Genomic DNA, 60948 nt, shown 5'->3' on the forward strand with positions numbered 1-60948 from the left:
GGGCTGCGGGGAAGCCCACGCAGGAGGGTGGCCCATATTCCTGAGTGGTTTTTGTGGGATTTTATTTTTTTATGACCAGGTGCTGGTCAGAGGGAGACCAAGAGAAGGGCAGGAGGTGCGACCTGGGGACCTGCGAACCCTGGTGCAGGCGTCACCAGTTCTCCATGGCCCTGATGTCCTCCTTCCCCTTTCACCTGGGAAGAGGAGGATGGGTGGATTTTGGGGGAACCGCCACAGGAAAAAAAGGCCAGGCCTTGGGCTGGGGAAGCACCACTCAGCCCAGCAAGCAGGAGGCAATGGAAAAAGAAGGGGTGGATGTGGGGAGAAGAGAGCAGAGGGCCAAAAGCGGGGGGGATGCAGAGTGGGGCGCTGAGTGAGCCCCGTGGACAACACCCAGGGCTTTCCGAAAAGCAGGAGGACGGGGTGGGCCAGCGACAGCTGGAAGATTTAATTGCTCCTCTCCGCAGACCTGCTCGGCTCCCTCCCTCTCAGATCTGCATTTCAATATGAGAGCAGCAGTAAGTGGGATGCCGCTGGAAGGGGTTAGAATGATTAATCATTTAAAAAGCAAGATCTTAATTACAGGGTGCAATTTTTGCTATTTAAGGAGTCCATTAGTTTCCAGAAAGGAAAAAAATATATATATATATTGCAGGTTATTCTCCTTTTGAAGCGAATTGGGGTTGGGGGGGGGAGGAGGAGGACCGGTGGGGAAGGGGGGGTGCAGCACCCAGGCTGGCGTGGCCGCCCCTGCTGGGGCGAGGGCGTTGGGGTGCGAGGACGCCGAGGGGGAGGCGGTGTCACTTGTTCCCCGAGCGATATTTTTGAAGGGTGCTGGCTGCGAGCGTTTGCTGCGCTCAACCACGCGCTGGCACGATCCAGCAGGGCTTCTGCTCGCCGCAGCTCCTCCTCCCCGGGGGCACGGGGAGGATGTGGCCCCCGTCACCGCTGCCACTGACCCCTCGGCCGAAATAGCTCCCGGAGGGCGCGTTGCGGGGTAATTGGCGTGATAAGAGCTGGTCCGCTGGGAGCTGGGCTGAGACCTCTCGCAGCTCGTCTCACCCAGGGCTGGGCAGCTCGTGGCCGTGCCGCTGGGGGCTGCGGAGCACGGGGCACCCACCGCCAGCATCCCGGGGACACGGGGAGCGGGCTGCGCACAGGGTCAGTCCCGGCTCGCCCCGCGCCACAGCCGGCGGGGAGGTGACGGGGGTTAATCGCCCACCGCCTCCCCTCTGACCCTTCTGTGGGTTTTTCTCTTGTATGGTCATTTAGCCGTCCCCTGACACAAAAGGGAGCGATTAAACACAGCTCAGGCCCTTCATGCTTTAGTGGATTAATTTGCTGATCCCCCACGGATTAAAGGTCTCGACAGGATCAGCGGGAGCAGCGGTGCAGACCCCGGCGGGAGGAGGCCACTGATAGTCCCGGGCAAGCCCCAGCCCGGAGCAATCCCCGGGGACCTCACCCCCTCCTCACGGTGTCACCGAGCCGTGTCAGGGTTCAAGGCATCGGAAGCTCAGCTAAATACCGGCTTCCCCAAATCCTCCCGCTCGCTTTGCTAGGCCAGCGGCCCCGCGCCCCTCGGGGGTTTCGGGCCATGGCCACGTCATTTGTAAAAGATGGGAGGGAGCAGGGAGGCAGCACTCGGCTGGAGAGCTGCACGCAGCGCTGCCACGGACACGGCGTGGGCTGGGGGGCTCTGCAGGGACGAGAGCTCGTCCCCAAAGCCTCTGGCTGAGGCAGTAGAGGGGTGAGCAGGAGCAGCAGGGGAGAGGGGGACGAGTTTGGGGCGCTGCACCCGGCGGGGGCTGCGCTGCCCTCCCCAGGCCCGCGGGAAGCAGAGATTGCATCTGCCTTTAATTACTCCCTCTCTGCATATCAGATGCTCGTGCACCTTCTGCACATGAATGCTGATTAATTGCAGGGTTAGGCTCTGAGGCAGGCCGGACCACATTATTTCTGATGTTTGCTCTTTTCACGAGGAGAATAAATGCCATGAATCCACAGTAATCAGTGGCTTTTAGCTTGTCACTCTTATGACACTCTTTACTTAGACCAGGAAATGGCAAATGTGGTGGAAATAAGAACTTTATTATCTATTTTTTTTTATTTTTTTTTGCTCCCAAAAGGGAGGTGTGTGTTGGGGGCTGGGGGGGGGGGGGGTGGCAGAAGAAGGTGGTGGGGGCACGCGGGAGATGGAGAAAGAGGCTCCATTTTCCCTGCATCTGTGGAGCCGTGCTTCACTGTGTTCGGCGAGGGAGAGAAGAAAAGCGATGGCAGCAGCTTTGTGGTGGCTCCTCAGGGAGGAGGCCCCAGCGGGCAGGGGCAATGGGGGGCACGGGACCCTCGGGATGAGCCATCCCCACCTGCCTGGGCCCCCCCCCGGTGCTGTCCCTGCTGGTTTGGTGGCCACAAGCAGCATCGCTGCACCAGGTCATGCCGGGTCCCCAGGAGCCACCCGGGCATGGGGATGGTGAACGGGCCACCACGAGAGGATTGGGGTGTGCTGAGGTTCAGCTGGGGTGCTCAGGGCTCCTCTGGGGAAGGGGTGGCTGCACCCAGGGGTGGGAGAGCTGGAGGGCGCAGGGGTTCACCCTGCTGCGACCTCCGCCATGCCCATGGCCTTGCAGCAAGGGACAGCCTGAAATACGTAACGTGGGCACACACCATAAGGCCACCTCCGGGGCTGGATGTCCCTTCAGTCCCGGGTGACATCCCCAAACCCCACTCCCCAGAGGACAGGAGCGAGGAGGAGGCCCCACGGCGTCCCAATGCCGAGCGGGGACAACCACCAGCCCCGCGTCCCTCGTCCCCGGCCTTCCCTCGCCAGCAAACCCCGCTCGGCCCCAATCGGCTCAGGTGGGAAACCCTTTCACCGCCTCCCTCAATGCCCTGCTAGCGATCTCATTGCCGCCTCTTAGCTCAGTGCGAGGGCAGCCCTCCGCTTTTCAGCCGCGAACATCTGGCGTGCAGCGGGCGGGCGGCCGCCTCCGGCCCCCTCCCCGCACCCCCGCCGGGGGGACGCCCGCAATTAGGCAGCCCCCGGCGCCCCCGGCCTCGGCCCCGCTCAGGTGAGCGCCCGGCCAAGGAGGGGTAATTAAGGTTAATCAGGGGGCCGGGGGGTCAGGGCGGTGCTGGGGGAGACCCCGCCAAGTCTAATGGCGGACCGTAATTAGGCAGCTGTGGAGAAGCGGTTAATGAAGACGGCGACCGTTAATAAAGCTCTTCCTGAGCAGCCTTCTGGCCCGGGTAATTGAGGGATTTGCAAGTGCCATCTCCCCCCTTCGCCCTGTAATGAGCAGACCCCGCCGCCCGCCTTAACCCTTCCGGGGACGGAGCCGGTGGTGGCGGTGGCAGCGGGGCCGGGGCGCGGGGCGGCAGCCCCCAGCCTCTCCCACGCCAGGCCCTCGGCACCGGGTCCCCGGGAGCCCTTTGAGCCCCGCTCAAAGCGGCTGGCAGCGACTTTTCTCGCAGATGCTTGGGTTTCCCACGCCTGCCTCGGCATTATGCAATCCCCCCCCGGCCCCACCACCCACCAGCGCCGGGATGTCATCATCAGCCCCGGCCCTGGGAACCCACATTGTTAGCTTAGTAAATAGAGAAATCCCCACTCAAGCATTGCAAATGAGGGCAGAGGGGGAGCCGGGGAACCGCTGCGGCCGCTGCGGCCGCGAGGTCTCTCCCCTCTTTGAGTTGTCAGATGAATTCAGCGCTTAACAAAGAGCGAGGGAGGGAGCGGAGCTGCCGCTGCAGCTGGGCAGGGCGGCAGGAGGAGGCAGGATGGCGATGCCACCGGCCACCACTCCGGCACGCAGCTCCCAGCCCCTTTACTACCTGCCCCACGCCTGGGCACCGTCAACGCCGCGTGCTCAGGGCTTGCAGTGCACTGGGGGGGACGTTTTTGGCAGCAAGGTGGCCACACAGGGCATGGTGACACGTCCTATCCCCGCTCAGCACCTCTGCTGCCCTTTCCACCCGCGTGGCTGCGGTGCCCTGGTCGTCGTGCTGAGGCCTGGGGAGCCCCAGGGCCAAATCCCAGCTCCAGGGGGCTTCTGAGGCGACTGGGAGGTCTCCGAAATCTTTATTAAGATGCAGCGGCGTGGCTGCCCTTCCCTGACAGTTGCCTTAGCCTTGAGCTGGTGAAGGTCACGGTAATGCTCTGGGAGCTTAGCCAGCTTTCTTCCCTCTCACTCCCTGCCTGGTGCTGGGAGCAGTGATGCTGTTCCTGAGGCTGAGCCACGCCGTGCTGCCCCAAAAAGCCTCTCCTGCAGGCTGATTTTTGGAGGGTGCCAGCCCTGCCCTGCCTCTGCTTTGGCCCTGGGGATGGAGCGACCGCACCAGGGGCTTTCGCTTGGCCAAACTCTGCCCCTCCAGCAGAAGACCAAAGAGGGGCGGATGTTACAGGCATGCAGCAGCCCCACGGCAGCACCCCCGGCCTAGCAGTGTGATAAATCAGCTCCCTGCTCCTTGCCTCCGTCCTTCCCCTCGTGTGAGCAGGATCCTGACCCCAGGAGATGGCCAAGGCTCACCTCCCTGCCCGCGTTTGGGGGAGCACCAGGGGGGGACAGCCCAATGCCCCACAGCGCCCGGCTGCTGGGCTGCGAGTTAACTCACTTCCAGCTATTTCAGGGTGCCCTTTTTCTTGGGCAGATCAAATTCCTATTAAATCGTGGGTAAATAAAGAGGGAGAAAAGGCTCAGAGGTGACCAAGTGCAATCCGATAGCAGCCCGGCGGCTGCTGGTGTTGAGTATTACCAACACAGCCCTGTAATAAATACATCCTCGCCCCAATTACTTACCAGCAAACCTGCTTGGCAGATCCCACATGGAATGCCACACGTAGATTTTCATGCGAAGCTTTATTTATTTTTTATTTTTTTGGCTCCATGCTCCATAAAACACATTTACCCAGTCACATACAAAATACATTTATCCCGTTTCTTTAAAACAAACAAAATAACCTCTCCTCTCCATCTGGCCTCTTTCTCTGCTCCTTTCTAGCCTGGTCTGCTTCTCTACTCCTCGCAATATGGAACATGACAGGGTATTTTCAATGCTATTTTTGTCCGTTGTGTCATAGCTTATATTTAAAATAGCATTTAAATCTGCCAAGTAGTGCAGTGTTTTAAACTGCTGTCAGACTGAATTTCTCCTCCTACATACCGCATATTTCAGATACGGCTTAAAGACAGCTGAGGGGAGCTTTTGAGGCGGGGGGAAGGTGGAGGTGGCTGGGGACCCGATTGTCTGCAGGTGTGCGGAGAGCCAGAGGGTGTTAACAGCAGAAAGGGGTGCTGAGCTCGGGGGCGGAGGGGGGCCACGAGCCCAAAGACAGCCCGATGGGATAAAGGAGGGTGTGGGATTGGTGTGGTCACCCCAGGGAAGGGCTGGGACACCTTTTGCTGCTGGTGCCCCCCCCCTCACCACGACCAGGGGCTGTGATGGGGTGTCCAGGGGGTCCCACAGGGGTCTGCACCCGTTGCTCCTGCTGCTGTGGAAACTGGGGCCGGGGGTGCCCTGGTCTGCAGGCAAAATGAGGTCCCCCACGTGGTGTTTGCTTTGTATTTGGGGTTCATAGCAGGAGTCCCCAAAAGGGGGTCAGCCGAGCCTTCAGAGAGAGCAGGAATGAGGCAAACTGGGGGCTTGTCCTGCACTGCTCGCACAGGGTTTTACTTCCCCTTTCTTCCCTGATGGTTTTTCAGGGAGGTGGCTGACATCTGGGAAGCCCTGGGGCAAAGTCACACAGCCACGGCCTTGGTTAATGCCTGGGGAGGGCCTGCTCCTCATCCCCCCTCTTCCTCGCATTTTCTGAGGTCTAGAAATGCACATTTTGGGGAAAGAAGGATGCAGCTTGTAGGGGCAGGCTTTGCAGGCAGCCCCAGCCTTCCTGCGCCCCCTCCTCACCCAGGGGTCTGAAGAGGAGCCCAGACCCAAGTCCATCCCTCCCAGAACTTCAGCACCAACCATTTAAACCCTGCCTATCCCTGCAATCCGTGTCAAGCCCAATCCCTCACTAGAAACACCTGCCTGGTGCCCTGGCTTGAACCTGGAGGTGTTCCAGAAATAGGTTTTCCTCTCTCATTCAAGCCCAGGTTGTTTTTGCTTCATACATATAACCTGCAGGCCTCTACTCCTAAGTGCTGGAGCAACCGTGCATGGTGGCAACAGGCACAGCAGAGAGGGCCCACGGGGGGGGAGCATCCCTGCACCAAGCCCCCCCAGTGCTTGATCCCATTTCTCTTCTTCCACATCTCTTTTTCGGATGCGCTGGGCAGCCGAAGCTCTGGCGATAGCCCCCACAGCGATTGGGGGAGATTTTCTGCTGCTGGCTCCCCAGCGGTGCCCGGTGGGGTGGGGGCTTCAGGGGGTGCCCCCCAGCTTCCAAGGAGGGTTTGGGGTTTCTTTTCCTGCAGATACCCCAGGCAGAGCCTTCCTGCACCCACGTGGTGCGGTGCCCGCCGGCCTGCGCCCTCTCCCGGGACGCGCGTGTGTGCCGCTGATATCTCCTGCCCATCCTCTTCTGTCAACACCGCCTGAGCGAGGGAGAGATTTGATTTTTAGCATCGTGCCCTCTGTGTCAATAACTCCCCCCCGGCCCTTCTCCTCGCCCCCCTCTCCTGCTGCTGGCGGATACCGGGAGCCGTGCTGGAGGGCAGACAAAGAGCAGCCCCCCCTGCCCCTACCCCCGGGGGGGGCAGCAGCCCCTCTCTCCCCTTCCCCAGGGGCCTTGTCCCCCTCCCCAAATCCCCCTCCCCGTGTCCCCCCCCCCAGGCTTGCAGTAACGCCTCTTGCCACAGGGTGCCACTATGGCAAAGCTGTACGCGCCGCCGGCCCCGCAGCGCTGTTGTGTAAGAGCTACCTGGAGCTCCCCGTGTTTTTCTCGTTGTGTGTCCCCCCCCCGTGCCCCAACGCCACCCCAAAACTCCCCCCCCAAATGTCAGAGAGCAAGGGGAGCAGGAGGCCGGGCGGCCCGGGGTGGCGGAGGGATGCTGTGGTGTCCCCAAGGCTGCCTGGCACTGCCCCGGGGGGCAGCGGGGGCTGCAGCTCCGGCACCGGTGGGCCCAAGGGAGAGGGGAAATTTGGGGGGTTTGGGGCTGGGTGAGGAGCCTGTGAGCGAGGGGAGATGGTGCCTAACCCAGGGGCGAGGAAGGGCGTGTGGCTGAGCGATGGGGAGCTGCACGGGGAGCCCTGCGGCTGGCACCGGCCTTTCCGTGGGGATGGGTCCCAGCAGGCCCATGGGTGCTGTGGGAACGGGGATTCTGCAGCTGGGGCATCCCACCCCATCCCATCTGACCCCATCCAACCCCATCCCATCCCATCCCATCCCATCCCATCCCATCCCATCCCATCCCATCCCATCCCATCCCATCCCCCCCATCACACCCAACCCCATCCCATCCCACCCCACCCCACCCCACCCACCCCACCCCACCCTATCTACCCCATCCCACCCCTCAGGACCCCATTCCAAGTTCCTCATCCCCCCAGCACCTCCTGCCCACTCCCCAGCCTCCTCCCAAGGCCCCCGTGCCGCAGCCCCACGCTGCACCCATGCACGTGCACAAGGCGACGGCACGGCTCATCCGAGGGAGCTGGGGTGAGGAGAGCCATGTGGGATCAAGCCGGAAACGTGGGATTTTTTAGGGTGAAAAGTGCTCTGCAAATGGCAGGCAGTGGGATCCTACACACCGCATCTGCCGCAGGCAGAGAGAGAGAAGATTCTCCTCTTCCCTCGCTAATAAAGTCTGGCTGAAATGACACAGTATAATCAGTGTTTACCTGGGAGTTTACATACGGTTTGTTGTAATTATAGTTTCAATTCCTGCTTTTGCATTTTTTTTTTCAAACATCTATTTTTCAATCAGTAAAAGTAAATACTATTTTCAGCCCGATGTAATTCTTCCACTCCCGTGGCCACAAACACAGCGAGGAGAGCGATTCCATTTGTGCGCTGTGCAATTGAGCAGAGAGAGGAGCCCGGCGGCTGCTCAGCCGGGGCGAGCGGGGACCCGGGGCCGAGCCCCTCTCCCGGCCCCTCCGCCGGTCCCAGCATCTCCACTGGTAAAGGTAAAACCAGCACCAGGCCCGGACACCGCCTCCTATCACCTCCGCATCTCCAAACCTCTACAGCTGCCTCGTCGGAGGCACCGGGGAAGGGATAAGAGCCGTTAGGTGCGGCATCATTTATTCCTGGGCTGGCAAAGCTTTGTTCCAGCTCGGGGAGTGAGTTGGCACTGAAAGCATCGCGATTCCCCCCTCGATTTATTTTTTTTTTTTTTCTCCCCCCTGCTTTTAGGGGTGTGATTTATAACAAATACAGGATCCGGGTGCCAGGTCCCTTCTTCACCCAACTATTGCGGCGCGCACGCTGATTAAAACCGCCCGGTTCCTCCTCGTCCATCCATCAGCCGCTCTGGGGACACGCTTGGACATCCCCACACCTCCAAACCCGCCGGCTCTGCTGCCAGGGGTTGAGCCAATATTGGCCACCCAGTTGTGTATTTACAGGTGTGCACATTTGTGCCGTGCCCCTAAATCCTTGCAAGAAGAATAACAATAACTGGGAGCATGTCTGGAGGAAGAATCAGGCATGGTTGGGGTGCGGAATAAAACCGAATGCCTGAAGTGGTGCAGGGAGGATTCCGACCTTAGCCGCTCCGTGAAATATTAGCATTTTATGTCCCCAAATCAGACGTCATCTGAACATGGTGCCAAGCCCTAGCTGCTGCCCAGGCTTGCAGGGGAAAGCTGGGCGATGCAGGGCACCCTTCTCCTTGCTGGAGGGTCTCACCCAGCCCCTCACGGGCAGCAAGCAGAGGCCACCAGCCCTGCAGCACCCTGCGACGCTCCGGGGATGCCACGCATCCTCCCCGCAGCACCCTCAGCATCCTCATTTTGGGGTAAAAAAGGGTGATGCGGGTGCCTCCCAGCAGCTGCATCCTTGGCCTCAGCTCTGACAAGCTCACAGCGAGGGAAATTATTTTTTCACTACCCCACACACGCAGCACCCAAAAGGCTGCTGGAAAACACGCTGTTTCCCCCCGGTATTTAAAAAACCACCTCTATTTCCCCTACAAAATTAATTTCTGAGCAGAAATGGCCGGCGTTTGCCACCCCAGCTGCCGGCACGCTGTGTCCCCAGCCGCCAGCATCCTCCGGCCCCGAGCCCAGGCTGCGGTGGCGGCACGGCCCCGCGGCTGCAGGGGCTCCCCGGCCGTTTGAAGTTTTGCTGCACGGATAAATGCGTGGCCCTAATTCGGGGCTTTTTCACCCAGAGAGCCTGGGCTTTGGCCAATGCATCCCCAGCGTTTTTTTGGGGGTTTGTTTGTTTTTGCCAAGGTGGGAGAACGGAGGGGGAATATTGTCCAGTGAGTGCGAGTCATCCCTCTCCCACCACTGCCCTGCAGTCAACAGAAAATTTTTTAAAACCAGTCTTTTTCAATTTAAATAATAATAATAATGTTTGTTTTCTCTTGCTTTTTTTTTTTTTAAATCATTTTATATAAAAAAAAAAAGCTCTTCTCACTGCCTCCCAAACCTGTGTATATTTTCTTACCGCCTTTCTTAAAAGCCTATCGCATTCAACCTTTTTCTCCCCCAAAAATTAAGAATTATCTGTTTAAAACCATCACCCAAAATATTTATCGCAAGGAACAAAGATATTGGAATCTTCTCTGCGGTTTTGATTTCAATTCTCCTTTTCAGGCTTTTATCTTTTCAATCCAAATTTCTGTGACAATAATCAGATTTTGATTGACATTAAAATTATTTATTGTCACATTGTAGCTGTTTAATAAATTGTGCCTGCTTTTTTGGCTTATAAATGCTGTATCTTTACTACCTTGTTGCTTAATTCAGGGGAAGGAGGCACTCGTGAAGGCAGGCATCAATATTCTCAGCCTAGACAACATGTAAAAATGCCTTTTTACACACATGTCCCTGAGAACAGAGAAACACAGCCCCACCTCTTCAGTAATTTAGATTTTGAGAATCTCTCTGTTTTGTAAAATTTTGCTTTATTTTATAATGCTAAAATACGCTTCTGCGCACTACGTGCAAGAGGAAGGGGATTTTCATCTCCATTCAGATGCAGAACAATTAATTTGTCAGAAGTATTTTAAAAAATCAGGAAAACAATTCAGAACTACTTTCATGATCCAGATTTGAGAGGTTTTTCACCATTCTGGGAGTGAGTTCATCAAAAAAAAAAAAATTAAAAAATAAAACAAAGCCCTGAGACATTAATTTCAGAGTGCTATTAAAATCTGGGTCGCGTAGCAAATGATTTTTTTTTTTTAATTTCTACAAATTACTGAAAGTTAAAAGGAACATCAGCCCATTTTACTTTTAAAAAAAAAAAAAAAAAGAGAGAGAAAGAGAGAGAGAAAGAGAAAAATTTTTAGAAGCATAGAGAATGGAGAATTTTGGAATAAATCAGAAGTAGGCAGAGCCGAGCTCCACACCTTGGCAGGAATATTTTTCTGGGCAGAAATATTTAGAGAGAGCTTGGGGGGAGAAAAGACATCATCTGCTGGGGGGGTTCCTGTGGTTTCAGCCCTGCATTAATGGGGACGATGCTAATCACCCCCCCCCCCCCACAAGGCCTGGGCTCTGCACCTCAAGGGATGCTCTGGGGATGCCGGGGGGTGTGGGTACCATTCTGGGGGGATGTGGGGTCCCCGTGGGGATGTGGACACGCGTGGTCCCGTGGGGATGGAGGGTTCCCCAACCCCGGGTCCCCACCAAGGCGAACCCCTCCTGGAGCATCTCCGCCGAGCACCAGGCGGCCGCAGCGGCGCTGGCAGCCGCGTTTGTTTACGGGCTGAATTTGTATTAAAACGGTTCATTATTTTCCTGACTGGCAGGTTTCCAGTGTCCGTGCTAGTTAATAATTGCAGCCAATTAAATGTTCGCAAAATATGCAATGCGGGAGTTGGGGGGGCAGAGGAGAATTTCTCGCGAGCCCGTGCCCGGCGTGACATCGCCACGAGCCCCGGCGCCGTGACATCCCGGGGCCATGGGATGGGGGTGCTGGGGGACAAAATTTGCAGCCGGTAGGGAAAATGCAAGTCCCCCCCTCCCTGATGGTGTGTGCAAAATGCCAGCACTGGCCCCCAAAAGCCTGACCCTACAGGCAGGGCTGGCTGGGCTCAGAGGGGCCTCGCCCCACCGCGAGCATCCCGATTTCTGCTTTTTCCCGTTTCCCCTCATTTTCTCCCATCGCCCGAACACGCTCAGCCTTGGCAGGCCCTGCCTGGCAGCTCAGCCCCTCTGCATCCCACCCCCGTCAGATAAATAAAACACTTCTCATGGCACAAGCCAGGCTCCCGGGGACAAAACCCACCGGGTTGCCGGGCCGAGGCAGCCCCGGCTGGGTTCGTGGGGGTGACCTCGGGTGCCTTGTGCGAGCGGCGAGGACGGGCACCCATTTATCTCATGCAACTCGAGAAGGGGCCGGAGGAGATGAAGAAAGGAGCGTTATTTAGTTCACATTTGCACCGGCCTTTGAAGCTGCGGAGCTCCGCCGTGTGCTGGCAGGGGCGGTTTGGAGGGGGAGAGCTGGCTGGGGGGCTCCGAAATCGCTGAGCTGGGGGCTAGGGGGGGGGGAACGACGGCTGGGGGGGTCCACGCTGCCTTTCAGAAAGGCAAGTAATCACAGCCTAGGTTAGGTCTTCCGTCGAGAGAATAATTGTGCTTCTAAAGGCCCTGATATGATGAGCAGCACCGCTTTGAAATAGAAATAAATACATAAATAAATCAGGGATCTTGGACTGATTAAGGCAATTGCTTCCCTTGCTTTTGCAACCCCTTTGGGTCCTGGTTCCCAGAGCCAATTACATATTTAAAAAGTTTCCTTCTGGAAAAAAAAAAAAAAAAAAGAAAAAAAAAAGAAAAAAAAAGAAAAAAAAAAAAATTAAAAAAAAAGAACAAAAAAAAAAAAAAAGGGCTGCAACTCTAAAATAAAGTTTCTTTGTGGTTGCCTAATGAACAGCGAGGGCCGGGGCAGTTTACTGCTTATTAATTGGTTTTAAATGGCTCCGGCTCCATCCTGGAGCATCTTTACGAGCCGGCCACAATGCTCAGGGTCAGGGCATGGCGGGCACAGCGGCCCCGGGTGCTGCTCTCCTCCCGCACGGCCACGGGGCTCCCGGGACGAGCAGCCACAGGGGCAGCCCCGGCAGCTGCATGGGGGGGGCTGTTTCCAGCACATGGAAATTCAGGACGTAGGTTTGCTCTTGTGCACATTAAAAATGTTTTAATTCATCAAGAGATTCGATAAACCATTCGAAACCCTCAATTCCTGCATTTTCCAGTTACCTGTAAAGCTGGTGTTCTTAACCCAGCTTCAGTGGTGGCTGCTGCAAATGTCTTTAAGCATGGTAGCCTAGCATTTTAACCTGACTTTTCTTAGCTAAAAGCCCCTAAGTACATGATCAGAGAGTGTACATATACTATGCTCGGTTGTGCAGCAAGGCCCCTGCCTTCCCTGGAGGAATGGATGCAACCAGGGGAGAGGAGCTGCTGAAGCCCTGAGGATGCTCAGCCACTGTTTTTGTAAATATTAACTCATTTTCTCCAGCTTCCTACACCTCCTTTTTCTCTCAGTGCTCCCCAACAGGGAGACTCACTTTGCCACCCTCTCCCCATCCTGCCCAAGCCTCAGATTATTTTTAGGCTCTGCACAACCACGGTAGCTTTGTCCCTGCTGCTCCTCCTGGTCCCGAGTGTCTGGGCGCTGCTGGGCACCTAGAGCCTGCAGGCACCGAGAAAAGGCTCCGGTCCCCACCCAAAGACAGCCAGGGGTTGAATTTGGCCACCAGGTTCATTATCCTCAAACCATCACAGCCTTCGTGCCACGCCAGCCTCCCCGCCAGACCTCCAGCAGGAAGGGAGAGCAGACCTGGGAGGGCTCAGACAGCCGGGGCCCTGCCAGCATCTCAGCAGCTGGGGCTACAAAGAGACCCTTTTTCTGCTTAGATTCGCCTCTTCCAACATCTCCCCTCCGTAAACGTGCATTATCGGCCGCGGGAATTGTGTCTGATTGGGTTTGGGAAGCAAGGAGGTGCCGAAGCCTTTGATATTTGCCAGAGTTGCTTCCAAGCCCGGCCTATTCTCGGCCCCCGACGCGCAGCGTGTGTCACCTCCGATGCACAATTCGGAGCTTTAACTCGAAAAATAGCATCATGTTTGCGACACTTTGTAAGGTTCCACCCCGGCTGTCCGCGCGTGACTCTCTCCGTGTGTGTGTGTGCGTGTGGGCCGGGGGTGTGCGCAGCACTGCGGTGAGACAAACAGCTCAGCCCGCAGCTCCTGCAGGACAAGAGCTGCTCAGGCAGCCCGCAGGAGCGGCTGCTTGCCTGTGGCATGGTTTTAATTCCTTTCGGCCAGCCAGCAGGGTTAGGGGAGCCTCGTCTGGCTTAAAACCTACGAGTTGGCCCCGGAGCACAGACACACGCGGCGGTGCTGTGGGTGCAGGCACACGGCTGGGCCGTGCTGGGGCTGCATTCAGGGTGATGGGGCCAGGTTGGTGCACGACAATACGCCAGGCACATCCGATCCGTACCTCAGCACTTTGCAGAGCAGGAAAGAAGCAGCAATCAACCCGCAGGACTCACGCCGTGCTCACGGTGCCCCTGCTTTACCCATGCACACATGCGTGCAAGTGGGCAGATCCACCCCGAGTGGATTCACAGCTCTTAGATGACAATGCTGATTTTTTGTTGTTGTTGTTTCTTATGGCAAGGGATAAATTATCCAGCAGGAACAGCTCTCCCTGATTCTGGGGTTTCTCCTGTAGCACCTTGCTGGCCCCTGCCCAGCCCGAGGGGTTTCGTAAAGGGCTCTGGAATAACGCTGGGAATGTCAGTGTGTGGGAAGGAGGAGGAAGGTTCTAGCTGCATGGGGTCTTCCATCTCCAGCTCTGTTTCTATGGATATCTGAATGGAGTTTATATTTATCCCTCCTGTTTGAGCCATTTGTGCAACTTTGGAGGTGGAGGAGAAGGAGGCGGAGGAGGAGGCAGAGGAGGAAGAGGAGGAGGACGTGACCCCCCCGCTGCCCGGCTGGGGGTAACAGGGCAGGAGCATCGCTCCTGGGCCTTGGGCCTCCTGCTGGTGCCCTGCAAAGGGCCAAAATTTGCAGGAGAAAGGGCTGCCCCTGTCACCTTGCCCTTTGCTGTCAGGGCAGGATTTAGGGCAGTGTGCCCAGGCAGCGGGGCAGGTAGGAGCGGGGAGGCGAGCGCCCGCCTCGGCCTGGCCCTCGTGCACCAGCTCCCGGAGCATTACCGTGATGGCTCCATCATTAATTGATCAATCACAGGATGACAGTTAATTAAGTAGAAAATAAAGCTGCTCTGCCCAGCCTGGCATTAGTAGGCAGCGGCATTAAGATTTCTGGATTACAAAGAGGTGGGGGGGGGGAGGGAAGAGAAAAAAGGAAAAAAAAGGAAAAAAAAAGGGCACAGCTGGAGGAACGGAGCCATGGTGGTGGCGGGGGTGGCACTGCCACCAGCAGCCACCCCAGGCCAGGTACAAGGCTGGGATGCTCGGGAGGCCTTGGGGTGGCGATGGCCGAGGGTCCCTGTCCTGCCCTGCGGGCAACCAGCAGCCGTGGTGGGGACAGACAGAGGGACAGAGAGCAAAGCGTCCTCATCCCCCCCACCTTGTGTGCCAGCAATTGTCCTGATATGAAAAATTATGGTTTTTGTTAAAAACTATTACTAATGAGGCGTCTTTCCTGCCCTTAATTGTTGCCAAGGCGATGACCCCAGCCAGCCATCTTTAATTAACTTAGACTAGATCTCCTGAAATGAGTTCCTCGGGTAAATTGCTCACCACGGCTTTCAGGCACGGAGCCGTGTTTGCCAAGCCCACCCGCTCCGGCACGCCGCCACCGCCACCGGCAGAGGTGGTGGCACGGGACCGTGTCCCCCTCCGTCCCCACCCTGCCACCGGGGCAGGGGACCCGGGCTGGACAACCCGGAGCAAGAGGCTGGAAACAGAGCGATGGGGAAGGAGCAGCTCGTGCCCTACGAATGGGAACGGGATGGGGGAAGTTTTCTCCACAAAAGGGGAATTCGCACCGGCTGCCGGCTGCTCCCGGTGTGCCGGGGACCGCGCGGCTGCTGGCGCCTCTCCCAGCGCGCGGGGAGAAAATCACATTTCCTGCCTGACAGATAACGCCGGTCAAGAGAATGCCAGGACAATTCCTGAAAATGCCATAATTGTTTTAATCTGATCGCGGATAAAAGATAATGACGCTAACAATATTTAAACGTAATTATAGTTTCCTGCGGCTGTTGGGCTCCCTGAATACTCTCCACTCAAGTGGCTTTGTTTACGAGCGGCTTCAATAACGCCGGGCCCGCTGCTGCGGGTGCGTTTTTCTCTTCCGAGGCGTTTCCACCTGCACCTCCAGCAGGCAGTGGGATGGACGCTTGCCAAGGGGCTCGCTCCGCTCCGAGCCGCCAGCCCCACACCTCTCTTGCTGCTGCCCCACCATCACCCTCCTGAGATATGATGCCCGCCTGGAAATCAGGGCTAGCAGGCATGGGTTGTACCCTGCCAGCACCCAAAGGGGAGATTAGGGTGTAAATCCCCACCCTAATTGGGACAGGTGCATGGTGGTGGGTTCGTAAAAGTCCCCAGGATGCTCTGTGCCAAGCCTGGAGGTGACACTGGGTTGGGGATGGTGGCTGTGTAGGGGGGAAAGGAGCAGCAATGGCAGGAACTGCCCAAAATGCGTGGGACCGGCACCCATTGGTGCCCACAGGGTTTGGGGACACGGGCAGGGAGACAGGAGCCCATCCAAATCCCACACTATAACAAACGTGCTGTGGGCCAACGCAGATTTAAGGCCACCTAGAGAAATCTCACAGTCAAACAGAACAGCAGAAGCAAAAACATGCACCGAAAAAAAGCAGAAACTGGGGAAAATCCAGAGGAGCAGCAACGCCCAGCACTGATGTAAAACCGCGAGGCAGGACAAAGAGCTTCCCAGGAACAATTTGCCAAGGGCAAATAAAAAGCCCCAGAGGTGGCCGTGCAGGCAGAGCTGGGCGGTGGCAGCCGGGCAGCCGAAGAAGGAAACCAGATGAATCCCCTGCCCTGGCAATCGCTCACAAGATCTTACAGAAATTCCCCCACAGGAGGCTTTCTTGCGGGAGCCGGGTGCACTCACAGGCCAGGTAGGGGTGGAAAAGGTCGCAGAGCTGCTCCCGCAGAAATAAATAGCGACAAAGGATGAGATTTCCACGGGAGTTTTGGAAGGACTTAAATATGAAATGGCTATTTCAGTAGCTGGAGCGTAGCCTCCTGTGTGAATCGGTCTTTGTAAATAGGAATGGAGGATAGCCAACTTCCGAAAAAGGGCTCGACGGGGGGTCCGGAAAATCACAACGTCCCGAGTTTAATGGGGAAAACAGATAGAAATTGTAACAAAGAATGAGTAGAAACAGCAATAAACCTGATTGTTTGGTAAATAAGGCCGGTCCTGTTGCTGAGAAGGGAAGTTTGAAAAGCAGCTCGGGAATGAATAACCGGTTAAAAGTTAGGAGACAAAGTGGCGTAACAAAACCTGGGGCTCCCGCAGCGGAGGGGTCACCGCCAGAGCCTCCGCGGCGCAGGAGCGCAGTGCTTGGGAGGCTTGGAAGTGGCTGGGGAAAGGGAGGAAGCTGCCAAGTGCCAATACCCAGCGCTGCTACAGCCCTGGCACTGCGCAGAGGGGGATAGAAGGGGCTCTGTGCTGATAAAAGCCTTAAAACGAGAAGGGGATTCGGTGGCGAGCGTGCACGGAGGACGCAAATCTGCTGCCCACGCAGCAACGAGGCGGCTTCAGGAGAGCTCCGGGCTGTGGATGTGGCTTTGAACAGATCGCATTGCTCGCTGGCAGAGGGGCAAAGAGGCAAAATGACTTGGGAAAGAGCAGAGCAGAGCGTGGCGATGGCAGGAGAGGAGCCCAGAGCCGGGGAGGCTGCGGGGAGGGACAGGGAGGCCGGCGGCTGGAGACGCGCGGTAGCTGCAGTCAGAGCAGGGACTCAATAGGGCTGGGGCTCTTCAGCCTGCCAAAAGAGTTGACGGAGGGGGATAAGAGAGGGGGCTGTGAAAGCATGAGTGGCAGGGAGAAGGTGAACGGGCACTTATTATTCCCTGCTCGTCTCAGCAGGAGAGGCAGAGAGCATCGGATGCTCCGGCTGGGCGCTCGGCACGGGAGCAGCTCTGGCACTCCCCTGGGGGGTGCAGGACCTCAGTTTTAGAGGGGTTGGAAAAATATTGGGGAAATCAAGAGCAGAGAGGTGCCTGGCTGCTGGAAGGGCTGACGGGGAGCCGGCTGAGGGCTCTGCTGGGTGCAGGCAGGCAGGAGGGCACATCCGTCACTGCCACCCTCCTGAGCCCTGTCCTGTGCTGGGGCACTTGTGGGGAGGGGACGGCTCCTCCCTGGAGCTGCCGTGGGTTTGGGGGTGCCTCGGGGTCCCCTGCTCATCCCCAGAGCATCTCTGTCCCCCAGAACACCTCGGGAGGGGACCTCTTTCCTAAAGCAGTGGACGGCACTGACTCCCCGCTCCCAAACCCTGTTCCCACATTTCCCAGAGGACCACCCCTCAAAGCCTGACACGGATCCCATCCCGCGCCTTCCCCCAGCACCTACATTTCCCCAGCTCCTCGTCCTTCCCCTGCACCCCCCTCCAGAGCCGCTCAGTGTCTCAGACCCCCCCCGACCCCCCGCAGCACCCCCTGCCCTGCTGTCCCTGCACAGCCAGGGGACGGGGGCGCTCCGTAGGGGGCAGAGGGGGCGCCCCCGTTACAAAGCTGGCGAAACACCACGCCACTCGCCCACGCGGGACCGAGTTGCGGGTGAAGAGGGGGGAGCTTCGCCAGGGAAACCCCTTCCCTGCTCCTCCCAGCGGCCGGCCCGCGGCCGCGGACACGCGTGGCCGGCGCCACGCGGCTCCACGGGCTCTGCGCAGCCCCGACGGGGCGTCCTGACATCTGTAACCAACACGGCGGCTCCGGCGAAGGCAGGGCTGCCCGGCCAGGCGGAAAATTAACACTGACATTGAGTTTAATTAAACAAAACAACCGGGCTGCGACTTGGAGCCGAGACGTGGCGGCAGCTGGGGGAGCCGCCATGGGCGCGCTTCGGGGGCGACCCCCGCGGTCGCCCCATCGGGACGGGACCGGCCCCGGTGTGCCGGGGCCACCCGGACCCTGCCGTCTAGGGACGGGAAACGCCGTGTTTTCCCCGTTTTGCACGAAAAATAAACACTTCCGTGGGGGGTGCCACGCGTGTCCGTGCCCCTGCGTGGGCCGGGGGAGCTGCGGGGTGCGGGGGGGCGCGGGGAGGGCGTCGAGGGGCGCTCGGGGGGGCGGATTTCGTTGACAGGGGTTGGGAAGTCTCCGCTCCGGACATCCTCGGCGCCGGGAGAGACCGACGGCCACCCGCACCCCCTCCGGCTCCGGCCCCGCTTTCCCCCTCCCCGACCCCAAATTAAAACAGGTGGGAAGGGCCGGGGCCGGGCAGGAAAACCCCGGGAGAGCCGCAGGCAGCGGGGAAGAGGCAGGGAACCGCCCGGCAGCGCCGCTCCGCGCCGCGCACCAGTGGCACCAGTGACACCAGTGGCACCAGCGGCACCAGCAGCACCAGCGGCTCGGCGTTACAGGGAAAGCTCTGGGGCTCCGCAGCCCACCGGGCGAGGCAGAGCCTTGCTGCTCGCCGCCCGCCGCCCGGGAGGGCGAAAGGGAGCTGAAAATAGCGCGCACCGCTGGCGCAAGGCGAAGCGAGGGCAGCCTCCGCCAAGCCGGGCAGCTGCAGCGCAGGGTGTCCGCCGGTCGGGGCCGGGCAGCTCGCCCTCGCCTTGCTGCTGCTTCTGCCAGACCCCCCCTCAACCCTCTGCCCCCTTGGGAGCTCCCTCCAGCCTCAAATTCCCCCCCGGACACCCAGCCCCGCTCCTGGAGGCGAGGAGCCTCTGCTGCCGGGCTCAGCCTCCTCCTCCTCGTACCCAGCCCCTAGCTGAGGGGCTCTCGGGCTGGTCATTTTATTTTATTTTATTTCTTTTTTTTTTTTCCTTTTTTTTTTTTTTGGGGGGGGGGGGGCGTGAAATGTCGGCTTTGAAGGATATTTGTAATAACATAACCAGCAAAATGAATGTCATATTTTTGCTCCAATGAATTGGATTTCCTGAAATATTGTCTCCGTAATGATGCCTTGAGGCTCCTCTGGATTAGATAACTCTCCAACCACATCAAGAAGGCTAATTATCCCGCAGCCACTTTCCCTGCGTTTCCACATCTATTTTCTATACGTGTAGAGCTGTGATATTTTCCCCAAACCTCCGGAGCTGCGTGGGGACGGGTGGCGGGGTGTGTCCCCTCCCCGGTCCCGGCAAGGCAGAGCCTTCGGGGCTGGTTCTCCCCCAAAAAAATCGCAGTTTCCAGAGCCGAGGCGGGACCCCCGACGGGGACCCCCGTCGAGCGGCCGTGACGTCATAAATCTGAGCCAATTCTGGCGAGTTTGGCTCATGGCGTCAGCAGGAGCTGGCCAAGGAGAGCCGAGAGGAGCGGCCGGGGCGCGATCCCCTCGACGGCTCCACGGGCACATGGGGGGACGGGGTCCCGGGGGGGCCGGGGACACGGCTGGGGGTGGCCGGGGCTTGGGGTCCCGGTGGTCCCGAGGTCCTGCGGGGACGGGGGGCGAGGGCTCGGTGCCTGCCGCCGAGGGAGCCCCCCCCCCGGGAGGGTTTTAGGGCTGGGAGGACCCCGGTGCCCCGCAAGGAGCTTTGGGGACACGGGGACTGCGGTGTCGCCGGGTGACCCCCGGACAAGAGGCGAGCGGCTGCACCGACCCCACCGGCCCCCAGCGCCCCCAGGGCCGGTGTTTGGGGGGGGTGCGGGCAGGGCCGGCCCTGCACACGCGTGTGTGCCCCCACTGTGCGCCCCCCTCCCCGCAGCCCAGCGCCGCTTTCTGTCCCGGTCCTCACTCGGGACGGGGAGTTTGTCCTTCGGGATTATTCATCTCCTGCAAGTTTTTTGTTAGGCGGTCCTGAAAGGCCTCAAAGGCTGGGAATACCATTCTAATTACAGGGAAGCACAGCTTATTTAGAAGATAAAAAGAGACTTGTAGTCTCATAACAGCTTCTTATATCCGTCAAATAAGGATCTCTAATGACGGGGTGAGAGCCAGTGAATGCCTAAAACAAACTAAAAAAAGGAGCGAAAATAAAGCAGCCAGGGGCTTAAGATATATTAAATTACCCTGATTAGGAATTTAGGCCGTGGCTCGAGTCTGCTGGAGAGGCTGGCGAGGGGGGGGGACGGAAAGTGCTGCTATTCATTTCTGGGGAGAGGGGTCAGTAGGTCGGAGGAGTTCACAGGGCCTGGCTCTATTCTTATGCTAACAGAGAATACAAGCGCTGGCCTGGAAAATAGAAATGAATTTGCAATAATCCGAGCCCCTCTGTTTGCAAGGCGAGCGGCTCTATAGCTAATTGCAGCCCGGCCTCCCCCGCCTCGTTGCGGACAGTTGTAACGATGCATGGGAGATTAGAGCCCGAGGGGGCTTTTTTTTTTTTTTTTTTTTTTTTTTTTTAAGCTGTCTCCCCCCCCACACACACCCCTCCTTCCCTCCTCTCCCCGACGGTGAAATATTCCGGGGCAGACGCTGGTGTTTGGGCTGGCTCTGCTCGCAGGGAGCGGGGCCAAGCAACTTCTTGAACTTCCCCGGAGCGGCGGGCGCGCAGGGGAGCGGGCTGCGGGCAGCGCCGTGCGCCCGGGGAGGGAGGGGGCGAGGAGAGAAAAAAGGGGGGGGTCCCCTCGGCCCCGCTCTGCACAGCCCCCAAGCGAGGGAGGGGGAAGACGGCTCAGGTCCCGGAGCCGGTGGGGGGACGCTTTGAGCCGCCGGTGACAAGCAGTAAATCGGGGAAGAATAGCGCCTGCAAAGGCGCCGTCGGGGCAGCCCTACAGCTGCCGCCCCGTCTCGCCGCACAAGCCAGCTCCCCCGGTGTCCGCCGCGGCGAGGAGCCCGGCTCCGGCCCCAAGTCCCCGTTCCCCGTCCCCGTCCCTAAAATACCTCCCGGCCCCGTGCCCGGCCCGTCGGTGGCTCTCCCCGCCCGCCCCGTCGGCGCCGAGCGGGCGCTTTCAGGACCCTGGACAGGAGGGGCCGGGCGGGGCCGCCCGTCGGGGGGCGGCTCCGTGGGGTCCCGAGCGGCCCCGCAGCACCGCGGCTGTCCCGGGGCTCCGCTCCTTGCCCCTCATCCCTTCCCCCGGCGGTACCGGGCTGGGCTCAGCCCCCCCCCCGGGGTCGCGCTTCGGGTGTGGGTCGGTGCCGAGCCCGGTGCGGAACGAAGCGGCTGGGAGAGGAAATGGTTTATAGGGTTAGTAATGGTTTGTAGGGTTTATAGGGGAAAGGCAGTTGTTAACCCGCGCTAATAAACGCCCAGAGGCTTCGCCAGCCTCCGCCGCTCTCCCCGCTGCCGGGCTGCTGCCGCGGCCGGGCAGGGAAGGGCACCCCCGGCCCTGGTCCCCGTGAACACCCCGACGGGCCCCGACGGGGAAATGGGGTGGCCAAGCCTGGGGCTCGCCTTGCCCGAGCCCGGCGGCGAAAAGCCGGCCGTGCTGCCAGAAACGCAGCCCCCTTTCGTTAACCGGCGCTTCCCCTTCTTCCGCTCTAAGCCCCAAAAGCGGAGCGAGGAAGGTGCGGGGCAGGGCTGTGCGTGGGGCGGGCGGCACGAAACGGTACCGCTTCTGTCCCCCAAAAAAATCCCGTTGCGGGTATCGGGATTTTACCGGGCCGGATCCTGCGCCCCACGCCTCGCCCTAACACCGCCGGGCGCTGCCAACTTCGCCCTGCACTGCCGCAGCCCGGGGCTGACCGAGGGGGTCGCCCCCAGCGTCCTCCGGGGAAATCGGGGACGGGAATAAAATAAAAAATAAGAAAATTAAAAAAATAAAAACGGGGCAGGGAGAAGGGCTCCGGGTCTGGCTGCGGGCTGCGGCCGGGAGTGGGGCCGCCGGTGCCGCCCCGCAGCCGCGGTGGCCGCAGGTCCCCGGGTCTCCCTCCCTGCCTCGCTTTTTCCCACTCTCCCCCCCCTCTCGGTAGTTCCTAAATTGACCTAAATTAAAAAAATAAAATTAAATTAAATTAAATTTAAAAATGATTCTCGTAAGTGGCATCGGCTGGACACGTTCAGCCCCGCTCGGCATTGTCCTTGGCACGATGCTTCTCCTGGAGGCTTCACCTGACGTTTTTGTCGTTTTAAAAGAAGGAACTGCTGGGTATTATCCAGCGGGCTGTTCTGAAGGGCTTCCTAACCCTAAGGAAATTATATTTCGGGTACATTAAAAAAAAAAAAAGAAAAAGAAAAAGAAAAAGAAAAAAAAATAAAAAAAGAAAAAAAGGACAACAACGGTGTTGGTGCTTCCAAGTTCCGATTGTGTATGGAGTCGCTGAGAAAAGAGGCAGAGTTATTTGTAAGAATAATCTATTAACTCTATTTGGGAGGAATTTTCAGCAGGAAGAATTCATTGCAGGGCTGCTCCGCCTGTTCCCTCTCTCCCGAGGAACCGCGGGCAGATATACACGGGAGCTTTCTAAAATTGGTTTGGAAAACAAAATTCGTCGGCGCTTTCATCTCCCGTGCCGTGGGACACGGGGACGAGGCGGCGCGGTTGGGTTTCTCACCGGCAGCCGCAGCTTGGCTTTTCCCCGGGCCCCCACCTTGGTCCTGAGCCCCCTCCCCAAATAACGCCCGGCCCCGGAGCCCTCTCCCCCCGGTGCTGCCGGGGAGCGGCGGAGGAACGCCGGGCTCCCGGCCCCGCAAAGCGCCCGTGCGCACCGGGGACCTGCTGCTGGGGGCTATGGGGACGGAGCCGCGGCTCGGGGGCACCTAAATTGGGAACGGGGACCCCGGGATGCGGAGAGCAGAGAGGGGAGCCGGGCACCCGCAGCATCCCCGCAGCATCCCCGCAGCCGGGGCAGGGAACGGGCGCTGCCCGCTGCGCCCCCCGCACCCCAAGGGCCGCCCCCGTTTTTTCCCAAATCGTCCTTGTTTTTTTTGGGGGGGGGACCGTGATGGGTACCCCCAAATTCAGGCTGGATTCGCCCCCCCCCGGCTCCCTCCGTGGATGGATTTTCCTCGCCCCGCGGCCCGCTGCTTTTGCTGCCTTGCCGGCCGGGCAGGGCGAGGTTCCCACCTCAACGAAAACACGCGGGGGTGTGGGCAGGGCGCCCCGCGGACGCCCCCACGCCGCACCGCAGCCGGAGGGGAGGAGATGCCCGGCCTGGGGGGCTCCTGGCGGCCGAGCTGCGAGCGGGGGGGGCACGGCCTTCCCCGCACCCCTGGGGCCGCGGCTGCGGGGCTCAGCCCGCCGTGGGACGCACCCACGGGTGTCCGGGGAGCGGGCACCCACGGTGGGTGCGGGACCAGCGGGTGGGTGCGGGTCCCCTCGGTGGGTGCGGGTGCAGCGGGCTCTGATACAGCCCCGTGTGAGGGCGCGGAGGGGGGATCGGCATGTGCAGAAATCGCCCACACCCCCGTGGGTGAACCCGCTTGGGGCCACGCGCGTGCAAAATTTGGGGCCGCGGCCGCGCACGGGCACGGCCCCCGGCGGGGGACACCCCCCGAGGGGTGCTCGGCCACGGGTGCGGCGCGATGGCAGCACCCCGAGGGGGGCATCCCGGTGCCCCCCCAGCTCCGGGGCCGCTCGGGGACCGCTGCCGGGCCCGGGACCCCCCCGGCCACGCTCCCCCGGCCCCTTTTTCCCCTTCCCCGCGCGATTTCAGGCGGTGGCGGAGCCTGGAAGCAGCAGCGGTTGAACGGAGCCCCCCCAGCCCTCCGCCTCCTTCCCACGCACAAGGTGAAAACCCAGCCCCAGCCCCAGCCCGTCCCCGGCTCGGGGCAGCCTTTTAGTGACCCACGCGTGTCCCCGCGTCCCGCGGGGCTGAACCGAGCCCAACAGGGCCGGGTGGCTCCGCACCGGGGGTTGGGGATGGGGGGGGGGGGCTGCGCTCTTCTCCCTCCTGCACCCGGCCGGGCTCGGGAAAAGGGGCGACGAGAGCGGGGTCCGGAGGGGGTCGGGGATGGGGGCACGGGGGGGTCGGTGCCAGCTTCGGGGGAGCTGGGGGGGGGCGAAACGGGGCCCGCAGGTGCCGCTGGCGGGAGCCATCAGCAATGGCTGTTTGGGTGTTGCATTAACACACGCTGCAGTGCGCACACAGGCGGCCCCTCCCCTCCCCCCCCAATCTGCCTGTATGTTAATCACATGCAAATCGTCTCATTTGCATGTTTATCTCTGTCAATGGGCGAGCGTGCCGGGCGAGGCAATACATTTCCCACCGTGGCACGGAGCCCCCCAGCCCCGCCGGGCCGGGGAGGGCAGCGAGCACCTCCCGCACCCCCCCCCCCGCCCCCCGCCCCGCCCGGCCCTGGCACGACGGCAGGCACTGCTGCAAAATGGCTGCCGGCGGGGGGGAGTCGGGGGGGCCCCGCCAGCAGCCCCAGCGCCCACCTCTGCCCCCCAGCACCTCCCGGGCCCCCTCCCCTCAAAGCCAGCGCTGGATTTTTGTGCTTAAACGGCCAATCGGGGGCGCGGCACCCTTCCCCCCTCCCGCCCCCCCCCCTCCAGCTCTCCATCCCTCCTTTCCCCATCCATCCATCCTTCCTCCATCCCTCCTTCTCTCTTCCATCCCTCCTCCATCCCTCCTTCCCCCCTCCATCCCTCCTTCCCCCCTCCATCCCTCCTTCTCCTCTCCATCCCTCCTCCATCCCTCCATCCCTCTTTCCCCCCCCTATCTCTCCCTCCTCTCCCCCCCCCGCCGATTAGGGCTGTTTCCATGCGCAGGGGATTTCTGATTGCCGACCGATCGGGGGGAAAAGTCGCTTTGCCCCCCCCGCCCCGAGGGGCTCCGACGCCTCCCGACGCCGGCCCCGCGCACCTCGTGCCCGCTGCGGGTCCACCACGGCCGCGGTCCCCCCCCCAGGGTCTCGGGTGGGGGTCCCGGAGGTGGTTTTGTCCCTGCAGGGTCGGGGAGGGGGGGGAAATCCCACGGGGACACGCAGCTCCGTGGGTCCAAACACGCGTGGGGGTCCCCAAGGCGGCGGAGAATGGGGGGGGGGGCTCGCCAGGCAGCGCACGGATGGGACGGAAATTAGTGGCACCGGGGCGCTTTTATTTTTATTTTTTTAAATAGCTACAGAAAAAAAAAAATAAATAACGATAATAAAGCCTCTCCCACATCAGCGGGCGTGTCCGCGCCCCGATGTGCGCCAATCCTGCTATTTTCAAACGTGCGCCGCCTCGGAGCGCGGGGCTCCTGCCTTGGGGCGCACCGAGGGATGGGCACCGGCTGTGCCCAGCCGCCCCCCCAAAGAAAAAAAAAATAAAAATCACCCCCCCGGGGTGATAGCGGGGATGACGGCCGTGGGGAAACGGCCCTCGTGTTGCGCCGAGGGGAATCGTGGCGCCCCCGAGGGCGCGTGGGACGCGTGGGACGCGTGGATCTTTAACAGGCGCACGGGGGACCTGGGGAGCCGGGGAAGGGCCCCCGCGGGGCTGCGCAGGGCGTGGGGAAGGGTCTCGGCTCCTCGGGCCCCCCTCCTGCCTTCCCACCATATCCCAGCCTCTCACCTCTCCTTTTTATTTTTTATTTTTTTGTTCTTTTTTTTTTTTTTTTTTGCCCCAAATCTCGCCCTCCCCGCCCAGATAAGGTGTTTTCGTTCCCGCCTTGCCTTATCTCTATTTTAACCGCGGGGGGGGGGGGGGGGGGGGGGGGGGGGGGGGGGGGGGGAAGCTTCGTTCCACCCCCTTCCCCCAAATTTGTCTTCAAAGAAATAATAATAATAATAAAAATAAAATAAAATAAGCGCAAAACCAAATCTGCCCGCCCGTGCCCGAGGCCTGGGGGCAGCCGCGGCCCCGCGGCCCCGCTCCGACCCCGCTCCCCCCCGGCGCATCCCAGCGCGGTGCCGGCACGCGTGGGGTGTCCTGCGTGGGTTGAACCCCCCCCGTGAGGAGGGCACGGCCACAGAGCCGTGCCCCCCCCCAGCTCAGGTGCCAAGCCCGGGGCTGGGCACCCCGGATCCGCCGCTGTCCCCCCCTATAACCCCAAGTCCGACCCCCCCCCCGTTAAACCGCGCTCCCCACGGGCACCCCGGCCCCACGGCGCCCCGTGGGGCCCAGCTATCCCCCCCGGGGGGGGGCGGAGGAGGCCCCGGGGGTGGGGTTTGCCCACCGGGAGCCCTCTGCTCCCCCAGCGCCCCCCTTCCCCAGCGCCCCGACGGCAGCGGGCACGGTTTTACCGGCGCTCCCCGGCCGCAGGTGGGAAGCCGCCGGGGGTGCCGGCTCGCCGGGGTCCCCCCCGAGCCCCCCGGGCCCGCTCCGAGGTGGGTGTTCCCCTCCCGAGGGGGGCGGAGGAAGTTTGGGGAAGTCCCCCAAGGCCTCCCCACCTCCCCCCGCCAGGCAGCGCCGAGCATCCCCGCACCCCGGCCCGGCCGCACACCCCTGCGGGGGGAAGGGGTGGGGGGGGGGGGCACTCCTGGGGGGGCACCCACGGCCACTACAACCCCACAGCGAGCCCTGGGAAAGGATATCTTATTTTTTTTTTTTTGGGGGGTGCAGTGAGACAGCCCCAAACTTGCCCGTCCCGGCGCGCCCCGCCGCAGAGGCAGCCCCCGGGGATTCAATTATTATTTTTTTTTTTTTTTTTGGGGGGGTCCCTTACCTGAGCGCCGTCCCGGGGCAGCAGCGGCTTGGGGGAGCCCTCGGGGGGGGGGGGATTTGTGCAGGATCCGGCTCGCTCCTGTGCTGCTCCCGCCGTGTCCCGGAGCGGCAACTTCGCGGCTGCCCTCGGCGGGCCGGGGCCGGGCCGTGGGAACCCGGGGGGGGGGGGGGGGGGCAGCCCCCGGGGGAGAGCCGCGCACCCCGGGGCCGTGTTTATAAGGGGAAAGAAGGGGAATTTTGAGTGCTTATAACCGAGAACCGGGGCTGTTAAGTTTGCAAGGCAGGCAGCTAAACGGTGCCAAGTGCGGGAAGGGGGGTGGGGGGGGTGGGGGGGGGTCGGGGGGGCTCGCGGGGGGGAGGCTGGGGGGTGTGTAAGAAATAAAGAGCAATTGTCAGAGGCGAACAAAAGGCGGAGGATGGGAAGGAGCTGGGAATCCCGGGGCAGAGCCCCCTCGGCGTGGACTTGAACTTGGGCTTTGACACCGGCTGCGAGGCGGAGAGCGGCTCCTGCCCGGCCGGGACGGGCGGTGGGGGCTCTGTGTGTGTCCCCCCCCCATCAAAGGGGGCTGCAGGGGACAGCCAGCAGCACCCAGACACCCAGACATCCCCCCCCCGGGGGAGGGGTCCCCCTTATTTTACACCTCGGGGGGGGGGGAGGTGACCCGGAGGGGGCCCCGTCGGGCCGAGCGCAGCTCCCGGAGCGCCGCTGCCAGGGGGGCGGCGGGGGGGGGGGGGACCCCGTCGGGGCTGGCCGGGGCCAGACGGCCGGGGGGGGCCGCCCGGTTCTCACAGTCTGCGCCCGAGCCTGGATTCTCTGCACGTCCCGGCCGGTCCCCCCTTTGCCGCTATTCAGCACTTAATTGAACATTAATGGCAGCTGGGGATGAGGTCATTGGAGCCGGCTTTTCTCACACATTTTTCATGCAAATCCGCTAAACTCTAAACAAATTTGAATAAAACCCCCTTTGTGCGGGCCCTCCATGGTGTTTTTCCACGGGCCGCTCCGCCTGTCTCCGCACACTTCATCCGGGCCGGGGGGGGGGGAGCCGGGGGGAAACGGCGGGGAAAGAGGGGCCGGGGGGGGGCCGGGGGGGCTCCGGCTGCCGCTGGGCTGAGTCCTCAGAGCGGCCGAGCCCCGTCCTCTGCAGGGATCCCAAAGCCGCCCCCACCCCGCAGGATGCCCCTGCCAGGCCCTTCACACGGGCTGCCTGCAGCCCGCGCTGGGCCATCGCCTCTCTTCTCATTCCCCTTCTCCCCGCAGCACCAGTTTCCCCAGTACAACCCACCAGCGACCCCAGTTCCCCCTCTAATCCAAGACAGAGCACGTAACACCCCCTCCCAGTAACACCAGCACCCCGATAACCCACCCCGCTCCCAGTACCAGCAGCTCCCCTTGCTCCCCTGGGCACCCACCCCCAGTGCTCCCCACGAGGAGCTTTTGGGGCGCTGGTGGCCACGTAGGACGAGGACACGCAGAGCCCCCGGCCCCCCTGCTCCCGGCCCCAAGGCTCGGCAGCCCCATTAGCATCCCCGCGCGCCCGGCCCCCTGCCCAGCCTTGAACTTGGCCATGCCGGGCTGCGCTCCTTCTGCCTGCCTGGGCGCGCACAATGCGGGCCTTGACCCATTGTTTGCTTTTCTTTTTTTTTTTTTTCTTTTTTTTTTTTTTCTCTTTTTTTTTTAGGGTTTCAGCTGGGAAAGCAGCCACCTCGCGCGCTCCGCCGAGAGCACGCCGGGAGCCGGGCACAATGGGGAACCCCCGCTCCGCAAGCAGAAGGGCTCCAAATCGTTTTGGAGACATATTCATTATCCTCTTTCACAGGGCCTGTTTGCCTTGGGTTTAGCGGCCGCTTCCCAGACAGGGCGCAGACCAAATAAAGATCGCTCGGGCACCACGCAGCTTGTGCTGGGCTGCTCCCCCTGCGTCTGGGGGCGTTGTGGGCCCGGCACCTCCTCCGTCCCGAGAGCGCAGCAGATGACACGGCTCGCTTTTGCAAAAAGGAGAGTTTATTTTCAACAGCGCGAGGGGTGGGGGTGATGTTAACGGGAGACAATTACAGACATTCCTTTTTTTTTTTTTTTTTTTTTTTCTTTTTACAGTGCAAGAAAGCAGCAGCAGGGCTGCCCGGCCTCGACACGGTCACAGTCCTGGGGGCTCCACACACACGCGGTGCCCTGTGGTTGAGCAGCAAGGGCCAAGCCCTGCTCCATGAGCAGAGCCCAACCTAAAAAACCTGCTGAAAGCAGGGTCCGGCCAGCTCCGACCTGCCTCCTGCCCCCTTCGTGCACCCAGCATTTTGGAGGCTGTGGCTTGCTCAGATCTCTCTGAGCGCTGTGGTCCTGCCGGGGGTGTTTGGGGTACCGGAGGTGTACAGGAGTTAGGTGGGGTTTTCCCTTGGTTCCCCGTCCCTCCCCGCAGCGGTGGGATCCGAGGCACTGCAGGAACCCTCTGTTCATGAGCTTCCTCCTCGTGGGGCCATCGCTGCAGCAGGTTGGGACCCTCCTGGAGGATCCTGGAGGCATCAGCCAGCGAGTCCAGGCAGGTGGCAGCCAACTGCACAACAAGGAGCTCAGGGGCTTGAGAAATCCCTTCTCCACTCACTGGGATCTAGGAAGGAAAGGAAAAAAGGGAGAGGTTACAACCTGCAGCGGGGCAGGGCGCAGAACCAGCGCTCAGAACCGCAGCAGCGCTCGGCTGAGGGCTGAACACCTCGGATCACGGGTGGACCCACAGCTCCCCACCCCACTGCCCGGCCCCTCCAGCCCAGCAGCTCGGTGCCACCTCGCCCAGGTCCCCGAGACACCGGGCTCCCCCCATGCCCACCCAGACCCCCGTCCGCCCCCTGCCCCGCCAGCCCGGGGAGGGGTTGCCGCTTGTCCTTCCTCCGTAGGCTTTGGGGCATGGGATTACTCTGCATGTCAGAGCCACTAAAGGAACAGCCCTCTGATGTTTTAATCTTCACGTTAACTTTCCCTGCCCTCGGCGCCCTTGGCTGTCTGTAGAAAGTGATACCGAGCCTCGGAGCTGCAGCCAAAGCTGTCTGCTGGGCAAAAGTGCTGCCTCGCCCCCTTTGCGGCTCTCCCTGCGCTTCTGCTTTTGCCCCACACTTTGTAGCAGCATCTTCCCCCTTTTTTCCTGAATTTTCACAATTTTTCCTCCATTTCCTTCTTGTTTTCCCCATGGCAAGCACACATCCCCTCCAAAGCTTTTGAACCTTTCGCTGTCCTCCCTTTGCTTTGCTCATAAAGCGCCGTGCGGGCAGGAGCCACGCCAAATGCCCCCCCAATTCCTGGGCACGCTTGGACCCAGGATGCAAAAGGAGCCGCCTGCCGGCTCATTTATTCTTCTTATTGCGCCAAATTGTAATTTTATAAAATATTGCAAATTTTATAAAATATTTGCGAGCCCATTTTGAGAGATAAATCTTCCGTGTGGCTCTCTAATGAGCCGCCCTGGGAGCAGCTGGCATGTGATGTGCTGTAGGTCGCACAGCGACGTTCCCGGGCTGCGAGTGGCTGAGCCGCCGCCACTCTTTGAACTGTGCAAATACTCCACGCTCTGGGGTCCGGGCTGCAATTTGCCTGGGTATTTTTGCTCCTTCTTAAAAATAGATATCTTCTGTAACCCCTTTATTACACTATTCCTAAAGCGCTTGATGGGAATCCGAGGAAAATCCCTTCCCCTTCACAACTTTGAGGCCAGCCTCCAAGTTGGAGGGACAGGAGGCAGCTCCAGCCCGGGTGAGCTCAGCTCTGCTGTCTCCTAACATCCCGCTGGGCAGGGCAGCACGGATGGGAGCTGCAGGGTGCTGGGCGCTTTCCCAAGGCCCAGGGGAGGAGGAGGAGGAGGCACCCTTGTGCTTGCCAGGGGAAAGCCTTGCTGGGTGCCCCCGACCTCCACCTGGGCAGGCTGAGCTTGCTACGAGCTCCTGAACTCCCCATTTAATGCGCAGATGGAGGGGATGCTCGCGGCTACAAACACCACCCCACCTGGTGATGCCCACCAGCATTTGGTAAGAAATTGGGGCAGGAGGAGCCGGAGCAACCCAGCAGGCTGGAGATAACTCCATCAAACCGCCCCTTGGGGTTGTTCGGGGCAGGGAGAAGGGCACAAACCCCCAAAGAACGGCACGCCGATGCACGAGGCTCTGCCTAATCATATTCCCACCCCTTGCCAAAGCCCCGTTTGTGGCTGGGAAGGAGGGACCCTGCTCCTCCCCTCCCCTCAGCCCAGCCTCTGCATCGCAGGCTCGCGCGGAGAAACTTTCTGGACAATTTAATCTCGCCAGGGTGTTACTCAGAAAAACCTTTTTCACTGTCATTTTTTTTTTTTTCACCCTCCCTTCCTTCTCCCCCCCCCCTCCCCGCCTTTTTCTTCCCTCCCAGCCTTGATTGAATTTCGCAAGCCCCTGATATCTCTCTTTTTGCACAGATGCATGCTGCTTATGCAAATACAAGCCTTTCATACCTCCTCCCTGGCTCAAGACCTCCAACTTGAATGTGACCAAAAGCTGCGCTCTCCCCTGCTAACTCCTTAGCACAATTACACCTCCATTCTGCTCCGGGGGCCTGGGGAGGGAAAAAAAAAAAAAAATCATTTTAACCTAATAACACGTGCTGTTTGCTTTGGATAATTACAAGGGAGCTTCGGCTCCTCCGCGCACGGGGACGTTGAGAGCGGCGGGGCGGGAGGGAGGCTCGGCGTTACGCCTCCGCGGCCACTTTTATCTCCTGCCCGGGGTCGGGCGTGCGCCTGGCCCCCGGAGGCTTCCCTCCAGCTCTCGTCCTGGGCACCTGGGCCAGCGTTTACAGCTCCGAGCGCGGAACCCGAGAGGAGGAGGCCGCTGCCATCGCTCCTTATCTCAAGCTCCAATTTCCTGCGAGCTCCGAGATAACCACAGGCGGGCGAGCTGCGGGCAGGGCCGGGCAGCGGGCAGGGAGGACGCCCGAGGGCTGCGGCTGCCGCTCGCCCTCATTGTTGTCCTCCTGCCTTGTCTTCGGGGGAAGTTTATGTGGAGGGCTCTCGCCGGGGCGAGGAGGAGGAGGAGGAGGAGGAGGAGGAGGGGAGCTTCCCCCCCAAAGCACCCAGGAATCTGTCAAAAGCGGGACAGAAAAGAGAAGAAGAAGAAGGGAGACAGAGAGTGGGAACGTCAAGGACCCCTGACTAATGAATAGCAAGTTTGCCCTTGAACCTCCCTGGGCTTTGCCATTCCCAGGCTCCAAACAAGGGCTGATGCATGCTTGGGCCCAGCTGCAGGGGGACCGGGCTATGGTTCATCTCAGACACTTTGACAGCCCGGGCCTTTTCCCCGCATAGCTCAGACTCGCCTAACTACTCCCCTGGCAACAGCTCAGTGCAGGAACCTGCGCTGAGGCCCTGCCTGCTGCATACAGAAGTGCGAGGAGGAGGGGAGCGCCGGGAGAAATTAGCTGGAGACCGGCTTAACCCGTTAGCAGCTGGCCGGGCGCCGCTTGGCCGCCACCCTGGGCACGGTGGCACGGCGCTGGCACAGCCCTCGGGCTCCCCACGGGGTGGCAATGGGGTCCCCGTGTCACCGACAGCCCGGGGCCTGCTGCTGCGGGGAGAGACGGAGCCTGGGAGCTGCAGGGACGGAGCCACAGTGGGATGGAGATGGCACCGAAAGCTGCTGGGATGTGCCACCTGTGCCACCCGTGCCACTCGTGTCACCTGTGTCAGCTGTGTCCCAGCCTTGTGGAGTCACAGCACGGTGAGGCCGGAGCAAGGGCACGGCCTGGCCCCGCCGTGGCAGGACTGGGGCACCCCAAAAACAGGGGTCGGGCCGGGCAGCAGGGGCAGAGGCTCGGCCCGGCCGCTCTTTTTGCATTGCAGATCAAAGCGAAGGGAGAGGCGGCCGCAGGGGGCTGCGCTGAATGGCGGGGGGCAAACAGGCGCTGCAGACGGCAGCAAGCACCCGACGGCTCCAAAGCACGACCCAGAAACGTTCCCACATCCCGGCCCCTTATAAATCAAGGGGGAGAGGGGGAGGGCTCCTTCCCGGCCTCTGTTTTTACAGAGCATCTTTCATGTGCAGCCCCTGAGAGAGAGGGCTTTGCCGAGCTTGTTAAGGAAGGCTCCTGCGCCAGGCAGAGAGGGGGACGCACCATATGGAGAGGGAAAAAAAGAAAAGGGGACACTGAAAATGGAAAATTATGCAAATCGGGAGGAGAGAGGCTCCGGCGAAAGGGGGGGGAGGGAGGCAGGGAGGCGGAGGGGGATGGGAGGCCGGGAAGGGAGCCCTGACTTAGGGGACACCAGCCGAGCCGGCTGCAGGGACAGAAGTTTCCCACGTTCGGTGGCCGGGTGTGGGACAGCCCTCGGGGCTGTCACTGGTGTCCCCAAGGAGGGCACTGCCATGGGGTGCTGGCAGCCCTGGCCCTGGGGAGCAGCCCCACCGAGGGGCAGAGATAAATGGCCCCAAGGGGCAGAACCAAATGCAAAGCCCTGAATTGTCCCTGAGTTGTCCTTGAAGTGTCCCCAAGTTGTCCCTGGGTCTCAGCCCCTGCCCACACGGTGCCAGCTGACAGCCAGGTGAGTTCAGCAAGGCCACGAGGAGGTTCCCAGACCCTCCTGGTGCTGGAGGTGCCCCTGGTCCCCTGAAGGTCCCCGTGCCGCAGGGAATTTGGCACTGCAGCAGCTGAGGAGGCAGCAGGCAGAGCATGGCTGGGGGATGCTGTGCAGGACGGGCAGCACACGGCCTCTCCAGACCTCGTGTGCGTTATTCCCTGCGCTGGGCTCGTCCCCAGCCTGGAGGCCAGGCCTGGCCTAACGTGGTGCCCGGGGAAATTCCTGGTCTCTGCCCTGCCCGCGGTGCTGGCGGAGGGGAGCAGGTAGGGCACCCAGCTCGCCCTCCCGGCCACAAAAAGCGCCTCTCTCCGCTTTGGAGAAGAGCTGTGACAACAAGCAGCTCTCAGGCATGGCCACGGCTCCTTCAGAGCTCCTCCTTGCTCCCCAGAAACCTTGCTCAGGCCCTGCCTCCTGGGCAGGCAGGTTTCCCCTTTGGGAAACCGCCTGGCTGGGTTCTGTCCATCCTGCTCCCCTCTCCTCCCTGCATCTCCGCTCAGCTCTATCCTCTGAGACCCACCAGCGCCTTTCCTTTCGCTTTTTCCTTTCCCCGCATGGCTCATCCCACCAATCCCTTCCACCTCGCATCCCTCCGCTTGCCATCAGCCCAGAGCCTTGCTAAGAAGCTTTCCATTAGGGGCCGATCGGTGCCCAGGCCGAGCAGGCATTAACCAAGCTCCGCACACCCACCCTGTGTCCGTCTGTCTGTCCGTCCCCGTGTAGGTGCTGCTGCCTCCAAATCCCTTTGGGGATGCCCTTCAGAGGGTCTCCCCGCTCTCCCCTTGCAGCCCAGGGTTTCGGGACACGGGGCCGTGCAGGCACACGTGCGGCCGTGCCGCTGCCGACGGGCACGCGTGCCCCAGCGTGCGCGTGCTGCTGCCTGCACACGCCAACACCCCCCTGCTGCTGCCCACGCTCCCTCTGCCGCCTGCCGGGCTGCCAGGAGCTCGGGGGGAGCTCTCCGTGTTCTCCTGCACCCTGGGCACGTGTGATATCCCTACAGGCAGGGATTTGGGCTGCTCGGCCTTGCTGTGGCTGGGCCAGAGGCACGCTGTGTCCAGCTCCGAGTTCCTTCAGGAGCCGTGCCCTGGAGGAAGGCTGCAGATGTTGGCCAGATCCCTGGTAAAGCCCCGGAATAAGCTGTGGGCGCTGAGGAGGATTGGTGTAAGCGGCGGGCGGAGAAAAATAGCAAGAAATAAAGTTCACGGGGGTACAAGGAAAACAGAGCTTCCACCCACAGACCAGCTGTGTGGGGCTCCGGGGACAGGCAGACAATGTGGGAGATATTTCAGAGCTCGCTCTGGAGATGATGCATTTGCAATCGCTTCCCTCCTGGAAGCGGCGGGGGGAAGGCGAGCCACCAGCCCTGCCGGCACGCATCTCCGTACCCCTGCCTCCAGGGGAAGGCCCACGACCTGCCTCAGCTCTCACCTGAAGGGTTGGACAGCCGGCAGGGCTGAGCTACGAAAAACACGACGTGCCCCCAAGGAGGAGGAAGAAGAGGGATGTCTGAGGTCCCTCGGTGCCGTGACAGGCAAGAAACTGCCCCTGCTCGACCAAATCGGGGTGAAGGGGCTGCTCGGTGCCCTCCCTGTGGGTTGCCACCAGATAGAAGGGGGTGTGTGGGGCAGGGGGAGCAGGAGGGGGCTGCTCTGGACATCCTTGGGATCGGGCTGGCCTCAGAAGCCGCGCTGGAAGCTGAACCACTTCCAAAGAGGGGCCGGCAAGAACAGCAAGTGCTGCCCAGGCGGCGGTCCGCAGCGCTGGCAACTTCGTCCTGATTCAGCCTCGACCCAGATCCCAGCCCCTGGCGTGGATCCAGCTCGCTTTCTCCTTGACCCGTCTCCACCAAAAGCGCCGCCACCACGGGTCTCCGCCACCAGCTCCCGTTCCGCAAATAGCAGCAAAGGAGCGCCTCGCTCCCCAGCCGAGCGCTCCCCCTGACCCCTGTCCCGATGCCTGCCCCACTGAGAGAAACCCGCAGAGGCCGTGCCCTTGTCAACACCTCGCCCTCCGGTGACGCGGGACAGGGACGTGACACCAAACTGCGCTGTCCCCAAGTGTCCCTCCTCTGGACGGGGACAGGCAGCAGGGCACGATGCGGGCAGGACGGGCTGATCCTGGCTCCCAGGAGCATTTTGTTCCCAAACAGGGCCTCCTGTGCGAGGGGCTTGTCGGGGTGATGCGGGAGAGCAGGAGCACCCAGCCGCGTCCTCGCTGTCCGGGTGCCACCACGGCAGCACTGAGCCAGCCGCCAAAATCCCCCCCGGCCACCAAAAGGACCTTCCTGCCAGCCCGGCCCCTTGAGCAGGAGCATCTCTGTTCTCCTGGGAAATGGCGAATTGGGATTTTTTCGCCTCCTTCTTCCCCCCACCCCCGTTTCCCTCCCCCAGCTCTTTTTTTCCGCATCATAAGCAAAGTCCTCATCAAGCTCCCATCCCCACTGCCAGCCCTGCGCCATGCTCCCAGCAGAAAAGAGATGCAAAGCCACGCTTGGAATCTGATTCCCCGGCTTTAAACGCTGCTCTGCCAGCAAAGTGCGACTTGAAAGCTCCCCTGTCACAGTTACAAAGCTCCGAACAGCCCTTCCTCGGATAATCACGCTTATCTCCAGATTAAGAAAGAGAGACCTGCAGCTGAGGCTGGTCACATGGGCCGGGATGTGGGCAAATCTCTTTCAAACAATCCCCAGATAGCTCTGACCTCCGCCGCAGCCCCGGGACCCAGCCCCAAGTTCCCACTCCACAGCCCAGCTCCGGAGGCACGCCGGGGAGGGGAACCTGCCGGGGAGAGCAGGGGCACCACGAAACTGGGGGAGGAGTGAGAAAACGCCGCGGCGGAGGAGGCGCAGGGAGGTGGAAGGAGCAAGCAGCCAGGGGAGGAGGTGGGAGAGGGAGAGAACGAGGTGGGACGCGGTGAGGAGGGAGGGAGAGCGCGTGGATGAAGGGGAGGGCGATGAAGGACGGGTCCCCGCTGGGGAGGAGCTGTCCCCGCTGTCCCCACTGTCCCCACGCTGTCCCCACGTTCACTCTTCCCACCCTGTCCCCGGCCGGGTGCCCGCGGCGGTTCCGTGCCCCCGGCTGTGCCAAGCAGCCTTGGCAGGCCGAGCGCTACCTGCCTCGCTGCCACGGATTCATTAAAAGGCTGTGCTTGTGTGGGAATTGTCATCCCAATGTGGAAAGGGAAAAAAAAAAAAAACACCCTTCTGCAGCTCAGCCTGGCAAGGGGCTCTGACAAAGCGGTTTCCACAGCCCTGCGCGGGGCCTGGGAGCAGGACGGAGGAGGCAGGGATGGGGGAGCAGCTGGAAGGGGTCTCCAGCAAGGATTTTGTTCGGGGATGAGGCACGGGGAGGGTGCTGCTTCCCTCTGCATCCCTGTGACTGAAGGCCAGGGTCACCCTGTGCGCAAACGGCGCGTCCAAGCACCCGCAGGGTGGGCTCTCCCACCAGCAGCTTCCCCCCCGGTTGATATCTCGGCGTGAACACAACGGCTTCGCAACGGAGGAGCCCCACGGGCCCTGCGAGGGGCACAGATGCCGAGCAGCGGGCTGGCTCTCTCCGAGGACACCCACGATTTGCTGGCACCGACTCGGGGCTTCCAGCCGCGGGGCTTGGCCGCTGGCCGCAGCCCGCGGGGAGGACGGCGGGGCTGCCTCCCCCGCTGCTCATTATTCACCCCGCGCAATTAGGCAGCGCCGAGAAGTCACACCAAATTGCCTTTGTTCTCCGACGGGGTGACCTGCCTTTCACCGGGGTCCCTTTTCCCTCCACGCTACCCACAGGTTTTTGGGGCTGCTCGCCCCGCGCTCTGCCACCTCCCAGCCAGGCTCCTGCAGGACCCCGCTGCCCCTCCACAGCTCCGCTGCCGGCACCAGGACCCCGGCGTGGAGCAGAGAGCAAAGCCCCCAGACCTCGGCACGCAGCAGAAGTTCCCCAAGCAGCCTGGCTTCGAAGCAGCCTCGTGTCGGGCGCTGCTCAGCCACGAATTTCCCTGCTCTTCCTGCTCAGGGGCAGGCGGCAGCACGGGCAGCGACGGCACCTCGCCTTGCTACAGCCTCTTCTTGCTCTGCTCGAGGAACCTGTGTGGGCTCTGAAGTCTCGGTGATTTAAGGGAAAGGATGCAAAAATAAAAAAATTACACAAGAAATTAATTATCCTGACATGTGTTACGGATTCTTGGGTGAACCTACAGGATGGGGGTGGGTGGGTGGATGGAGGGAGGGATGGTAACAGCACTCTAGGAATGGCTTGATGTGCTGGTCCACACGCTGGGGATGCAGAAAGACTTTTCTCTCGGTAATTAGTCCCTGCACCCCGAGCCACTGCTTGCAAATCATCTAAACCCTCGGCAGCGCCCACCTCTTTGTCTCCCCACCCCGTGCCCGTCCCGCTCGCACACCCGTTTCGCTTCCTTCCCGTGTTTTTTGGCTGGCACCGGGTCCGGCTGCCCTCCTGGAGCAGCAGGCTGAGGTTTTGTGCGCGGGGCTTTGTGCGAGCGGCTGCGTGCCTCTGCGTGCACACAAAGATGGACACGACCCCCTGGGCAATAAACACCTTCCAAGGGGCTCCAGAGAGAGACGCAGGGCAAAGGGGAAGAAAGAGCCCACAGCCCCTCAGCCAGACAATCGGCGAAGACGAGCAGAAAGAGCCAGTGAAACAAAAAAAAAAAAAAAAGCAAAAAAAAAAAAAGCTTCGTTTCTCTTCCCAGCTTCACCCCGGCCCCGCACAGCTCGATCACCCCGGGCTGCACCCAGCACTCCCCTCCCCAAAGCGCCCCGCATCTCCCCCGCCGCCCAGACAGCTCTCGCCGATGTGAAGGAGGACAAATATATTCATTGGCACCTTATCAGACATGCATGCAAAACTAATTAACATGGGGAGACATGCAAGCTGCCACCCAGCCACCAACACACACCCACGAGCATGCACACACACACGCACACACGCACAAGGCACCCCTTGTCTAGGGGGGACATTCAAAAGGCTTTGTCACTAATTTAGGCATCTGTCTCGGTCTGGTCTGGTCCTCCTGGCTAGGCTGGAGTTGTGTTTTTTTTCTTTTTTTTTTTTTTTTTTTTTCCCACTCTGTTTGACAATGCTGGGAACATGCCCGGAGACCCCTCATTCAAATCACCCCTTGACAATGGTCTCATTGTGTGAGCGGACAGAAAAGGGAAAGGATGGGGGAGAAGATGGGGAGGGGGGGCGAGGAATTAAAATGTGAACCCGAGGAAGTGTTTACTAACACAAGCCCCGCAGCTGCCCCGGCTCTCCTCCACCCCCTTCTTCCGTCCCCGGCCGCTCCAATGGCCCGGGCTGTCCCCGAGCACCGTGCCGGGGATGTAGGGACTTAAAACATCCTGAGGAGGACACTTTTGGGGAGGTGGAGGGCTGGCTGGTGAAGCAGGGGGGTTTATCAGTAGGGCTGCCCGCTCTCAAGCTTTCCAGAGAGGATGGAAAATCGCCTAAACGTGGCCTGCTTCCCGCGGGGCTGCTGCCACCAAGGGTGCCGGGGCTGGGGGCTCAGGGACCTCGCCGCCTTCCCTGCGAGTCAGAGGGAATTAAGCCCAAAGCCCCCTGATGTCCTGCCCGCCCCCCGAGCACCTCCACGGCCCCCTCGGGAAGGGAACGGCAGACGGAGGAGGGTTCGCCCCCCAGCCCCAGCGCACGCTTGGCCGGGCTCGGCGGCCACCGTTCAGCTGGAAATGCCCACGGGTCGGCCGAGCCAAGGCGGCGAGGGGCTGGGGAAGGGGGAGGAGAGGCTGGCAGCGTTTTCCATATATGCAAATGCGGCTGCACAAGGTACTGGAGGGGGAGACAAAACAAAGAGAGCTGCGAGAGGCAGGCGCACAAAGCCCGGCACCTCCAGCCACCTCCCAGCCCCTCCGCGGAAGAGCCGAGCAAGGGGCGATGCTCCTGGGTCCCCCCCCCCAAAAAAAAAAAACACAACCCCAGCCCCCTGGGTCTGCTTTGCTGGAGCTGTAAAGGAGGGGCCCGGAGAAAGCTGCCGCCACAAATGCCACAGCCCACACGTCCTCCTCCAGCAGCAGATGCACCTCGGGAGGAAGGAACTATTCCCGGCCATCGGATAATCAGGGGAAAAAAATAAAAATCAAAATTAAAAAGCTGTGATGGAAACCCGAAAGAGAGCTGCCTCGCTGCGGCAGAGCTCTGGGAGCCGCCAAGGAAGCAAACCTGGGGTTTTCATCAGTCATAAACGGTTTTAGGGTCACAGCCCCCTGCCCCAACACACGGGGATGGGCGCAGCGCCACGCACAGGGCCAGGAGCAGAGCCGTGGTTGGAACGGGGCGAGGCAGGCACCGCGTGAAATAAAACCACCAGGGCTCAGCGTGCCAGGACGCGGGGCTGGGGGAAGCTGTCTGACAGCACGGAGAAACCAGGGCACGCGGTTCCGCTCCCATTTCCCGGCTGTAAATTTGGGCAGCTTGTACCGAACGCGATGAGCTCCTCGCTTGGGGTTCAGCCCGGGGGAGCTGGGCGAGGGCAGCGGGAGGTGTGAAGGAGCTGGGCGAAGAAGCAGGGCGATCGGTAGCCAACGTGGCCACTTCGAAGTCCTCTCCAGCTCTGGCCTGGTCTCTCCCTAACCTGTGGTTTGCCACCTTGCTGACAAACCTTGGCTGCAGGGGAAAGCACAGAGCCGCAAAGGGATTTGGGCATCTCCCACCCTTTAACGGGGCTGAAGACCTTCCACACCCCTAACTCCCTGTCCCTGCGGGCTGACGCCTCTTGTCAAAGACCCCAAGGGTCACAGCGCGTATCCTACGCAAGAAACCACGCCGGACCCTTCATTATTAACTCTTCCTTGAGCAACCTTTACATTTTCCCTTTTCCTAAGCGCATTTCAAAGCCTTGTGGGTTTTCCCCCAGACCAACACCAAGGGATCAACTCCTCCCCTGCTGGCACCGCTGGCCGTGGCGGTGGCAGGCTGGGGATGCCCCTGCGACCTCCCATCCGCCCACCCGGGCTTCTCCCCAACGCCGGCGAGGCGAGCAGCTCTCAGCGCATCCCGCACACCCACGCCTGGCTCCGAGCGCATCGCCTACTCCGCAGCTGGTCACTCTCCCCGAGCAGATGATTTTACATGACATTTATTCATGCAAATGACAGAGGCTGCAGCCCCGCTGCCCGGTTAGAGCATACAAAATTACGGTTTAGATGCAGAAACGCCAGCGCCAGCGCGGAAAGCGAGGCGAGGCTGGAAACGCACCCCCGGCTTTTCAATGCAGCACAGCAAAACTCAGCGCCAGGCCTCGTCCGAGGGGAGCCCGTCGGAAATATCCCCCCAAAAACACCCCGGGGAGGCAGAGAAGGGCATGTGCGGAGCTGCAGGGGAGGCAGAGCAATGAACTTCTCCTGCTGCATGTGCAGGAACCTGCCACGGGGAGAGCGCACACGACATTTTACGTCACTCACAAAGCCTCCCCTGTCCAATAAAGTGGGGAAGTAAAACAAAGCATGAAATCCAGGCATAAATTAGCATCCCTCCAGTCTAGCTTTATTTGTGCTGCTGCTGATGTGGATTAGCATCTAGCTAGCTGACAGGCTGATAGGCAGACAGAAACAAGGAGATATGAAAAAAGCAGTGGGTGTCTTTTTTTCCCCACGGTTCCTGGGACGGCTGCCATCAAAGTGCAGGCAGAGCTCATCCCTTCAGGACCAGAGTTTTCCCGTCTTCCCGGGGAAGCAGTAGGATCTGTAGGAGAGCCAATCCCACCCCGAAACATTTCTGCCTGCACCCTACGAGGCCGGCACCCGTTGCCTGACTGCAAGCCCAGCGTGAGCCTGTCACATCCGCGGCCGGTGCCCCTCCGGCAGCCACGGTGCCGCTTCCAGCAGCGTTTTGGAGAGCCCCAGGAGCAGGGGGCCGGGAGATTTTTAGGACAGCACCTCGCCACAGGCATGCACACACCCCAGGATCAGCTCTGCATCGTGTTCACCAGCGCTCGGGGCAGCTGCTGGCAGCCACGGCCGGGCCTGGGACCTGATCCCGGCTGACACGACCAGGCTCTCCCGCTGGCATCTCCTCCCCGCTCCTGTCAGAGACGTGTCACCGCCGGCTCCGCGGGCAGGAGGGCTTGTGGAGAGCATCAAGCGGGCTGTCACACAGCCTCCCGCTCCCCAGGGCCGTGTGGTCGTCACCGGAGCCGTCCCTTCTTCTTCTCCTCTGGGCTCAGCAGCCCTGAGGTGCCCCCTGCCACCGGCGCAGCACCGTGGCACTCGTGCCCAAAGCAGGGGAACAACAAAACCCATCTCCCCCCTCACTGAGCTGCTCACAGCTTCATCAGGCTCTCGGGTCGCAGGAGATCTCTAGTCCCTGCCCGGCACTTGAAGAGCCAACGGGAGAGCTGGGTTTTTAGGCTAAGGAAAGGAAATTTTCAGCCATTTTTTTCCCAAAGTGGCCTAGAAAATGCGGATTTAATTCTGCACAGCCGCCAAGCCGGTCCCTCAGGGGCACGGCGTGCAGCTGGCACAGCCCGGTGTCCCCGTGCCTGCCGGGGTGACACGTTTTGAGCAGGTCGGATCGGAGGACACAGGTCTGAAGGGTCAGCAGGACGAGCAGGCAGTGCCAGTGACCCCGCAGGACGCGCTCCCCAGCCAGCCCGTGTTCGTGAGCTGTTTGTTTCCTCCCCAAGCTCTCAGCCTGCTCTGCCACGTCACCCCTGAGCCCAAGCACGGGCAAAACGAGCCCGAAGGGCCCCAGCCTAGCACCCGCTCATTAGCGCTCTGTGTTTTCTGCATTTCCACCCTGCTCCTCAGCTCCACGCCTGGGGACGGGGCAGGGCCCGAGCTGCTGGAAACACCACGGATGAGCAGAGCGGGCTGTTAGCGCGGCTGCACGGGGGAGTGAAAGCCAGGCCTGAAAGAATTCACGAAGCCACCGGGCCAGCTTGTACAAGTCCTGGCTCGTGCCTTCATCTCGGGGAGCTCCAGCACATTTCCACACAGGATATGTTAAAAACCACGCGGGTTACAGCGCGTTCAGGCCAAGTGGCGGCCGGTGTGGGGGCGATGCCTGTGCAGTGCCTCACAGATGGACCGAAGGAGCACGATCCCCTGTGGGACCAGGCTGAGGGGCAACCCGGGGAGCTCCTGCACAGCCCCAGGAGGGCAGCGCAGGGACAGCGCCTTCACCTCTGGCTCTTCAGCAGAGCCCACCGTGGCACTGAGCACAGCACTGACCTCTCAGTTGAAGCAAGGACCAGAGAAATTAAAAAAAAATAATTAAAAAGTGTATTTTTCTCCTGAGTCCTGGCAGTGGGGAAGTCAAACAATGTTCTGCAAGCTGTCCCCAGCCTGTGCCACACCAGGACAGGTCCACAGGCACAGCCGGTCTGCCTCTGTGCAGCCTCACCCCCACGAGCACATACACACGGGCACCCCGACGCGATCTCCACCAGGACAGGGTGCCTGCACCAGCATCACCAATTACTACAGGCCAGAGGCTGCAGCACACACCACAGACACTCACTTCCAAGTTTCTCTGCGACCAGTGGCTTGGGCTGCTCCTGAGAGCCATCGGCACATCCAGCAGGAGCAAGCCAGGCCCCATCCAGCCCAGTGCAATCCTTCATACTTCAATAGCAAAAGGTTTTCTTTCCCTCCCTGATCAATGCTCTGCAGCACTTTGTGCTTCCAGCCTCAAGTTCCAAATGCCAGGAATCTGACTCCTCAAAAATCACTAATCTTGACTCCAAAAACACCCGAGGATTTGGAAAGATCTTTTTCAGACTGGCAATTCCAGGCCCTAGCATGTCTTTGCCTTGTTTCCAGAGCCTTCCCTGTAATGAGGATGCCCGTAAATACACTCCTCGTTAGCACCGTTTTATTACTTTCAAGTGAAAACTGAAACTTCCAGGCAGCCCTTGATTCCAGGTGATGGGGTTTTACAACAAACATCCCAAATCCCAAGCCGGGTGATAACCCCCCGGGAGTCATTCTGGCCGAGCCTCGCCAGCTGCTGTTCTACCCAGAAGGCTTCGACCCCTGAGAGCAGGAGGGAAGAGCGGGAGAAAGCTGGAAAATTGGGATTTCTGGCAGTGTGCAGGGGGACATTCCCACCTCCACCTTTCCCAAGCAGGGCACCGATTCCTCAGTTCTTTCTTAGGGGATGGCACAGACCCTAGAGGAGGGCACTGACATGTCTTCTGTGGGCAGAGCTTCTCAAAGCTCTGCTTAAAACAGAAGAAATAGCCCCAAAAGACTGTCCTAGCCCTAGCCACCTGCAGCACCGACTTGCAAAGCTCCCTCTGAACCCAGCTGAGTGTCTGATGGAGCAGGAACCGGAGCCAGCAGCATTGCTCCTGGCTTGCAAGGTCTTCAGCCGAGCTTGTCCATAAGGCACGCTCGGGGCATGCAGGAGAAAGAGCTGCCCGAGGAATCCATGCCAGGCGGCGCTGAGCACGACCTTTCTGCTTTACAGCGGCAACCTGAATCCCAAATACTGGATTTCTAGGCATGCATTAGAGCCATGAGACAATGGGGACCGTGAGGCTGGGGCTGGCTGCGAGCCAGCTCTGCTCCTGCCCCGCCACTCTCCTACTTTTCCCATTTCCTTCTCGTTTTTTGCCCTGGCAGATAAGCAAAGTCCCGCTAAGCATGCACATTTTCCCCCGTGACCTGGGGACTCACCCCCACTGGACGATGGATGCCTAAGAAGTCACGGCGAGGTGGCCATCTTCCCCCCTCTCTCTCTCACAGAAGCATTGCTTCTCCTTTAATTGGTTTCATTCATGGCGGCCCTCCACTAAATGTAATTATGCCAGGCTCTCTCCATCTGTCTGCATTCAGTGTTTTTATTCTCAATCTTTATTTCTGCATTAATTCCCCCTCTGCAGCCTACATGCACAACAACGTCCGGGACCTCCTGAGGACGTGCAGACACCAAGTGAAGAGCAGGATTTGTCCCGGGTCTCTCCTGGCTGGACCCACTGAACGTTTTTTCTCGGGGAAAGCCCTGGTGTCTGTAACCACTCCTCAATAATACCCACACAACCTAGTCCTTCTGCAAACATCAGGCAAGATGAGATACCTTGATTTTGTCTGCACCCTACAGAAGCAGAGGTATCACTGCCCTGTCTTCCCAAGCCTGGTGCTTAAAGCTAGCAAGGGGAGATGTCTGCTCAGGCTGGCACAGACCTTTTTTTTTTTTTTTTGCATGAGGACAGCATTTAGTCCTACACAAACTCACACGCTGATTTTCCTCCCCATGAATGCAGGTGGGGTGAACAGGGCTGAGCACGGGGATTAACAAAGCTCAGCTTTGTAAGGGCAGCTCGTATCTGCGTGGCTGAGGCTGCAAAGTGCTGAGCACTTCCAGAAGCATCTCCTCGCCGGGACACATCACGAGGTCCCTACCACATCCTTAGACAGGGCGGGTAGATCTTGAGGGGACACAATACTAAGGGGCTTGTTGGCGTACAGAGAGACCAAACCCAGCAACACAGACCCTGGGCAACCAAGCACCATCTGGTGACCGCCGGCTCCCGACACAATAGCCCACGTTGGCATGTTTATGATAGAGACCAGAGGCAGATTCCCTTTATCCCCATCGGACCCCGTGATGTGGTTTCAGGAGAAGGACCATGAGAAGCAGATGGGATAGCAGAAGAGAAAAGAACACGGCGAGACAGACAGACAGGAGAGATTTATATGAAGCTAAAGCACATACCCATAAACATGGGATAAGCAAATAGCATGTAAGTATGAAATTAAATGCGAGGAATCCACATTATTCAATAATCAGTCAAATATCTCCTTCACCTCTTTTTTTTTTTTTTTTTTTAGTTTGTCATCGGCATTTTAAAATGAGATATGTATGCCAATAAGTAACCCAGTTGTATATTGTAACCTTGCAAATATTGGATGGGATCTGAGAGATTCGTCCCGACAGACAATTCATTTTTACAGTTATTTTTGGACTCCCGGCTTTCGTGGAACACCGGCTCTCTGTGTTGGATTTTATGCCCCTGAAATGTATTTACAATGCATGGCATCTGTATTGTGCATTACACACTTAAATCATTGCTTTTCATTCATCGCTTACAAAAAAAAAAAAAAAAAAGCAATATCCTGAAGCCCCAAATACTCAAATTCAAAATATTATTGGTGCATTTTCAGAGAAATACTGTAAAATAGCATTGCATTTTTAGATAAAGGAGGGAAAAACGATCACAAGGAACATGGATTCCCAAGATCTGGGAAGAGGGGGAGTTTGGATTTCATGCCAGGATAAATGCAAAATAAAAATAAAAGCTGAAAAAAACACAAAGGTTTATTTTCTAAACAAAAACATAGAAACATTTTGTCATTTAAACAAAGGGAGGAGGGCGGGGGAGGCTCCGCATCCATCGCTTGCTCTGTGCAATGGACAAATACTATCAGAAACAAAAAGCATGGCATAGTTAGCAGGAGCGGAGCTTAGTGCTTTAGATTTAATGATATGTATTTAAGTTCCTTTTAGGGGAAGCCTTCTGCAATCGTTGGGGGGGGGAAAAATCATGGTTTTAAAGGCTTCTGTCATTGTTGCATACGAGCCGAGCAGAAAGGCGCTTTCTTTGTCATCCAGGGGTTTATGGAAACACCTTAATGTGTCCTTTTCATAGGTGAAGCAAGGCGTACAAAGCAGCAGCGTGCCAACGCGTCCCCCCTGCCATCGGAAAAATAAATAAATGGAGGAACGCGGTGAAAACGGCCGTCGTAATCCACCAACAAAACGACAGCAAGGATGGTCTATCTCGGTAAATATTGCACGTCTCCTGCCAAATCCCTCATGGGCTATTGTCCCGCCATCCCCACCCCCACGCCACCCCTTTTATATGTCATTAAGGATTTTTCGCATACAACCAAACGAGCGGAGGGGAAGAATGCGCTCGCTCCTTCCCCACCAGTTGGATAAGCCATGACGAGGCGGCTGGGAGCCGGCGCGCAGAAAACACAGGGCAAATTAGGAAGTATGTTAATTCAATTAATATCACAGAGGGGCTGGCGGGCGGGGGGGAGTGAGGGAGGGGGGGGAGTTGTGCGTGCAGATTTTCCGCCCGAGGAAGGAGGTGGCAGAGAAAGAACTGGGGCATGCCAGCTCCCGTTATTGTTCTGCCTTCATTGGTAATTAGCAAGATAAGGAGGGGACGGCGTGAGGGAGGCAGCGTGGCGAAGACGAGGCAGCGCTGCACCCCACCTCATGCCCATGCGGCCATCTTACAGGCAGCGCTCGCCTCCCTCAAAATGGCCGCCAGGGCCCACGCTGCCTCAGGGCTGCGGCTGGCCTGCCCCGGCGGGCTCCTCTCCGCCCGACCCTTGGCGGCTGGCACCGAGGGCTGGAAGTACGGGCGGCCAGCCTGCAGCCCCGAAGGGAAAATGGGGAGCCCTGGGCACCAGGGAGACGCCATCACTGGCCTGAGTGTGCCCACAGGCGGAGCGAGCGGCCATCTTAGCCCAGGCCGCTCGCTCCCAGGGCTGAGGCGCCAGGTGCACAGCGCTCCCACTGCTTTCCCCCAGCCCTTGTGTCCTGAAAATTCAGCTCGTGGGGCTGTTTGCTACAGTACATCTCTCCTTCACAAGGCAGTGCATACTGCCAGGGAATGCCTGTGATTATAGAGGTGGCTGTGCCCTCACAATGCCTGTCCCTTTAGGCACCTGTGGAAGCTGAGGCGGGCCTCAGGTCCACCCTACAACACAGGCAGGAGCTTCCAGTACATGGCTGCCTGTCTGGATGTGCCCCATAAATCCCATAAGCTGCTGGAGATTGTGTCCCAACTGCGTTCTGACCCAGGGAAAGGTTTTGTGGACATCTACAGCAGTGCAGGCAGTTGGGCTGAGAGCTATGAGGGAAACCATGGCCTGCCCAGCCACCAGAACAAGTCGCGGGCAAATCCTGCCTTTCTCCTGTCCAGAACAAAACAAATCCCAAGCCAAATCTGCAGAGGCACCCGTAAAGAACGCACAACGTTCCCAAATTTCAATTTAACAAAAATTTAAAATAAAGTCAGTTAGAAAACGGTAAAGGTAAGGTGATACAGATGACACAAACAAAGCTACACCTGGTGTCTCCCATTTCATGAGAATTTTACAGTGGAAACATCACTGTTGTTCCTCTCCAAATGAGTAAGCTCAAATACCAAATGAGGAACTCTCATCCATGGTCATGGGCTGTCCTCAGAATGGCTATAGCAATTACTGACATAAAAGCGGTATTTGGGAAGCATTTCATGAGCCTTTAGCCAAGATGGGGCTATTTCGTGTGGCAAAATAGGCACATGGCACCCATTGAAAATTTGGCATCTGCTCCTCTACGCCGCTGAGAACCAGAGCACGCGTTACCCGGGCAAGAGGGCGATTACAGCCACGCACAGACAAGCTGTGTTATACATCTCAGTTAGACAGGGAAACATACGGGATGGCAGGCTAGCTACTCCACTCTGGGGTTGTCTACACGGAAAGCCACACCGTTATCATGACAGCCCTATAGGTCAACCGGCTCTGCTGCTTGCTGCTCCGGTGCACATCTCCACTCACATTCCAGGCCAGGACTGGCTCTCTCCAGTTTAGCTTAAAGTGCTTCCAGCATGACATAACCATATGCAGGACAGTCCTGCCTTCTGCTGAAGTAAATATCCACAGAGGTTGTACGCGCACAGCTCGTTGCTTTAAAATCCACCCCCCAACCATACGTCTGTAGCTAGACCTGCCCTTCGGCTAACCTTTCTGTACTCCGCGCACTTCTGGGCTGTTCACAGTGCCCGTGAAACACTATTACACCCTGCTTCCCTTGGGTGCTAATCCTGCTTGTCAACCCAAAGGCAGAAACAGACGGTGGCTTGGCATTTTGATTACGTTGTGATCTGTTTGAACCTTCCAGACTCTTTTGATGTCTGTGCAAATTTGAAAGGGGGAGTTGCAATCCTCCACAATGAAACTCTGCTATCGCATGGCAAAACATCTCGGGAGTCCCGCGTCCACAGCCATCGCTAGATTTGGAGCAGGGAGGGGAGTTACAGCTCCTCCAGGAAGAGTCTGAATTTCAGGCTAACCAATTCTGGCCCTGAGCAGAGAACACCACGGGGACAGTGCGTTGCTCTTCAAACAAATGCATGCGTAGGGGGAGTGTGCGCATGCACGGAGACACCATATTTATACAAATAGATGCATTCATAGGAAAATGCAAATAGCATCCTCTTCCGTCCCAGGCTCCCTTCGAGCTCCTGACATCCCAAGGTTTCAGAGGAGTACAGCCGAGCCTCAGATCAAACATTAGCCCTGCGGGGGTTCCCTCAGGGAAGCAGCCATGCACCAGGGTCTCTTCCCCGCTTCCATGCGAGGTTTCCCGACCCGGCCTTCCTTGGGTGCTCTGTTCTGACACACATACAGCGCGCACGCACGCACGCAGAGCCTTTCTAAAAGGAGCTCTGGGAATTGAGCTCCGCTTCCTCCTTCTTCTAAATCAATTGTCATAAACCAGCTTTTGTTTTATTTTTAACAAAGCGACAGAAATAAATTCCGCTCACAGATCTTCCTACTCCCACAGCCCGGTCCTTTAGCACAAGCTGCCCAGTCCGCCTGAGGAAGCAGGCAGGAATGAATGCTTTCTGGGGCACAGAAACCAGCTCCTCTGCCCTTTCTCTTGAGCCCATTTCTTGTCAGGACAGCGAGGCAGTGGGATGGGAAGAGGGCTGGATGGTGGCTGAGGCACCCTGAACCTCCCCAGCCCAACCTCCAGTCGTCCCCTCCATCCCCAGCCCACTGAGGTGCCCGCTTTCGACCTGCATTTTCCCTTGCGCTCTGCCAACCACGCCATCCCTTGCTCTTTGATACCAGCAAAAGGTGACCCCGCAGCAAGCGACGGGCTGACACACAAACTGTGACAGCCCGAGCTCTGCCTGCCGGTGGCGCAGCCTCTCTCCAGGCTGGCCGAGGACCGGTCCCTCCTCCTGCACGGCCTTGCCCGCCCGGGCCCACAACTCAGACATGCAGAGACAGTTCTTGATGAAACCCATCAGTGGGTGAGTGGCAGCTGAGCAGGTACTGAGCAAGACGCGGGGCCAGACAGCAGCCAGGGGGGAAGGCAGCGGGTGGAGGGAACGTGCCTCAGGAGGAATACTCACAAAGGGCTGCTTTCATTAATAAAACATTCCCCCCTCGGTCGCCTTTTGATTTGGGTGTAAGAATTAACCCCATCTGCCCAACAGCACGCTACCTACCAAGTCATCTCAGCTGAGGAAGGCCGTCTGACATGTGTCCGCTCAATTGCTACGCCTCCCCCTGCCCGCGCTCCTCGGCTCTCCAGACCCCCTCCAAACAGCTCCTGAGCCTCGCCGGGCCTGCCCTATTGAAGAGATCCTCTTCCCACAAGATAGATTAGACCCAGTGAAAATAGGCTTAGTGAAAATACCATTTCACTAGTAATGCCCCCCCCCGCCTTCACACTCTCACACACCCAGAAAGATTATAACAAATCCCGGTCACCTTTTGCCCCTGCTAACTACTGCTCCAGTCTTTGCACTGCACGAGCCGGGCACAGGGCAGTGCTGACAGACGCAGACACACACGCAGTCAGCAGCGGAGATACCCGGCCAGAGAGCACAGCTCTCCCTGCACATCGCCTCGCCCTGCCACGGCACCCCAACCCGTGCCTCCCCGCTGTAATTGCAACGCCCGGTTCTTGGGCATCAGCAGAAAGTTCAGCAAAACCGGCGCCGGTTTTAATCTTTCTGTTCGAAATTGGTGGGGGGTTGCTTGTACGTCACCGAGACATTTCTATTCTCTCCTCTGCCTTGGCTTTCTGTTTTAAGTAAAGCCGAGATGCAGAGATGCCTCCGAACAGACAGCCCCTTCATTTTTCCAGAGGTGTGTTTTAATGAGTGCCTCGCCTTCCAAAAAGGGGCCAGCGGAGGGGAAGGGCGGCAGATTCTCCACACAAATTCAATAGCTGGTGGGTTGCCATGGGCTAAAGCATTTCTTTGCACACATGAAGGGAAGGGACTCCGGAGCACTGAGGGTTTTGCCTCCCATGAGTTATAGCTCTACCCTTCAAGAGCGGAATAAATGCTTTATCCCATTGCAGCCTGCGATGTATTCTACATAGATGGATTGATTTCCCCTATTGTTCTTAATAAATCCTGGCGCATGAAGAAACTCACCGCACAGCCATTTTTCCTGCCTTGTTCTACCTTGCAGAAGTAATAAGGGTCAGATGTGACTGCAGCGGGAAGCAAAGGCCATACACAAGGCAGTACTGTGCTGGCTGCGGTGCCTGTGCTCGCAGGGCTCGGTGGGTGCAGACAAGCAGCACCCTTCTCTCTGCTCCTTTCTCCTGCCTTGAGTCGAAGCGGAGGAAGACGGGAGCCACGCAGGGCACCGAAGCACTGAGGGCAGCAGCTGCTGAGCCTGCGTGAGCCCCCCTTCTCTGAACAAAACAAACCAACCACACAAAATGCCACATCCACTCCCCCGCTCAGTAACTCCCAGCTACCCAATTCGAACCCTCATTTTTATTATTATTTTTTTTAAAGGCTCTCTCCCTCCCTGCTGCCTTTTCTGCTCGCCACGCTTGCACCCATCCTCTCCGCCTGCTTCAGGAGGGAATTTGCCGGCCACGGCTCGGTTGGTGCCCAGCAAGGAGGCCGGGAAGCAGGCGGCTTCACACAGACCCACCTTGGCTCCCTGCCTCCAGGTGCACCCAGGCTCACTGGATTATCACCACTGACCTCCAGCAGCAGCGAACTGGCCCTGCTTCAAAAGCCTAGCTGGGGAATTTGGCTGCGGAGGAAGGGATCGGGTAAAAGAGCTGGTCCCCCGTGCCCAGGTTGGACTCGGCCCTCCAGCGGGACTCCCAGGGACTCACCTCTCCTCGCCCAGGTGGAGACGTCCCAGCCCTTCCCAAGGCATCCCACTCTGCACGCTCGCAGTCACGTCTGATTAAGGAAAAGAGAATTTGTCTCAATTAGAACGAGGCTCCCACACGTACGGCTGGACGTCAAGCAATTACCAAGTGTCACTCACGAAGAAACGGCTGGAAGAGAGACCTGAAATTTGGGACCGTGCAAACTGGCGCACACACGACTGAGTTACAGACCTTGGCGTGCTTCAGAGCACACCTCGTGCAGAGGCTTTCCAGCCCGTCCCCTCAGCTGAAACACGCACGGCCACATAAAACACAGCCAGACACGGCCACGTCCTCTAACAAGGAAATAAAGCCGAGCGGACCCGCGTTGCCAGAGCCCAGAGAGCAACACTGTCTCTTTAATTTTCTCCCTGGCTATCTCATCCTTTGCACAAACTCCTTCCTCCCCGTGGCTTCTTCCAGCCTGGTGGGCAAAGTGGGAAAACATCATTAGGGAGGAAAAATAATTTAGTTTGTTAATCAGTATCCAGTGGTGGGAAACAAGAAAGACAGAGAGCAGGGCTGGCGGTTAGGGCTTAGGAAGGGCCAGCACAAAGCCCACCATTCATGACATCTGGGGCTGGGATTCTCATTGAATTAAACAGACACAAAGAGCAGAGGCATTTCATGCTCTCTTCACAAGAATTATCATATCTCCCTGGCACTAGGAAACCTTCAGCATGGGAGAGAGAGGAGAGAGAGCGAGAGAGAGAGAAAGAGAGAGCGAGCGAGGGGAAAGTGGGCAGGCTGGGTAGAAATATGGGGCAGGGTAGAGGAGGCTTTGTTCCAGGGCTGGATTTATGGATGGGATGCGGCGCGTTGCTTTGCTGGGAGAGACGGGGCCCTGGCGCGCGGGGTCTAATAGGAATCGGCGAACGTGAAGCAGGGGGCCCCTGTGTACCATGAAGCGGGGAAACCCGCGCCTGACGAGCCCGCAGAAAAACCCGCTGGCGTCTGGGGGCTGCGGAGGGCTGCTGACGTTCGCCCGCGCTGTGTCGCCTCGCGTGTGTGTGTCAGCGAGGCGGGGGGAGCAGGGGAGAGGCGAGGAGCATAAACAGGAGGCCAGGCAGCAGCCTTCAGTCAGGGAAATTAATTAGCTAATATGCAAACCTCTAGCTGCCTCCGGCCCCGCTGCCCTGCGAGCGCTCCCCGCAAAGCCACGGTGTGCACAGAGCCTGTGACCGGGAATGGCAGGGGCAGATTAGGCAGCTCCTCGGGACACGCCTCGGGACACAGCAAACCCACAGCCCGTGGAAAAAAAAAAGCGAGGAAGGGACGGTTAGGGTCCTCGGGGAAGGGGCAGAGCCTAAAGGTCAGGAGAAAGAGATGTGGGCACCGAGCTGAGACCGGGCATCATGCTGCTGCAGCAGCAGGAATTGGGGTGGATCCCCAAATCCAGCCACTTTGGGGCCTGCTGGAGAGCGAGTGCGTTTAGGGCTTAGACCGCAAGCTGTGTGGGGCAGGACCTGCCATCTCCTACAGGCTCACGCAGCACAGAGCCATCCTCCTGGCTCTCTGGGCATCAGCAGAGGAGCTGCTTTAAATACTAATTGCTCCGTGACCAAGACCTGTGGGCTGCCGGGAGCCTCCCTGCAGCATCACCTGTGGGAGGAGGGGACAGATCTCTGACCTTCACGTCCCCGGGGTGACCTGACCCCGTGCACTGGTGCCACGAGCGAATATTGCTACCCGGTGATGGAGGTGAGAAACTCCTGGCGACTTCGTGTAGCCCCATCCCCGAGGGCTCAGATCCCACTACAGCACCACGCTCTTTTTTTTTTTTTTTTTGCCAGGAGCAACCATGGGAGGAAGAGGGTGCAGGCAGCAATTACCAAGGGAAAAAAGGGGACAAAAAGGGAATGAAGAGATGCAGAAAGAAATGGGTAGAAAAAAAATAAATAAATAAAGAGAGGAGCCCCTTCAACATGGGATGTGTGCAGTGAACGAAGAACGCGCTGGAAACAAAGGGATGCAAGGAGAGGGGAGAGGCTGGGATGGGCATCGCGGCAGACGTGTAGGTAAAAGTTGAAAAGGAAGCACTAATTAGCACCCAGACCATCACTTCCCATTAATAGCTTGTCACCGTTTCCTTGATGTTGCTGAGAGCAGGCAAGTTGGTATGTGTGATGCTTACCTGTCTCTATCTCATTAATAGAAGTCAGGGTGAGAACAGACGTTTATTGCCTGCATCCAGACAGACAGGCCCTTTGCTGAACCGAGAGGCAGGAGAGAGGGGGAAAGTTATGAAGAAGAAGCCCGTGAAGCACCAGGCCGTACCCGCACAATGGAGACCCAAACCACAGGCAGGTATCCGTGCCAGCCTCCAGGAATCCATAAGGAAAAAAAAAAACAACACGAGGTTGTGCAATTAAAACCCAGAGCTGACACACTGCTGGCTGGAGAGGGTGCGCCAGGTGTGTGCGAGGGGACAACACTGGGTTAGACCCAGAGAAGTAAAACAAAAGAGTGGCCGCCTACTTTCCCCAGACAAGTTTGTTCAGCTAGAACCTACAGGACAGAAAGAGCCAAATGTTTCCTGGGGGGCATCGCCAGCCAGAATGGAGAAATCCCCAGTAAACAAAGGGAAGAAAGAAAAAAAAAAGCCATCTCGAGCAAAGATAAATCTGCATCGCGTGTAATCACCTCCCAGGTAAAGTGGAGGAAATTCTTCCAGCAGTGAAAAGCAGAGATCAGATCTGCTGCTCAACGCACAAAGGCCTCCCCTTTCCCTCCACCACGTGCGACGGCTCCCAGGAGGGTCACAGGGAAGGAGTGTGCAAGGCGAGGGTGCCAGGCTGCGGTGCCTGCGAGCTGGCACAAAGGCCCTTGCAGCTTGGAGACATCTTCTTGGCCACTGAGTTCAGAGCAAGTGTAGGCTCTGCTGACACCCCACACATTTGGAGGAGCACTTTCAGTGGCCTGATGGGCCCTGCCTGCCCCTCTGCCCCTGCCTTCGCTGTCCCCTACCAAGGCCTCGCTCGGATCGCGTGGTCAGGCACTTCAAAAGTTTGGCAATTCTCGATTTATGGCCGTCCCTGCAACCTCAATTCCACCTCGCCCTGCAGCCACCCTGGCCAGGGAAAGAGGGAGGGAGCCAAAAATCGGCTGTGACCGAGTCCTCGCAGCCCGGCACGGGCACAGGCTGCGCTCCTGTCCCATGGCCAAAGCGCAGCCGGGCGCCCCCGACCTGCTTCGGCGCCTTACACCGGGCACGTTTTTAATCCGCAGCAATCACGTGCGTTCTAAACACACAGAAAATGTATTATTTATGCCTAATAAATAATAGATTGTTTGTATAAGCAACAACAACAACAAAAAAAACAATTGTATGCGAGGGTGGCGAATCCCCCCCTCCCTCCGCCCCACGCCCTTCGTCCTGTGCGGGGAGAGGGATTTGGAGCCCCGAGCCTCGGCACAGCTTCGTGGCACTGTGAAATACAGGGCTGGTGTTATCAGGCAGCGGCAGAAGGCTGCTCTCCCGGGGCCGGCGGTGCAGGGAAGGTGAAGCGCTGGGGCTGGCAGGACCCAGGCCGAGCACGCACACAAACGTGATTTTTTTTTTTTTCCCCTCCCTCAGCACCGGGACCTGGAGGAGCTCGCGCCTGGGATGCACCGCAGGAAAATCAGCTGGGTGTGGGAAGGGGTCGTGGAGTTGGCCGTGACTGTCCTCCCGGCCGTGCCAGCGCACCGCAGCACGAGCCCAGGGCTCTGCCCTGCTCCCCGTCCGTGATTATGTCACTGAAACACCAATTTTACCCCTTTTTGCCCCCCCGCGCAAAAGAGGCAACCGAAGGGAAATTGCGATCCCGAACAATTCATAATTCAGCTAAACCTGAAAGGAATTTCGGGGACAAAGAATAGGCATTTCTCTAGCCGAAAAGCTTCCCCCCGCCGAATTTCAAGGGCCCGCAGCAAACAATGGGAGTGTCAGAGGTTCTCAAAAAGAAAAAAAAAAAAAGTTCAAGAATCTTTACAATAAAAAGTGTTAGGCAACAGAGAGGTCAGAGCCAGCTCCTCCTATAATAAATAGCAGGGCTATCTTACATTAACTATAGGAGACATTTTAATGCAGTGCCTCAGCTTCGTGCTAATTATACTTTTTCACCATATTTTGAACCTAAGAAAAAATGTCATCAGTTAATTATAACAGATGAGGGAGTGTGAAGACTTCCTCAATAAATAATGCCTTGATATCTCATATCCAACAAGCTGCGCGCACTGCTCTGAAGGTGCCCAGAAATATGTCCTCTCAGGAAATATATCAAGAAATGATGGTCCCATAAGCTGGCTTTGTTTCCAAGCCTTGATTTTCGGCCCAATAATTAAGTGATTTTTATGGATCTAGGAGAGTAAAGGTCATGGGACTGCTGGAATGGTGCCAGAGAGATTCAGCGTAAGGGAAAAAAAAAAATCCCAAACCAAAACGAGATACAAAAGACCTCAGCAAATCCCCCCTATGGACACACACACACACAGAAGCGATTTGGTGCTCCCCAGGTCCCATCCTCCTGTTCCTCCTGGCATCTCCATGGTAGCCTTGCCCAGAAAAAGCCTGTTTTTAATGAAACCAGGCCACCACGGAGGGTGTGCTCAGCGCCCAGGCCCGTCCCTGCCATCCACCTGCCCCAAGGAGGAGGGACCCCGTCCCCGTGCCCCATCCCTGCTGAGGCTCTGGGTGCTGGGGTCGTTTCGGAGGTCCGACCACCCCACCTTCCTTTCAGCTCCTTTCCCCACCCGGCACCCCTCACTTCCCCCTCTGAAGAGCTGGGATTTGGCGTGGGAAAGATGTCTTTGGGCTTTTCACAAATCCAGTATCCCCTTGAACCAAAACCAATTAGCCTGGCCCAAGGTCCTGCCATTGAGGGACTGTCCCTTCTTTTCAAACCCCCGCGGGCTCAATTGCTCTAAGGAGCCTGGATGTGAATGAGCAAAGCCCACTTAAAGTGGTACTTAAGGCCAGACCAGGGTGAAGGCAAAGAGAAAGCCTCTATAGGAACAGCGAGCTGAGTTTCCAAGAGACAGCTAACTGACGGAGATTGTGTGCTTTCCTCCCCCCCAGTTTCTCTTTTTTTTTTTCTTCCCCCCACTCCTGAGCTTTCGAGGCGAACGCTCCTAACCAAACCTGAGCTGCTGAACAAACACCGGCGGCACCTGAAAACCCCGACCCCAAAGCCCCATCCGTCCTCACCCAGGGCGCACAGCGTGGCTGTGGCAGGGCGACGGCCCCGCAGGGCCAGCACGAGCCCAGGTCCCCAGCACGTGGCCGGGAGAGCAGCGCCAGACCTCGCTTCTGCGAGCCAGGCTCTTGGCAAAGCATCCCCAGTGGGTAGGAAACACTGAAAAGCAGCAAAAAAAAGAACCCAGCGGGGCGGAGCGAGTCCTGGTGGCACCGCACCCATCTCACACCGCAGGTCCCCAGGGCTGCCAGGGGCTGGGAGTGGGACGGGGGTGACAAATTGCCCAGGTGCCGCGTGGCCAGACGCCAACACCTCCGCGCTCACACCTCGGAAAAGCTCCAAATTAGCACCTCGCACCCAAATTAGCACCTCGCGCCCGCGGAGCCGCTGCCTGTGCTCTGCAGACCCGGGCACAGCCAGGAGCAGGACGAGCCCCCGAAGCCACCGAGCTGTGCCCCTGGCTCTGCCCCTTCCCCGACGGCACGCACAAAGCCCGGGACGAGGGGCAGGTAAGCGCAGGCACCGTCCGCCTGCGTCAAGGGCGCACGGAGGGGGTGGGAGCCGAGGGAGACAAAAGAAAAGGAGAGAGCCAGGCCTGCAGCTTCACACCAGCCATCGCCAGGCGATTCCACAAAAATGCCCATTGATGGGATTTCATCCAGAACCGAGCGGCCGGGCTGACGCAGCCCTGCCTCCATTCACAGGCAGCCGGTTCGAGGGGCAGGCACCGAGCAGCCCCTTCCCTTCTCCACCTGCCCCCGGAGCCACCCCGGGTTGGGCTTGCTCGGCTACCTGCTACAGATCCCCTCACCTCGTGCTGGGAGCCCAGCCCGCTGCACGGGGGAGAAGTTTTGGGGAAAGAAGAGAAATAAAGAGAAGAGTTTGAGCACCCGACGTCCCGGGGCGTCGATCCCCCGGGGGAAACCCACAGCTGATGTTTTCCACTTACCCCCGAACCACGCACGCCGATCCTTTACGCTCCTGGCTCCCTCTGCCCATCCCCAGCACTGCCTGAAGAACAAAGACATCAGGGCCCAGCTCCAGGGACCTCACCCGTGACTGGCCTGTGCCACATCCCACCAAAAAGGGAGAGCCGAGGGCGCCGGGTGGCCCCCTGGGGCCTGGGCTCTGCTCCCTGCCCACGGCATCGCCCCTGCCCCGCACGGGATGGGGCAGGGCAGCAGCAGGAGACCCCTCACCTCCTGGGGTGGGAGGAAGGATCCCGCTGATGCCAACAGCTACGCGAACAGGGCAAATGCTCGGATGGAGGGGGACCCATGGGGGCTGCCGGGGTGTTTCGGCTGAGGTCCCGCTCGCCAAAATCCACCCCTGGCCCTAAGGAGCTGAATCGGTGACCCCCTTCCACCAGGGCTTCAGAAAGGGCACAAAGCGAGGAGCTGGCACCGGGCTGCGAGGGACGAGAGGCGGTGGGGTTTGCACGAGGATGGGTGCACCCAGGGGGCTTTATCCGCATCCTCGCCCTCCACCCACGCGCACAAGCTGGCGAGGCTCCTGCCACCGTCCCCATCCTTCACTGCCAGCCTCAGCCTCCTTGTTCACCAGGACCCCGCGCCTCCCCCAGCCCTGCAGGCAGGGAGGGCGACAAGGCAGAATTCGGCACCAACAAAAATTCAACCACGGCTTCTCCCCGCTGGAAACCAAAGGCCAGAGCGCTCCGTCCCTGCCTCAACCCCATTTTGGGGGGGGGGGGCTGCTGTGGATTATGCCAACCAGCCCTACAGCCTGCAAAAACACCCGAAAAATCCGCCCAGAACGCGAGGTCTGGGGGAGAAAAAAAAATCGAGGAGCCAAGGGAGGTTTCTGAACAACGGATCCAACAGCAAGGCGAAAAAGCTTGCCTCGATCCTTTGTAAGAGTTTGCATGTAGACACTGATTTCCACACTTCCATTTTATTTCGTAAAATTATATATATATATATATGTATTTATATACACACACACAAACACATTTATTATATGCGTGTATATATATATAATTTTTTTTCCCCTCCGATCCCCCTTTTTTAAATTTTCACCTTTTGCAATTACAAAAGCCAGGGACAGAAATACCTCCTGGGCTCTGCCAGTGCAGAAACACTCCCACCAAACAGATTTTCTCTGCCACGCTGGTCGAGTGATTCCTCCTGAATTATATTCATTAGGAATTTGAATGTTTCTTTCCTCCATCCCCCATCAAATCATTACTCCGGAATAAATGCATTCATCAGCCACCTTGCTCGGTTCTCTCCTGCTTTGTTCGCTCTAGTTTTCAAGCATCTCCACCGAAACCGTTTGCACCTGACTCGATGCTATCATACGGAAAGGGGAGGGGGGGGGGGGGAAATAAATAGGAGAAGAATCGAGTGCCGCTCACAATATTGTGGAAATAATTGGAAAATTATTTCTTAAAAATAACCGCCATCAGAAAGGAGGGAAAGCACTACATTCCCTCCTCCCCACCTCCGATCTCTTCCACAATTTCTGGGGCTGCATTGAGCATACATATTCCAGATGGGCTGGGGAGAAGGAGGTTGGTTCTTAATGACACGTCTTTCGCTGCCTTTGGAATGAATGATTCATTCGGATCTCGCCGAGACTCGGTGCCACAGTTGAGTTACATTTCTAGAAAATCCGTATCTTTAATTCTGGCGCTGCGTGTGGGACCCAGCAAATCATGGAATTACTGCTGTAACTTCGGATTAGTAACGCTCTCTAAATGATAGTCTAATTCCAGGCCTTCATGCTTTTCAGCGTTCACACTCACACGGCCTTTTCCCTGGGAGGCTTCCTGCGGAATTAGCGCTGCCGTCGTCGTCTCTCTCTGCCCTTTTTAATTTCTCCAATGACTCCTCATTAGAATACATAATACCACCAGCTCCTCAGAACTTTTCTCTCTCGCGGTATAGCCCGATTCAGGCTCAGATCCTTTCTCCTTACTGCGGTTATGGCGACGTTTTGCCGGCCCTGGAAGGGTGCACAGGCAGATTTAGCTTTGCGGGCCTACGTGGCGTCTGACGCCATTCCCCCGTGCAAGGGCTGCTGGAAAACCTGCCTGGGGGCTGCGCGGGGCTCCCTCCTCTCGCCTCCCCGGGGGGCACGGGCGGCTCAGCCCCCCGACGCCGCCCTCGCCCCACGGCTGGGCACCCGCTGCCCACCTCTGCCAGCGGTGGGAGCGCGGCCACGGTGCCCCCGGCTCCCGCTGCGGCTCCCGGGGGGCAGAGACCCCGCGAGGAGCCCCCTGGAGCCACGGGGAGAAACCTCCCCGGGGCTGTCACGGCCCACGGGGGCTCACGGCGGCGTGGGGAGCATCCCCGTAGGATGTGAGCAGCAGGCGAGGGGCTGGCGGCGATGCCCCGTGCGGACCCCAGGGTGCTGGGGGGGAGCCTTGGGGACCCCAACCCCGGCCGAGGGCGCTCGCCCCACACCGGCTGGGAAAACGTGCTGGGGAGGCTCGGCGGAGAGCACGGTGCTTTGTGTCGCCATGGGAACGGAATGCAGATTTGCCAATTGCTTTTTTTTTTTCTTCTTCTTCTTTCTTTCCTTTTTTTTTTTTTTTTTTTTTTTTTTTTTTTGCCAGACATTGTAATACATATTATGTTTCAACTTCTCCGGGCTCGCAGCGGAGGTGAGGGAGGCTTTGTGCCTGCCGACTGCTCGGCTCCCGGGGAAGCTGCGGGGCCGGCAGCCGCACACCAGGAGGGGTGCACCCAGCAGCGGGACCCCTGCCCTTCCCCGGGGACCCCCCCCTCCCCGGGGACCCCCCAGCCACGGACAAAAGCGAGAGCCGACGCGTGGGGGGGAGAGCGATCGCATGATGAGCGAGCTGACCTTCCAAAAGGGAGGCCAGAATCAAGCCAAAAAAAAAAAAAGAGAGAGAGAGAAGAGAGACAGGGAAGAAGAGAGAAGAAAATATCCCAAAACTGGGGGGGGTTTTGAGGTCGGACCCGCAGGGTGGGGACGGGGGAGGCTTTGTTAGGAGAGGCGCCCGGGGCGCTCGCCCCCTCCAGCCTCCCAGCCCCGCACCCAGCGCCTGCCCGGAGCCGGGAGCGGGTTTTTTAGGGCTGCCTCCCGGCGTGCCGAGCCCCGAAACGCTGCGGGCGTGTGCGCGGGGCTCGCCCGCCTCTCCCGGCCCTCCCGTCCCGGTGCCCGGAGCCCCCGGGAGCGCCCCGACGGGGCGGGCGCGGCGCTTACCTGGAGCCCCGAGGTGGCGGGGCCGCGATTCGCCTCTGCTCCGGGCTCCAGCGGCGCCGGTCCTGCTGCAGCCTCTTCCCCGGGGGCGAGCAGGTTTGGAAGTCATTTCTACTTTCGGTTATCTAGCTTTATGATGGCTCCACAACACTCATACAGCTAGATAACCAAAGACAGAAACATCCCTCCGGCGGGGCTGCCGTCGGCTGCGGGGAGAGGGCACACGGCGTGGGGAAGGGGGGGGGGGAGAGGGAGAGCGGCCGGGATCTGCCGGCGGGGAGCCAGAGGGGGAGAGAGAAGGGGGAAAAAAAGGGGGGAAAAAGAGAAAAATAAAAATAAAAATGATAAATACGAGGAGCGGAGGAGACGGAGCCGCGCTGCGGGAGCGAGC

At 59.1% G+C, this 60948-nt stretch overlaps 1 long non-coding RNA gene across 2 annotated transcripts; it reads right to left on the reverse strand.

Moving 5' to 3' along the window:
• Window positions 1-28730: 28730 nt before the first annotated feature.
• Window positions 28731-60636, reverse strand: LOC116493749. 2 transcript variants are annotated; one of them, XR_004253786.1, is made up of 4 exons: window positions 60561-60636; window positions 51154-51223; window positions 31178-31278; window positions 28731-29317 (listed from the first exon to the last, which is right to left on the reverse strand). It is a non-coding gene; the product is annotated as an uncharacterized LOC116493749 (long non-coding RNA). The 2 variants fall into 2 exon arrangements; XR_004253787.1 differs by lacking the exon at window positions 51154-51223.
• Between the last annotated feature and the right edge of the window lie 312 nt (window positions 60637-60948).

Source organism: Aythya fuligula, chromosome 11 (genome assembly GCF_009819795.1).
Source record: "Aythya fuligula isolate bAytFul2 chromosome 11, bAytFul2.pri, whole genome shotgun sequence".
Classification (NCBI taxonomy): Eukaryota; Metazoa; Chordata; class Aves; order Anseriformes; family Anatidae; genus Aythya; species Aythya fuligula.